We start from the raw sequence: 70,499 nt of genomic DNA, 5'->3' as shown, positions 1-70,499 counted from the left end.
AGGTACCTCTGGTTACGGTCTCCAGGCCTTCCTTCCGAGGCACTTCTGAGTTAAGCCACCAGGCTTTCCTTCCGATGTACCTCTGGGTACAATCACCAGGCGCTCCTTCTGAGTTAGCTCTGGGTACAGTCACTAGGCCTTCCTTCCGAGGTACCTCTGGGTACAGTCACCAGGCCTTCCTTCCGAGGTACCCCTGGGTACAGACACCAGGCCTTCCTTCCGAGGTACCTCTGACTACAGTCACCAGGCCTTTCTTCCGAGGTACGTCTGGGTACAGTCTCCAGGCCTTCCTTCCGAAGTACCTGTGGGTACAGTCATCAGGACTAGTTTCCGAGGTACCTCTGGGTACACTCACCAGGGCGTTCTTACGAGGTACCTCTGGTTACAGTCTCCAGTCGTTCCTTCTGAGGTACCTATGGGTACAATCACCAGGCGTTCCTTCAGGGGTACCTCTGGGTACAGTCAAAGGCCTTCCTTCTGAGGTCCCTCTGGGTACAGTCACTCTGCCTTCTTTCTCAGTTCCCTCTGGGTACAGTCAGTAGGCCTTTCTTCCGAGGTCCCTCTGGGTACAGTCAACGGCCTTCCTTCTGAGGTACCTCTGGGTACATCACCCGGGCTTATTTCTGAGGTCCCTCTGGGTACAGTCACCAGGCCTTCCTTCCGAGGTACCTCTAGGTACAATCACCAGGCCTTCCTTCTGAGGTACCTCTGGGTACAGTCACGAGGTCTTTCTTCTGAGTTAGCTCTGGGTACAGTCACCAGGCCTTTCTTCCGAGGTACTTCTGTGTACAGTCACCAGGCCTTCCTTTCGGAGGTATCTCTAGGAACAATCACCAGGCCTTTCTTCTGAGGTACCTCTGGGTACAGTCACCAGGGATTCCTCCCGAGGTACCTCTGTTTGGAGTCACCAGGCATTTCTTCCGAGTTACCTCTGGGTACAGTCACCAGGCCTTCCTTCGGAGGTAACTCTGGCTACAGTCAGCAGGCCTTCCTTCCGAGGTACCTCTGGTTACAGTCACCAGGCTTTCCTTGGGAGTTACCCTGGGTACAGTCACCACCCCTTTCTTCCGAGTTATCTCTAGGTACAGTCACCAGGCCTTCCTTCCGACGTACCTCTGGGTACAGTCACCAGGCCTTCATTCCGAGGTACCTCTGAGTACAGTCACCCGGCCTTTCTGAAGGGGTACGTCTGGGTAGAGTCATCAGGCCTTCCTTCTGAGGTACTTCTCGGAACAGTCAGCAGGCCTTTCTTCCGAGGTACCTCTGGCTGCAGTCACCTGGCTTTCCTTGGGAGATACCCTGGGTACAGTCACCACGCCTCTTTCGGAGTTACCTCTAGGTACAGTCACCAGGCCTTCGTTCCGAGGTACCCCTGGGTACAGTCACCAGGCCTTCCTTCTCAGGTACGTCTGGGTACAGTCACGAGGTATTTCTTCTGAGGCACCTCTGAGGACAGTCACCAGGCCTTCCTTTCCAGGTACCTCTGGGTACAGTCAGCAGGGCTTCCTTCCGAGGTACCTCTGGGTAGTGTCATCAGGCATTTCTTCCCAGGTATCTCTGGGTACAGTCACCAGGCCTTCCTTCCGAGGTACATCTGGGTACAGTAACCAGGCATTCCTTCTAAGGTATCCCTGGGTAAAGTCCCCAGGCCTTCCTTCCGAGTTACCTCTGAATACAGTCACCAGGCCTTCCTTCCGAGGTACCTCTGGGTACAATCACCGGGCCTTCCTTTCCAGTTACCTCTGGGTACAGTCACCTGGCCTTCCTTCCGAGGTCCCTCTGGGTAGAGTCAGCAGGCCTTCCTTCCGAGGTACCTCTGAGTACAGTCATACGGCCTTTATTAAGGGATACGTTTGGGTAGAGTCATCAGGCTTTCCTTCTGAGGAACTTCTCGTTACAGTCACCAGGCCTTCCTCCCGAGGTAACTCTGGTTACAGTCACCAGGCTTTCCGTGGGAATTACCCTGGGTACACTCACGACGCCTTTCCTACGACTTACCTCTTGGTACAGTCACCAGGCCTTGCTTCTGAGGTACCTCTGGGTACAGTCACCAGGCATTCCTTCAGAATTAGCTCTGGGTAAAGTCACCAGGCCTTCCTTACGAGGTACCTCTGGGTACAGTCACCAGGCCTTCCTTCTCAGGTACCTATGGGTACAGTCACGAGGTATTTCTGCTGAGGTACCTCTGAGTACAGTCACCAGGACTTCCTTTCCAGGTACCTCTGGGTACAGTCAGCAGGGCTTCTTTCCGAGCTACCTCTGGGTAGTGTCATCAGGCATTTCTTCCCAGGTACCTCTGGGTACAGTCACCAGGCCTTCCTTCCGAGGTACCTCTGACTACAGTCACCAGGCCTTTCTTACGAGGTACGTCTGGTTACAGTCTCCAGGCCTTCCTTCCGAAGTACCTGTTGGTACTGTCATCAGGACTAGTTTCCGAGGTACCTCTGGGTACACTCACCAGGCCGTTTTGCGAGGTACCTCTGGTTACAGTCTCCAGTCGTTCCTTCTGAGGTACCTCTGGGTACAGTCACCAGGCGTTCCTTCAGAGGTACCTCTGGGTACAGTGAAAGGCCTTCCTTCTGAGGTACCTCTGGGTACAGTCACCCTGCCTTTTTTCTCAGTTCCCTCTGGGTACAGTCAGCAGGCCTTTCTTCCGAGGTCCCTCTGGGTACAGTCAACGGCCTTCCTTCTGAGGTACCTCTGGGTACAGCACCCGGGCTTATTTCTGAGGTCCCTCTGGGTACAGTCACCAGGCTTTTCTTCCGATCTACCTCTGGGTACAGTCACCAGACCTTCCCTCTGAGGTACCTTTGGATACAGTCACCAGCCCTTGTTTCCGAGGTAAGTCTGTGTACCCTCACCAGACCTTTCTTACGACGTACCTGCGGGTACAGTCACCAGGCTTTCCTTTTGAGTACGTACGGGTAGAGTCAACAGGCCTTCCTTCAGAGGTATCTCTGGGTACAGTCACACGGCCTTCTTTCTGAGGTCCCTCTGGGAACAGTCTCTAGGCCTTTCTTCTGAGGTACCTCTGGGTACAGTCACCAGGCCTTTCTCACGAAGTAACTCTGGGTACAGTCACCAGGCATTCCTTCAGAGTTAGCTCTGGGTACAGTGACCAGGCCTTCCTTCCGAGGTACCTCTGAGTACAGTCATCATGCCTTCCTTCTGAGGTACCACTGGGTACAGTCACGAGGTTTTTCTTCTGGGGTACCTCTGAGTGCAGTCACCAGGCCTTTCTTCGGAGGTACGTCTGGGTAGTCACCAGGCCTTCCTTCCAAGGTACCTCTGGGTAGAGTCACCAGACCTTCCTTCCGAGGTACCTCTGGGTACACACACCAGGCCTTTTTTCCGCTGTACCTCTGAGTACAGTCACCAGGCATTCCTTCTGAGGTACCTCTGGGTACAGTCACCAGGTCTTGCTTCTGAGATACCTCTGGGTACAGTCACCGGGCCTTCCTTCCGAGGTAACTTTGGGTACAGTCTCTGGACCTTCCTTCCGAGGTACCTCTGGGTAAAGTCACTATGCCCTCCCTCCGAGATACCTCTGGGTACAGTCACCAGTCCTTCCTTCGGAGGTACCTCTGGGTATAGTCACCAGGCCATCCTTCCGAGGTACCTCTGGGTACACTCACCAGGCCTTTTTTCCGCGGTACCTCTGAGTACAGTCACCAGGCATTCCTTCTCAGGTACCTCTGGGTACAGTCACCAGGCTTTCCTTACGAGTTACCTCTGGGTACAGTCACCAGGCCTTCCTTCTGAGATACACCTGGGTACAGTCACCAGGCCTTCCTTCTGCGGTACCTCCGAGTACTGTCACCAGGCCTTCCTTCCCAGGTACTTCTAAGTACCGTCACCAAGCATTTCTTTCGAGGTACCTCTGGGTACGGTCACCAGGCCTTCCTTCCGAGGCACTTCTGAGTTAAGCCACCAGACTTTCCTTCCGAAGTACCTCTGGATACAATCACCAGGCGCTCCTTCTGAGTTAGCTCTGGGTACAGTCACTAGGCCTTCCTTCCGAGGTACCACTGGGTACAGTCACCAGGCCTTTCTTCCGAGGTGCTTCTGTGTACAGTCACCAGGCATTCCTTCAGAATTAGCTCTGGGTACAGTGACCAGGCCTTCCTTCTGAGGTACCTCTGGGTACAGTCACCAGACCTTCCTTCCGAGGTACCTCTGACTACAGTCACCAGGCCTTTCTTCCGAGGTACGTCTAGGTACAGTCTCCAGGCCTTCCTTCCGAAGTACCTGTGGGTACAGTCATCAGGACTAGTTTCCGAGGTACCTCTGGGTACACTCACCAGGCCGTTCTTACGAGGTACCTCTGGTTACAGTCTCCAGTCGTTCCTTCTGAGGTACCTATGGGTACAATCACCAGGCGTTCCTTCAGGGTTACCTCTGGGTACAGTCAAAGGCCTTCCTTCTGAGGTCCCTCTGGGTACAGTCACTCTGCCTTCTTTCTCAGTTCCCTCTGGGTACAGTCAGCAGGCCTTTCTTCCGAGGTCCCTCTGGGTACAGTCAACGGCCTTCCTTCTGAGGTACCTCTGGGTACAGCACCCGGGCTTATTTCTGAGGTCCCTCTGGGTACAGTCACCAGGCCTTCCTTCCGAGGTACCTCTAGGTACAATCACCAGGCCTTCCTTCTGAGGTACCTCTGGGTACAGTCACGAGGTCTTTCTTCTGAGTTAGCTCTGGGTACAGTCACCAGGCCTTTCTTCCGAGGTACTTCTGTGTACAGTCACCAGGCCTTCCTTTCGGAGGTATCTCTAGGAACAATCACCAGGCCTTCCTTCTGAGGTACCTCTGGGTACAGTCACCAGGGATTCCTCCCGAGGTACCTCTGTTTAGAGTCACCAGGCATTTCTTCCGAGTTACCTCTGGGTACAGTCACCAGGCCTTCCTTCGGAGGTAACTCTGGCTACAGTCAGCAGGCCTTCCTTCCGAGGTACCTCTGGTTACAGTCACCAGGCTTTCCTTGGGAGTTACCCTGGGTACAGTCACCACCCCTTTCTTCCGAGTTATCTCTAGGTACAGTCACCAGGCCTTCCTTCCGACGTACCTCTGGGTACAGTCACCAGGCCTTTCTTCCGAGGTACCTCTGAGTACAGTCACCCGGCCTTTCTGAAGGGGTACGTCTGGGTAGAGTCACCAGGCCTTCATTCTGAGGTACTTCTCGGAACAGTCAGCAGGCCTTTCTTCCGAGGTACCTCTGGCTGCAGTCACCTGGCTTTCCTTGGGAGATACCCTGGGTACAGTCACCACGCCTCTTTCGGAGTTACCTCTAGGTACAGTCACCAGGCCTTCGTTCCGAGGTACCCCTGGGTACAGTCACCAGGCCTTCCTTCTCAGGTACGTCTGGGTACAGTCACGAGGTATTTCTTCTGAGGTACCTCTGAGGACAGTCACCAGGCCTTCCTTTCCAGGTACCTCTGGGTACAGTCAGCAGGGCTTCCTTCCGAGGTACCTCTGGGTAGTGTCATCAGGCATTTCTTCCCAGGTATCTCTGGGTACAGTCACCAGGCCTTCCTTCCGAGGTACATCTGGGTACAGTAACCAGGCATTCCTTCTAAGGTATCCCTGGGTAAAGTCCCCAGGCCTTCCTTTCGAGGTACCTCTGAATACAGTCACCAGGACTTTCTTCCGAAGTGCGTCTGGGTACAGTCACCAGGCCTTCCTTCCGAAGTACCTGTTGGTACTGTCATCAGGACTAGTTTCCGAGGTACCTCTGGGTACAATCACCGGGCCTTCCTTTCCAGGTACCTCTGGGTACAGTCACCTGGCCTTCCTTCCGAGGTCCCTCTGGGTAGAGTCAGCAGGCCTTCCTTCCGAGGTACCTCTGAGTACAGTCATACGGCCTTTATTAAGGGGTACGTTTGGGTAGAGTCATCAGGCTTTCCTTCTGAGGAACTTCTCGTTACAGTCACCAGGCCTTCCTCCCGAGGTAACTCTGGTTACAGTCACCAGGCTTTCCGTGGGAATTACCCTGGGTACACTCACCACGCCTTTCCTACGACTTACCTCTTGGTACAGTCACCAGGCCTTGCTTCTGAGGTACCTCTGGGTACAGTCACCAGGCCTTTCTTACGAGGTACCTCTGGGTACAGTCACCAGGCATTCCTTCAGAATTAGCTCTGGGTACAGTCACCAGGCCTTCCTTCCGAGGTACCTCTGAGTACAGTCACCAGGACTTCCTTTCCAGGTACCTCTGGGTACAGTCAGCAAGGCTTCTTTCCGAGGTACCTCTGGGTAGTGTCATCAGGCATTTCTTCCCAGGTACCTCTGGGTACAATCACCAGGCCTGCCTTCCGAGGTACCTCTGACTACAGTCACCAGGCCTTTCTTCCGAGGTACGTCTGGGTACAGTCTCCAGGCCTTCCTTCCGAAGTACCTGTTGGTACTGTCATCAGGACTAGTTTCCGAGGTACCTCTGGGTACACTCACCAGGCCGTTTTGCGAGGTACCTCTGGTTACAGTCTCCAGTCGTTCCTTCTGAGGTACCTCTGGGTACAGTCACCAGGCGTTCCTTCAGAGGTACCTCTGGGTACAGTGAAAGGCCTTCCTTCTGAGGTACCTCTGGGTACAGTCACCCTGCCTTTTTTCTCAGTTCCCTCTGGGTACAGTCAGCAGGCCTTTCTTCCGAGGTCCCTCTGGGTACAGTCAACGGCCTTCCTTCTGAGGTACCTCTGGGTACAGCACCCGGGCTTATTTCTGAGGTCCCTCTGGGTACAGTCACCAGGCCTTTCTTAGGAGGTACCTCTGGGTACAGTCACCGCCCTTCCTTCTGAGGTACCTCTGGGTACAGTCACCCGGGATTATTTCTGAGGTCCCTCTAGGTACAGTCACCAGGCTTTTCTTCCGATCTACCTCTGGGTACAGTCACCAGACCTTCCCTCTGAGGTACCTTTGGATACAGTCACCAGCCCTTGTTTCCGAGGTAAGTCTGTGTACCCTCACCAGACCTTTCTTACGACGTACCTGCGGGTACAGTCACCAGGCTTTCCTTCTGAGTACGTACGGGTAGAGTCAACAGGCCTTCCTTCAGAGGTATCTCTGGGTACAGTCACACGGCCTTCTTTCTGAGGTCCCTCTGGGAACAGTCTCTACGCCTTTCTTCTGAGGTACCTCTGGGTACAGTCACCAAGCCTTTCTCACGAAGTAACTCTGGGTGCAGTCACCAGGCATTCCTTCAGAGTTAGCTCTGGGTACAGTGACCAGGCCTTCCTTCCGAGGTACCTCTGAGTACAGTCATCATGCCTTCCTTCTGAGGTACCACTGGGTACAGTCACGAGGTTTTTCTTCTGGGGTACCTCTGAGTACAGTCACCAGGCCTTTCTTCGGAGGTACGTCTGGGTAGTCACCAGGCCTTCCTTCCAAGGTACCTCTGGGTAGAGTCACCAGACCTTCCTTCCGAGGTACCTCTGGGTACACTCACCAGGCCTTTTTTCCACGGTACCTCTGAGTACAGTCACCAGGCATTCCTTCTGAGGTACTTCTGGGTACAGTCACCAGGTCTTGCTTCTGAGATACCTCTGGGTACAGTCACCAGACCTTCCCTCTGAGGTACCTTTGGATACAGTCACCAGCCCTTGTTTCCGAGGTAAGTCTGTGTACCCTCACCAGACCTTTCTTACGACGTACCTGCGGGTACAGTCACCAGGCTTTCCTTCTGAGTACGTACGGGTAGAGTCAACAGGCCTTCCTTCAGAGGTATCTCTGGGTACAGTCACACGGCCTTCTTTCTGAGGTCCCTCTGGGAACAGTCTCTACGCCTTTCTTCTGAGGTACCTCTGGGTACAGTCACCAGGCATTCCTTCAGAGTTAGCTCTGGGTACCGTGACCAGGCCTTCCTTCCGAGGTACCTCTGGGTACAGTCATCATGCCTTCCTTCTGAGGTACCACTGGGTACAGTCACGAAGTTTTTCTTCTGGGGTACCTCTGAGTACAGTCACCAGGCCTTTCTTCGGAGGTACGTCTGGGTAGTCATCAGGCCTTCCTTCCAAGGTACCTCTGGGTACACTCACCAGGCCTTTTTTCCGCGGTACCTCTGAGTACAGTCACCAGGCATTCCTTCTGAGGTACCTCTGGGTACAGTCACCAGGTCTTGCTTCTGAGATACCTCTGGGTACAGTCACCGGGCCTTCCTTCCGAGGTACCTTTGGGTACAGTCTCTGGACCTTCCTTCCGAGGTACCTCTGGGTAAAGTCACGAGGTCTTTCTTCTGAGTTAGCTCTGGGTACAGTCACCAGGCCTTTCTTCCGAGGTACTTCTGTGTACAGTCACCAGGCCTTCCTTTCGGAGGTATCTCTAGGAACAATCACCAGGCCTTCCTTCTGAGGTACCTCTGGGTACAGTCACCAGGGATTCCTCCCGAGGTACCTCTGTTTAGAGTCACCAGGCATTTCTTCCGAGTTACCTCTGGGTACAGTCACCAGGCCTTCCTTCGGAGGTAACTCTGGCTACAGTCAGCAGGCCTTCCTTCCGAGGTACCTCTGGTTACAGTCACCAGGCTTTCCTTGGGAGTTACCCTGGGTACAGTCACCACCCCTTTCTTCCGAGTTATCTCTAGGTACAGTCACCAGGCCTTCCTTCCGACGTACCTCTGGGTACAGTCACCAGGCCTTTCTTCCGAGGTACCTTTGAGTACAGTCACCCGGCCTTTCTGAAGGGGTACGTCTGGGTAGAGTCATCAGGCCTTCCTTCTGAGGTACTTCTCGGAACAGTCAGCAGGCCTTTCTTCCGAGGTACCTCTGGCTGCAGTCACCTGGCTTTCCTTGGGAGATACCCTGGGTACAGTCACCACGCCTCTTTCGGAGTTACCTCTAGGTACAGTCACCAGGCCTTCGTTCCGAGGTACCCCTGGGTACAGTCACCAGGCCTTCCTTCTCAGGTACGTCTGGGTACAGTCACGAGGTATTTCTTCTGAGGTACCTCTGAGGACAGTCACCAGGCCTTCCTTTCCGGGTAACTCTGGGTACAGTCAGCAGGGCTTCCTTCCGAGGTACCTCTGGGTAGTGTCATCAGGCATTTCTTCCCAGGTATCTCTGGGTACAGTCACCAGGCCTTCCTTCCGAGGTACATCTGGGTACAGTAACCAGGCATTCCTTCTAAGGTATCCCTGGGTAAAGTCCCCAGGCCTTCCTTTCGAGGTACCTCTGAATACAGTCACCAGGACTTTCTTCCGAAGTGCGTCTGGGTACAGTCACCAGGCCTTCCTTCCGAGGTACCTCTGGGTACAATGACCGGGCCTTCCTTTCCAGGTACCTCTGGGTACAGTCACCTGGCCTTCCTTCCGAGGTCCCTCTGGGTAGAGTCAGCAGGCCTTCCTTCCGAGGTACCTCTGAGTACAGTCATCCGGCCTTTATTAAGGGGTACGTTTGGGTAGAGTCATCAGGCTTTCCTTCTGAGGAACTTCTCGTTACAGTCACCAGGCCTTCCTCCCGAGGTAACTCTGGTTACAGTCACCAGGCTTTCCGTGGGAATTACCCTGGGTACACTCACCACGCCTTTCCTACGACTTACCTCTTGGTACAGTCACCAGGCCTTGCTTCTGAGATATCTCTGGGTACAGTCACCAGGCCTTTCTTACGAGGTACCTCTGGGTACAGTCACCAGGCATTCCTTCAGAATTAGCTCGGGGTACAGTCACCAGGCCTTCCTTCCGAGGTTCCTCTGAGTACAGTCACCAGGACTTCCTTTCCAGGTACCTCTGGGTACAGTCAGCAAGGCTTCTTTCCGAGGTACCTCTGGGTAGTGTCATCAGGCATTTCTTCCCAGGTACCTCTGGGTACAGTCACCAGGCCTTCCTTCCGAGGTACCTCTGACTACAGTCACCAGGCCTTTCTTCCGAGGTACGTCTGGGTACAGTCTCCAGGCCTTCCTTCCGAAGTACCTGTTGGTACTGTCATCAGGACTAGTTTCCGAGGTACCTCTGGGTACACTCACCAGGCCGTTTTGCGAGGTACCTCTGGTTACAGTCTCCAGTCGTTCCTTCTGAGGTACCTATGGGTACAGTCACGAGGCGTTCCTTCAGAGGTACCTCTGGGTACAGTGAAAGGCCTTCCTTCTGAGGTACCTCTGGGTACAGTCACCCTGCCTTTTTTCTCAGTTCCCTCTGGGTACAGTCAGCAGGCCTTTCTTCCGAGGTCCCTCTGGGTACAGTCAACGGCCTTCCTTCTGAGGTACCTCTGGGTACAGCACCCGGGCTTATTTCTGAGGTCCCTCTGGGTACAGTCACCAGGCCTTTCTTAGGAGGTACCTCTGGGTACAGTCACCGCCCTTCCTTCTGAGGTACCTCTGGGTACAGTCACCCGGGATTATTTCTGAGGTCCCTCTAGGTACAGTCACCAGGCTTTTCTTCCGATCTACCTCTGGGTACAGTCACCAGACCTTCCCTCTGAGGTACCTTTGGATACAGTCACCAGCCCTTGTTTCCGAGGTAAGTCTGTGTACCCTCACCAGGCCTTTCTTATGAGGTACCTGCGGGTACAGTCACCAGGCTTTCCTTCTGAGGTACCTATGGGTAGAGTCAACAGGCCTTCCTTCAGAGTTAGCTCTGGGTACAGTCACACGGCCTTCTTTCTGAGGTCCCTCTGGGAACAGTCTCTAGGCCTTTCTTCTGAGGTACCTCTGGGTACAGTCACCAGGCCTTTCTCACGAGGTACCTCTGGGTACAGTCACCAGGCATTCCTTCAGAGTTAGCTCGGGTACCGTGACCAGGCCTTCCTTCCGAGGTACCTCTGGGTACAGTCATCATGCCTTCCTTCTGAGGTACCACTGGGTACAGTCACGAGGTTTTTCTTCTGGGGTACCTCTGAGTACAGTCACCGGGCCTTTCTTCGGAGGTACGTCTGGGTAGTCACCAGGCCTTCCTTCCAAGGTACCTCTGGGTAGAGTCACCAGGCCTTCCTTCCGTGGTGCCTCTGTGTACAGTCACGGGGCCTTTCTTCCGAGGTACCTTTGGGTACAGTCTCTGGACCTTCCTTCTGAGGTACCTCTGGGTAAAGTCAATATGCCCTCCCTCCGAGATACCTCTGGGTACAGTCTCCAGTCTTTCCTTCGGAGGTACCTCTGGGTATAGTCACCAGGCCATCCTTCCGAGGTACCTCTGGGTACACTCACCAGGCCTTTTTTCCGCGGTACCTCTGCGTACAGTCACCAGGCATTCCTTCTCAGGTACCTCTGGGTACAGTCACCAGGCCTTCCTTCTGAGATACCCCTGGGTACAGTCAGCAGGACTTCCTTCTGCGGTACCTCCGAGTACTGTCACCAGGCCTTCCTTCCCAGGTACTTCTAAGTACCGTCACCAAGCGTTTCTTTCGAGGTACCTCTGGGTACGGTCACCAGGCCTTCCTTCCGAGGCACTTCTGAGTTAAGCCACTAGGCTTTCCTTCCGAAGTACCTCTGGGTACAATCACCAGGCGCTCCTTCTGAGTTAGCTCTGGGTACAGTCACTAGGCCTTCCTTCCGAGGTACCTCTGACTACAGTCACCAGGCCTTTCTTCCGAGGTACGTCTGGGTACAGTCTCCAGGCCTTCCTTCCGAAGTACCTGTGGGTACAGTCATCAGTACTAGTTTCCGAGGTACCTCTGGGTACACTCACCAGGCCGTTCTTACGAGGTACCTCTGGTTACAGTCTCCAGTCGTTCCTTCTGAGGTACCTATGGGTACAATCACCAGGCGTTCCTTCAGGGGTGCCTCTGGGTACAGTCAAAGGCCTTCCTTCTGAGGTCCCTCTGGGTACAGTCACTCTGCCTTCTTTCTCAGTTCCCTCTGGGTACAGTCACCAGGCCTTTCTTCCGAGGTCCCTCTGGGTACAGTCAACGGCCTTCCTTCTGAGGTACCTCTGGGTACAGCACCCGGGCTTATTTCTGAGGTCCCTCTGGGTACAGTCACCAGGCCTTCCTTCCGAGGTACCTCTAGGTACAATCACCAGGCCTTCCTTCTGAGGTACCTCTGGGTACAGTCACGAGGTCTTTCTTCTGAGTTAGCTCTGGGTACAGTCACCAGGCCTTTCTTCCGAGGTACTTCTGTGTACAGTCACCAGGCCTTCCTTTCGGAGGTATCTCTAGGAACAATCACCAGGCCTTCCTTCTGAGGTACCTCTGGGTACAGTCACCAGGGATTCCTCCCGAGGTACCTCTGTTTAGAGTCACCAGGCATTTCTTCCGAGTTACCTCTGGGTACAGTCACCAGGCCTTCCTTCGGAGGTAACTCTGGCTACAGTCAGCAGGCCTTCCTTCCGAGGTACCTCTGGTTACAGTCACCAGGCTTTCCTGGGAGTTACCCTGGGTACAGTCACCACTCCTTTCTTCCGAGTTATCTCTAGGTACAGTCACCAGGCCTTCCTTCCGACGTACCTCTGGGTACAGTCACCAGGCCTTCCTTCCGAGGTACCTCTGAGTACAGTCACCCGGCCTTTCTGAAGGGGTACGTCTGGGTAGAGTCATCAGGCCTTCCTTCTGAGGTACTTCTCGGAACAGTCACCAGGCCTTTCTTCCGAGGTACCTCTGGCTGCAGTCACCTGGCTTTCCTTGGGAGATACCCTGGGTACAGTCACCACGCCTCTTTCGGAGTTACCTCTAGGTACAGTCACCAGGCCTTCGTTCCGAGGTACCCCTGGGTACAGTCACCAGGCCTTCCTTCTCAGGTACGTCTGGGTACAGTCACGAGGTATTTCTTCTGAGGTACCTCTGAGGACAGTCACCAGGCCTTCCTTTCCAGGTACCTCTGGGTACAGTCAGCAGGGCTTCCTTCCGAGGTACCTCTGGGTAGTGTCATCAGGCATTTCTTCCCAGGTATCTCTGGGTGCAGTCACCAGGCCTTCCTTCCGAGGTACATCAGGGTACAGTAACCAGGCATTCCTTCTAAGGTATACCTGGGTAAAGTCCCCAGGCCTTCCTTTCGAGGTACCTCTGAATACAGTCACCAGGACTTTCTTCCGAAGTGCGTCTGGGTACAGTCACCAGGCCTTCCTTCCGAGGTACCTCTGGGTACAATGACCGGGCCTTCCTTTCCAGGTACCTCTGGGTACAGTCACCTGGCCTTCCTTCCGAGGTCCCTCTGGGTAGAGTCAGCAGGCCTTCCTTCCGAGGTACCTCTGAGTACAGTCATCCGGCCTTTATTAAGGGGTACGTTTGGGTAGAGTCATCAGGCTTTCCTTCTGAGGAACTTCTCGTTACAGTCACCAGGCCTTCCTCCCGAGGTAACTCTGGTTACAGTCACCAGGCTTTCCGTGGGAATTACCCTGGGTACACTCACCACGCCTTTCCTACGAGTTACCTCTTGGTACAGTCACCAGGCCTTGCTTCTGAGGTACCTCTGGGTACAGTCACCAGGCCTTTCTTACGAGGTACCTCTGGGTACAGTCACCAGGCATTCCTTCAGAATTAGCTCTGGGTACAGTGACCAGGCCTTCCTTCCGAGGTACCTCTGGGTACAGTCACCAGACCTTCCTTCTCAGGTACCTCTGGGTATAGTCACGAGGTATTTCTTCTGAGGTACCTCTGAGTACAGTCACCAGGACTTTCTTTCCAGGTACCTCTGGGTACAGTCAGCAGGGCTTCTTTCCGAGGTACCTCTGGGTAGTGTCATCAGGCATTTCTTCCCAGGTACCTCTGGGTACAGTCACCAGGCCTTCCTTCCGAGGTACCTCTGACTACAGTCACCAGGCCTTTCTTCCGAGGTACGTCTGGGTAGAGTCTCCAGGCCTTCCTTCCGATGTACCTGTTGGTACTGTCATCAGGACTAGTTTCCGAGGTACCTCTGGGTACACTCACCAGGCCGTTTTGCGAGGTACCTCTGGTTACAGTCTCCAGTCGTTCCTTCTGAGGTACCTCTGGGTACAGTCACCAGGCGTTCCTTCAGAGGTACCTCTGGGTACAGTGAAAGGCCTTCCTTCTGAGGTACCTCTGGGTACAGTCACCCTGCCTTTTTTCTCAGTTCCCTCTGGGTACAGTCAGCAGGCCTTTCTTCCGAGGTCCCTCTGGGTACAGTCAACGGCCTTCCTTCTGAGGTACCTCTGGGTACAGCACCCGGGCTTATTTCTGAGGTCCCTCTGGGTACAGTCACCAGGCCTTTCTTAGGAGGTACCTCTGGGTACAGTCACCGCCCTTCCTTCTGAGGTACCTCTGGGTACAGTCACCCGGGATTATTTCTGAGGTCCCTCTAGGTACAGTCACCAGGCTTTTCTTCCGATCTACCTCTGGGTACAGTCACCAGACCTTCCCTCTGAGGTACCTTTGGATACAGTCACCAGCCCTTGTTTCCGAGGTAAGTCTGTGTACCCTCACCAGACCTTTCTTACGACGTACCTGCGGGTACAGTCACCAGGCTTTCCTTCTGAGTACGTACGGGTAGAGTCAACAGGCCTTCCTTCAGAGGTATCTCTGGGTACAGTCACACGGCCTTCTTTCTGAGGTCCCTCTGGGAACAGTCTCTAGGCCTTTCTTCTGAGGTACCTCTGGGTACAGTCACCAGGCCTTTCTCACGAAGTAACTCTGGGTACAGTCACCAGGCATTCCTTCAGAGTTAGCTCTGGGTACAGTGACCAGGCCTTCCTTCCGAGGTACCTCTGAGTACAGTCATCATGCCTTCCTTCTGAGGTACCACTGGGTACAGTCACGAGGTTTTTCTTCTGGGGTACCTCTGAGTACAGTCACCAGGCCTTTCTTCGGAGGTACGTCTGGGTAGTCACCAGGCCTTCCTTCCAAGGTACCTCTGGGTAGAGTCACCAGACCTTCCTTCCGAGGTACCTCTGGGTACACTCACCAGGCCTTTTTTCCACGGTACCTCTGAGTACAGTCACCAGGCATTCCTTCTGAGGTACCTCTGGGTACAGTCACCAGGTCTTGCTTCTGAGATACCTCTGGGTACAGTCACCGGGCGTTTCTTCCGAGGTACCTTTGGGTACAGTCTCTGGACCTTCCTTCCGAGGTACCTCTGGGTAAAGTCACTATGCCCTCCCTCCGAGATACCTCTGGGTACAGTCACCAGTCCTTCCTTCGGAGGTACCTCTGGGTATAGTCACCAGGCCATCCTTCCGAGGTACCTCTGGGTACACTCACCAGGCCTTTTTTCCGCGGTACCTCTGAGTACAGTCACCAGGCATTCCTTCTCAGTTACCTCTGGGTACAGTCACCAGGCCTTCCTTACGAGTTACCTCTGGGTACAGTCACCAGGCCTTCCTTCTGAGATACCCCTGGATACAGTCACCAGGCCTTCCTTCTGCGGTACCTCCGAGTACTGTCACCAGTCCTTCCTTCCCAGGTACTTCTAAGTACCGTCACCAAGCATTTCTTTCGAGGTACCTCTGGTTACGGTCACCAGGCCTTCCTTCCGAGGCACTTCTGAGTTAAGCCACCAGGCTTTCCTTCCCAAGTACCTCTGGGTACAATCACCAGGCGCTCCTTCTGAGTTAGCTCTGGGTACAGTCACTAGGCCTTGCTTCCGAGGTACCACTGGGTACAGTCACCAGGCCTTTCTTCCGAGGTGCTTCTGTGTACAGTCGCCAGGCCTTCCTTCCCAGGTACCCCTGGGTACAGTCACCAGGCCTTCCTTCCGAGGTACCTCTGACTACAGTCACCAGGCCTTTCTTCCGAGGTACGTCTGGGTACAGTCTCCAGGCCTTCCTTCCGAAGTACCTGTGGGTACAGTCATCAGGACTAGTTTCCGAGGTACCTCTGGATACACTCACCAGGCCGTTCTTAAGAGGTACCTCTGGTTACAGTCTCCAGTCGTTCCTTCTGAGGTACCTATGGGTACAATCACCAGGCGTTCCTTCAGGGGTACCTCTGGGTACAGTCAAAGGCCTTCCTTCTGAGGTCCCTCTGGGTACAGTCACTCTGCCTTCTTTCTCAGTTCCCTCTGGGTACAGTCAGCAGGCCTTTCTTCCGAGGTCCCTCTGGGTACAGTCAACGGCCTTCCTTCTGAGGTACCTCTGGGTACAGCACCCGGGCTTATTTCTGAGGTCCCTCTGGGTACAGTCACCAGGCCTTCCTTCCGAGGTACCTCTAGGTACAATCACCAGGCCTTCCTTCTGAGGTACCTCTGGGTACAGTCACGAGGTCTTTCTTCTGAGTTAGCTCTGGGTACAGTCACCAGGCCTTTCTTCCGAGGTACTTCTGTGTACAGTCACCAGGCCTTCCTTTCGGAGGTATCTCTAGGAACAATCACCAGGCCTTCCTTCTGAGGTACCTCTGGGTACAGTCACCAGGGATTCCTCCCGAGGTACCTCTGTTTAGAGTCACCAGGCATTTCTTCCGAGTTACCTCTGGGTACAGTCACCAGGCCTTCCTTCGGAGGTAACTCTGGCTACAGTAGGCAGGCCTTCCTTCCGAGGTACCTCTGGTTACAGTCACCAGGCTTTCCTGGGAGTTACCCTGGGTACAGTCACCACTCCTTTCTTCCGAGTTATCTCTAGGTACAGTCACCAGGCCTTCCTTCCGACGTACCTCTGGGTACAGTCACCAGGCCTTCCTTCCGAGGTACCTCTGAGTACAGTCACCCGGCCTTTCTGAAGGGGTACGTCTGGGTAGAGTCATCAGGCCTTCCTTCTGAGGTACTTCTCGGAACAGTCACCAGGCCTTTCTTCCGAGGTACCTCTGGCTGCAGTCACCTGGCTTTCCTTGGGAGATACCCTGGGTACAGTCACCACGCCTCTTTCGGAGTTACCTCTAGGTACAGTCACCAGGCCTTCGTTCCGAGGTACCCCTGGGTACAGTCACCAGGCCTTCCTTCTCAGGTACGTCTGGGTACAGTCACGAGGTATTTCTTCTGAGGTACCTCTGAGGACAGTCACCAGGCCTTCCTTTCCAGGTACCTCTGGGTACAGTCAGCAGGGCTTCCTTCCGAGGTACCTCTGGGTAGTGTCATCAGGCATTTCTTCCCAGGTATCTCTGGGTGCAGTCACCAGGCCTTCCTTCCGAGGTACATCAGGGTACAGTAACCAGACATTCCTTCTAAGGTATACCTGGGTAAAGTCCCCAGGCCTTCCTTTCGAGGTACCTCTGAATACAGTCACCAGGACTTTCTTCCGAAGTGCGTCTGGGTACAGTCACCAGGCCTTCCTTCCGAGGTACCTCTGGGTACAATCACCGGGCCTTCCTTTCCAGGTACCTCTGGGTACAGTCACCTGGCCTTCCTTCCGAGGTCCCTCTGGGTAGAGTCAGCAGGCCTTCCTTCCGAGGTACCTCTGAGTACAGTCATCCGGCCTTTATTAAGGGGTACGTTTGGGTAGAGTCATCAGGCTTTCCTTCTGAGGAACTTCTCGTTACAGTCACCAGGCCTTCCTCCCGAGGTAACTCTGGTTACAGTCACCAGGCTTTCCGTGGGAATTACCCTGGGTACACTCACCACGCCTTTCCTACGAGTTACCTCTTGGTACAGTCACCAGGCCTTGCTTCTGAGGTACCTCTGGGTACAGTCACCAGGCCTTTCTTACGAGGTACCTCTGGGTACAGTCACCAGGCATTCCTTCAGAATTAGCTCTGGGTACAGTGACCAGGCCTTCCTTCCGAGGTACCTCTGGGTACAGTCACCAGACCTTCCTTCTCAGGTACCTCTGGGTATAGTCACGAGGTATTTCTTCTGAGGTACCTCTGAGTACAGTCACCAGGACTTTCTTTCCAGGTACCTCTGGGTACAGTCAGCAGGGCTTCTTTCCGAGGTACCTCTGGGTAGTGTCATCAGGCATTTCTTCCCAGGTACCTCTGGGTACAGTCACCAGGCCTTCCTTCCGAGGTACCTCTGACTACAGTCACCAGGCCTTTCTTCCGAGGTACGTCTGGGTAGAGTCTCCAGGCCTTCCTTCCGATGTACCTGTTGGTACTGTCATCAGGACTAGTTTCCGAGGTACCTCTGGGTACACTCACCAGGCCGTTTTGCGAGGTACCTCTGGTTACAGTCTCCAATCGTTCCTTCTGAGGTACCTCTGGGTACAGTCACCAGGCGTTCCTTCAGAGGTACCTCTGGGTACAGTGAAAGGCCTTCCTTCTGAGGTACCTCTGGGTACAGTCACCCTGCCTTTTTTCTCAGTTCCCTCTGGGTACAGTCAGCAGGCCTTTCTTCCGAGGTCCCTCTGGGTACAGTCAACGGCCTTCCTTCTGAGGTACCTCTGGGTACAGCACCCGGGCTTATTTCTGAGGTCCCTCTGGGTACAGTCACCAGGCCTTTCTTAGGAGGTACCTCTGGGTACAGTCACCGCCCTTCCTTCTGAGGTACCTCTGGGTACAGTCACCCGGGATTATTTCTGAGGTCCCTCTAGGTACAGTCACCAGGCTTTTCTTCCGATCTACCTCTGGGTACAGTCACCAGACCTTCCCTCTGAGGTACCTTTGGATACAGTCACCAGCCCTTGTTTCCGAGGTAAGTCTGTGTACCCTCACCAGACCTTTCTTACGACGTACCTGCGGGTACAGTCACCAGGCTTTCCTTCTGAGTACGTACGGGTAGAGTCAACAGGCCTTCCTTCAGAGGTATCTCTGGGTACAGTCACACGGCCTTCTTTCTGAGGTCCCTCTGGGAACAGTCTCTAGGCCTTTCTTCTGAGGTACCTCTGGGTACAGTCACCAGGCCTTTCTCACGAAGTAACTCTGGGTACAGTCACCAGGCATTCCTTCAGAGTTAGCTCTGGGTACAGTGACCAGGCCTTCCTTCCGAGGTACCTCTGAGTACAGTCATCATGCCTTCCTTCTGAGGTACCACTGGGTACAGTCACGAGGTTTTTCTTCTGGGGTACCTCTGAGTACAGTCACCAGGCCTTTCTTCGGAGGTACGTCTGGGTAGTCACCAGGCCTTCCTTCCAAGGTACCTCTGGGTAGAGTCACCAGACCTTCCTTCCGAGGTACCTCTGGGTACACTCACCAGGCCTTTTTTCCACGGTACCTCTGAGTACAGTCACCAGGCATTCCTTCTGAGGTACCTCTGGGTACAGTCACCAGGTCTTGCTTCTGAGATACCTCTGGGTACAGTCACCGGGCGTTTCTTCCGAGGTACCTTTGGGTACAGTCTCTGGACCTTCCTTCCGAGGTACCTCTGGGTAAAGTCACTATGCCCTCCCTCCGAGATACCTCTGGGTACAGTCACCAGTCCTTCCTTCGGAGGTACCTCTGGGTATAGTCACCAGGCCATCCTTCCGAGGTACCTCTGGGTACACTCACCAGGCCTTTTTTCCGCGGTACCTCTGAGTACAGTCACCAGGCATTCCTTCTCAGTTACCTCTGGGTACAGTCACCAGGCCTTCCTTACGAGTTACCTCTGGGTACAGTCACCAGGCCTTCCTTCTGAGATACCCCTGGATACAGTCACCAGGCCTTCCTTCTGCGGTACCTCCGAGTACTGTCACCAGTCCTTCCTTCCCAGGTACTTCTAAGTACCGTCACCAAGCATTTCTTTCGAGGTACCTCTGGTTACGGTCACCAGGCCTTCCTTCCGAGGCACTTCTGAGTTAAGCCACCAGGCTTTCCTTCCCAAGTACCTCTGGGTACAATCACCAGGCGCTCCTTCTGAGTTAGCTCTGGGTACAGTCACTAGGCCTTGCTTCCGAGGTACCACTGGGTACAGTCACCAGGCCTTTCTTCCGAGGTGCTTCTGTGTACAGTCGCCAGGCCTTCCTTCCCAGGTACCCCTGGGTACAGTCACCAGGCCTTCCTTCCGAGGTACCTCTGACTACAGTCACCAGGCCTTTCTTCCGAGGTACGTCTGGGTACAGTCTCCAGGCCTTCCTTCCGAAGTACCTGTGGGTACAGTCATCAGGACTAGTTTCCGAGGTACCTCTGGATACACTCACCAGGCCGTTCTTAAGAGGTACCTCTGGTTACAGTCTCCAGTCGTTCCTTCTGAGGTACCTATGGGTACAATCACCAGGCGTTCCTTCAGGGGTACCTCTGGGTACAGTCAAAGGCCTTCCTTCTGAGGTCCCTCTGGGTACAGTCACTCTGCCTTCTTTCTCAGTTCCCTCTGGGTACAGTCACCAGGCCTTTCTTCCGAGGTCCCTCTGGGTACAGTCAACGGCCTTCCTTCTGAGGTACCTCTGGGTACAGCACCCGGGCTTATTTCTGAGGTCCCTCTGTGTACAGTCACCAGGCCTTCCTTCCGAGGTACCTCTAGGTACAATCACCAGGCCTTCCTTCTGAGGTACCTCTGGGTACAGTCACGAGGTCTTTCTTCTGAGTTAGCTCTGGGTACAGTCACCAGGCCTTTCTTCCGAGGTACTTCTGTGTACAGTCACCAGGCCTTCCTTTCGGAGGTATCTCTAGGAACAATCACCAGGCCTTCCTTCTGAGGTACCTCTGGGTACAGTCACCAGGGATTCCTCCCGAGGTACCTCTGTTTAGAGTCACCAGGCATTTCTTCCGAGTTACCTCTGGGTACAGTCACCAGGCCTTCCTTCGGAGGTAACTCTGACTACAGTCACCAGGCCTTTCTTCCGAGGTACGTCTGGGTACAGTCTCCAGGCCTTCCTTCCGAAGTACCTGTGGGTACAGTCATCAGGACTAGTTTCCGAGGTACCTCTGGGTACACTCACCAGGCCGTTCTTACGAGGTACCTCTGGTTACAGTCTCCAGTCGTTCCTTCTGAGGTACCTATGGGTACAATCACCAGGCGTTCCTTCAGGGGTGCCTCTGGGTACAGTCAAAGGCCTTCCTTCTGAGGTACCTCTGGGTACAGTCACCCTGCCTTTTTTCTCAGTTCCCTCTGGGTACAGTCAGCCGGCCTTTCTTCCGAGGTCCCTCTGGGTACAGTCAACGGCCTTCCTTCTGAGGTACCTCTGGGTACAGCACCCGGGCTTATTTCTGAGGTCCCTCTGGGTACAGTCACCAGGCCTTTCTTAGGAGGTACCTCTGGGTACAGTCACCGCCCTTCCTTCTGAGGTACCTCTGGGTACAGTCACCCGGGATTATTTCTGAGGTCCCTCTAGGTACAGTCACCAGGCTTTTCTTCCGATCTACCTCTGGGTACAGTCACCAGACCTTCCCTCTGAGGTACCTTTGGATACAGTCACCAGCCCTTGTTTCCGAGGTAAATCTGTGTACCCTCACCAGACCTTTCTTACGACGTACCTGCGGGTACAGTCACCAGGCTTTCCTTCTGAGTACGTACGGGTAGAGTCAACAGGCCTTCCTTCAGAGGTATCTCTGGGTACAGTTACACGGCCTTCTTTCTGAGGTCCCTCTGGGAACAGTCTCTAGGCCTTTCTTCTGAGGTACCTCTGGGTACAGTCACCAGGCCTTTCTCACGAAGTAACTCTGGGTACAGTCACCAGGCATTCCTTCAGAGTTAGCTCTGGGTACAGTGACCAGGCCTTCCTTCCGAGGTACCTCTGAGTACAGTCATCATGCCTTCCTTCTAAGGTACCACTGGGTACAGTCACGAGGTTTTTCTTCTGGGGTACCTCTGAGTACAGTCACCAGGCCTTCCTTCCGAGGTACCTCTAGGTACAATCACCAGGCCTTCCTTCTGAGGTACCTCTGGGTACAGTCACGAGGTCTTTCTTCTGAGTTAGCTCTGGGTACAGTCACGAGGTCTTTCTTCTGAGTTAGCTCTGGGTACAGTCACCAGGCCTTTCTTCCGAGGTACTTCTGTGTACAGTCACCAGGCCTTCCTTTCGGAGGTATCTCTAGGAACAATCACCAGGCCTTCCTTTTGAGGTACCTCTGGGTACAGTCACCAGGGATTCCTCCCGAGGTACCTCTGTTTAGAGTCACCAGGCATTTCTTCCGAGTTACCTCTGGGTACAGTCACCAGGCCTTCCTTCGGAGGTAACTCTGGCTACAGTCAGCAGGCCTTCCTTCCGAGGTACCTCTGGTTACAGTCACCAGGCTTTCCTTGGGAGTTACCCTGGGTACAGTAACCACCCCTTTCTTCCGAGTTATCTCTAGATACAGTCACCAGGCCTTCCTTCCGAGGTACCTGTGAGTACAGTCACCCGGCCTTTCTGAAGGGGTACGTCTGGGTAGAGTCATCAGGCCTTCCTTCTGAGGTACTTCTCGGAACAGTCAGCAGGCCTTTCTTCCGAGGTACCTCTGGCTGCAGTCACCTGGCTTTCCTTGGGAGATACCCTGGGTACAGTCACCACGCCTCTTTCGGAGTTACCTCTAGGTACAGTCACCAGGCCTTCGTTCCGAGGTACCCCTGGGTACAGTCACCAGGCCTTCCTTCTCAGGTACGTCTGGGTACAGTCACGAGGTATTTCTTCTGAGGTACCTCTGAGGACAGTCACCAGGCCTTCCTTTCCGGGTAACTCTGGGTACAGTCAGCAGGGCTTCCTTCCGAGGTACCTCTGGGTAGTGTCATCAGGCATTTCTTCCCAGGTATCTCTGGGTACAGTCACCAGGCCTTCCTTCCGAGGTACATCTGGGTACAGTAACCAGGCATTCCTTCTAAGGTATCCCTGGGTAAAGTCCCCAGGCCTTCCTTTCGAGGTACCTCTGAATACAGTCACCAGGACTTTCTTCCGAAGTGCGTCTGGGTACAGTCACCAGGCCTTCCTTCCGAGGTACCTCTGGGTACAATCACCGGGCCTTCCTTTCCAGGTACCTCTGGGTACAGTCACCTGGCCTTCCTTCCGAGGTCCCTCTGGGTAGAGTCAGCAGGCCTTCCTTCCGAGGTACCTCTGAGTACAGTCATCCGGCCTTTATTAAGGGGTACGTTTGGGTAGAGTCATCAGGCTTTCCTTCTGAGGAACTTCTCGTTACAGTCACCAGGCCTTCCTCCCGAGGTAACTCTGGTTACAGTCACCAGGCTTTCCGTGGGAATTACCCTGGGTACACTCACCACGCCTTTCCTACGACTTACCTCTTGGTACAGTCACCAGGCCTTTCTTCTGAGATATCTCTGGGTACAGTCACCAGGCCTTTCTTACGAGGTACCTCTGGGTACAGTCACTAGGCATTCCTTCAGAATTAGCTCGGGGTACAGTCACCAGGCCTTCCTTCCGAGGTTCCTCTGAGTACAGTCACCAGGACTTCCTTTCCAGGTTCCTCTGGGTACAGTCAGCAAGGCTTCTTTCCGAGGTACCTCTGGGTAGTGTCATCAGGCATTTCTTCCCAGGTACCTCTGGGTACAGTCACCAGGCCTTCCTTCCGAGGTACCTCTGACTACAGTCACCAGGCCTTTCTTCCGAGGTACGTCTGGGTACAGTCTCCAGGCCTTCCTTCCGAAGTACCTGTTGGTACTGTCATCAGGACTAGTTTCCGAGGTACCTCTGGGTACACTCACCAGGCCGTTTTGCGAGGTACCTCTGGTTACAGTCTCCAGTCGTTCCTTCTGAGGTACCTATGGGTACAGTCACCAGGCGTTCCTTCAGAGGTACCTCTGGGTACAGTGAAAGGCCTTCCTTCTGAGGTACCTCTGGGTACAGTCACCCTGCCTTTTTTCTCAGTTCCCTCTGGGTACAGTCAGCAGGCCTTTCTTCCGAGGTCCCTCTGGGTACAGTCAACGGCCTTCCTTCTGAGGTACCTCTGGGTACAGCACCCGGGCTTATTTCTGAGGTCCCTCTGGGTACAGTCACCAGGCCTTTCTTAGGAGGTACCTCTGGGTACAGTCACCGCCCTTCCTTCTGAGGTACCTCTGGGTACAGTCACCCGGGATTATTTCTGAGGTCCCTCTAGGTACAGTCACCAGGCTTTTCTTCCGATCTACCTCTGGGTACAGTCACCAGACCTTCCCTCTGAGGTACCTTTGGATACAGTCACCAGCCCTTGTTTCCGAGGTAAGTCTGTGTACCCTCACCAGGCCTTTCTTATGAGGTACCTGCGGGTACAGCCACCAGGCTTTCCTTCTGAGGTACCTATGGGTAGAGTCAACAGGCCTTCCTTCAGAGTTAGCTCTGGGTACAGTCACACGGCCTTCTTTCTGAGGTCCCTCTGGGAACAGTCTCTAGGCCTTTCTTCTGAGGTACCTCTGGGTACAGTCACCAGGCCTTTCTCACGAGGTACCTCTGGGTACAGTCACCAGGCATTCCTTCAGAGTTAGCTCGGGTACCGTGACCAGGCCTTCCTTCCGAGGTACCTCTGGGTACAGTCATCATGCCTTCCTTCTGAGGTACCACTGGGTACAGTCACGAGGTTTTTCTTCTGGGGTACCTCTGAGTACAGTCACCAGGCCTTTCTTCGGAGGTACGTCTGGGTAGTCACCAGGCCTTCCTTCCAAGGTACCTCTGGGTAGAGTCACCAGGCCTTCCTTCCGTGGTGCCTCTGTGTACAGTCACGGGGCCTTTCTTCCGAGGTACCTTTGGGTACAGTCTCTGGACCTTCCTTCTGAGGTACCTCTGGGTAAAGTCAATATGCCCTCCCTCCGAGATACCTCTGGGTACAGTCTCCAGTCTTTCCTTCGGAGGTACCTCTGGGTATAGTCACCAGGCCATCCTTCCGAGGTACCTCTGGGTACACTCACCAGGCCTTTTTTCCGCGGTACCTCTGAGTACAGTCACCAGGCATTCCTTCTCAGGTACCTCTGGGTACAGTCACCAGGCCTTCCTTCTGAGATACCCCTGGGTACAGTCAGCAGGACTTCCTTCTGCGGTACCTCCGAGTACTGTCACCAGGCCTTCCTTCCCAGGTACTTCTAAGTACCGTCACCAAGCGTTTCTTTCGAGGTACCTCTGGGTACGGTCACCAGGCCTTCCTTCCGAGGCACTTCTGAGTTAAGCCACTAGGCTTTCCTTCCGAAGTACCTCTGGGTACAATCACCAGGCGCTCCTTCTGAGTTAGCTCTGGGTACAGTCACTAGGCCTTCCTTCCGAGGTACCTCTGACTACAGTCACCAGGCCTTTCTTCCGAGGTACGTCTGGGTACAGTCTCCAGGCCTTCCTTCCGAAGTACCTGTGGGTACAGTCATCAGTACTAGTTTCCGAGGTACCTCTGGGTACACTCACCAGGCCGTTCTTACGAGGTACCTCTGGTTACAGTCTCCAGTCGTTCCTTCTGAGGTACCTATGGGTACAATCACCAGGCGTTCCTTCAGGGGTGCCTCTGGGTACAGTCAAAGGCCTTCCTTCTGAGGTCCCTCTGGGTACAGTCACTCTGCCTTCTTTCTCAGTTCCCTCTGGGTACAGTCAGCAGGCCTTTCTTCCGAGGTCCCTCTGGGTACAGTCAACGGCCTTCCTTCTGAGGTACCTCTGGGTACAGCACCCGGGCTTATTTCTGAGGTCCCTCTGGGTACAGTCACCAGGCCTTCCTTCCGAGGTACCTCTAGGTACAATCACCAGGCCTTCCTTCTGAGGTACCTCTGGGTACAGTCACGAGGTCTTTCTTCTGAGTTAGCTCTGGGTACAGTCACCAGGCCTTTCTTCCGAGGTACTTCTGTGTACAGTCACCAGGCCTTCCTTTCGGAGGTATCTCTAGGAACAATCACCAGGCCTTCCTTCTGAGGTACCTCTGGGTACAGTCACCAGGGATTCCTCCCGAGGTACCTCTGTTTAGAGTCACCAGGCATTTCTTCCGAGTTACCTCTGGGTACAGTCACCAGGCCTTCCTTCGGAGGTAACTCTGGCTACAGTAGGCAGGCCTTCCTTCCGAGGTACCTCTGGTTACAGTCACCAGGCTTTCCTGGGAGTTACCCTGGGTACAGTCACCACTCCTTTCTTCCGAGTTATCTCTAGGTACAGTCACCAGGCCTTCCTTCCGACGTACCTCTGGGTACAGTCACCAGGCCTTCCTTCCGAGGTACCTCTGAGTACAGTCACCCGGCCTTTCTGAAGGGGTACGTCTGGGTAGAGTCATCAGGCCTTCCTTCTGAGGTACTTCTCGGAACAGTCACCAGGCCTTTCTTCCGAGGTACCTCTGGCTGCAGTCACCTGGCTTTCCTTGGGAGATACCCTGGGTACAGTCACCACGCCTCTTTCGGAGTTACCTCTAGGTACAGTCACCAGGCCTTCGTTCCGAGGTACCCCTGGGTACAGTCACCAGGCCTTCCTTCTCAGGTACGTCTGGGTACAGTCACGAGGTATTTCTTCTGAGGTACCTCTGAGGACAGTCACCAGGCCTTCCTTTCCAGGTACCTCTGGGTACAGTCAGCAGGGCTTCCTTCCGAGGTACCTCTGGGTAGTGTCATCAGGCATTTCTTCCCAGGTATCTCTGGGTGCAGTCACCAGGCCTTCCTTCCGAGGTACATCAGGGTACAGTAACCAGGCATTCCTTCTAAGGTATACCTGGGTAAAGTCCCCAGGCCTTCCTTTCGAGGTACCTCTGAATACAGTCACCAGGACTTTCTTCCGAAGTGCGTCTGGGTACAGTCACCAGGCCTTCCTTCCGAGGTACCTCTGGGTACAATCACCGGGCCTTCCTTTCCAGGTACCTCTGGGTACAGTCACCTGGCCTTCCTTCCGAGGTCCCTCTGGGTAGAGTCAGCAGGCCTTCCTTCCGAGGTACCTCTGAGTACAGTCATCCGGCCTTTATTAAGGGGTACGTTTGGGTAGAGTCATCAGGCTTTCCTTCTGAGGAACTTCTCGTTACAGTCACCAGGCCTTCCTCCCGAGGTAACTCTGGTTACAGTCACCAGGCTTTCCGTGGGAATTACCCTGGGTACACTCACCACGCCTTTCCTACGAGTTACCTCTTGGTACAGTCACCAGGCCTTCCTTCTGAGGTACCTCTGGGTACAGTCACCAGGCCTTTCTTACGAGGTACCTCTGGGTACAGTCACCAGGCATTCCTTCAGAATTAGCTCTGGGTACAGTGACCAGGCCTTCCTTCCGAGGTACCTCTGGGTACAGTCACCAGACCTTCCTTCTCAGGTACCTCTGGGTATAGTCACGAGGTATTTCTTCTGAGGTACCTCTGAGTACAGTCACCAGGCCTTTCTTCGGAGGTACGTCTGGGTAGTCACCAGGCCTTCCTTCCAAGGTACCTCTGGGTAGAGTCACCAGACCTTCCTTCCGAGGTACCTCTGGGTACACTCACCAGGCCTTTTTTCCACGGTACCTCTGAGTACAGTCACCAGGCATTCCTTCTGAGGTACCTCTGGGTACAGTCACCAGGTCTTGCTTCTGAGATACCTCTGGGTACAGTCACCGGGCGTTTCTTCCGAGGTACCTTTGGGTACAGTCTCTGGACCTTCCTTCCGAGGTACCTCTGGGTAAAGTCACTATGCCCTCCCTCCGAGATACCTCTGGGTACAGTCACCAGTCCTTCCTTCGGAGGTACCTCTGGGTATAGTCACCAGGCCATCCTTCCGAGGTACCTCTGGGTACACTCACCAGGCCTTTTTTCCGCGGTACCTCTGAGTACAGTCACCAGGCATTCCTTCTCAGTTACCTCTGGGTACAGTCACCAGGCCTTCCTTACGAGTTACCTCTGGGTACAGTCACCAGGCCTTCCTTCTGAGATACCCCTGGATACAGTCACCAGGCCTTCCTTCTGCGGTACCTCCGAGTACTGTCACCAGTCCTTCCTTCCCAGGTACTTCTAAGTACCGTCACCAAGCATTTCTTTCGAGGTACCTCTGGTTACGGTCACCAGGCCTTCCTTCCGAGGCACTTCTGAGTTAAGCCACCAGGCTTTCCTTCCCAAGTACCTCTGGGTACAATCACCAGGCGCTCCTTCTGAGTTAGCTCTGGGTACAGTCACTAGGCCTTGCTTCCGAGGTACCACTGGGTACAGTCACCAGGCCTTTCTTCCGAGGTGCTTCTGTGTACAGTCGCCAGGCCTTCCTTCCCAGGTACCCCTGGGTACAGTCACCAGGCCTTCCTTCCGAGGTACCTCTGACTACAGTCACCAGGCCTTTCTTCCGAGGTACGTCTGGGTACAGTCTCCAGGCCTTCCTTCCGAAGTACCTGTGGGTACAGTCATCAGGACTAGTTTCCGAGGTACCTCTGGATACACTCACCAGGCCGTTCTTAAGAGGTACCTCTGGTTACAGTCTCCAGTCGTTCCTTCTGAGGTACCTATGGGTACAATCACCAGGCGTTCCTTCAGGGGTACCTCTGGGTACAGTCAAAGGCCTTCCTTCTGAGGTCCCTCTGGGTACAGTCACTCTGCCTTCTTTCTCAGTTCCCTCTGGGTACAGTCACCAGGCCTTTCTTCCGAGGTCCCTCTGGGTACAGTCAACGGCCTTCCTTCTGAGGTACCTCTGGGTACAGCACCCGGGCTTATTTCTGAGGTCCCTCTGTGTACAGTCACCAGGCCTTCCTTCCGAGGTACCTCTAGGTACAATCACCAGGCCTTCCTTCTGAGGTACCTCTGGGTACAGTCACGAGGTCTTTCTTCTGAGTTAGCTCTGGGTACAGTCACCAGGCCTTTCTTCCGAGGTACTTCTGTGTACAGTCACCAGGCCTTCCTTTCGGAGGTATCTCTAGGAACAATCACCAGGCCTTCCTTCTGAGGTACCTCTGGGTACAGTCACCAGGGATTCCTCCCGAGGTACCTCTGTTTAGAGTCACCAGGCATTTCTTCCGAGTTACCTCTGGGTACAGTCACCAGGCCTTCCTTCGGAGGTAACTCTGACTACAGTCACCAGGCCTTTCTTCCGAGGTACGTCTGGGTACAGTCTCCAGGCCTTCCTTCCGAAGTACCTGTGGGTACAGTCATCAGGACTAGTTTCCGAGGTACCTCTGGGTACACTCACCAGGCCGTTCTTACGAGGTACCTCTGGTTACAGTCTCCAGTCGTTCCTTCTGAGGTACCTATGGGTACAATCACCAGGCGTTCCTTCAGGGGTGCCTCTGGGTACAGTCAAAGGCCTTCCTTCTGAGGTACCTCTGGGTACAGTCACCCTGCCTTTTTTCTCAGTTCCCTCTGGGTACAGTCAGCCGGCCTTTCTTCCGAGGTCCCTCTGGGTACAGTCAACGGCCTTCCTTCTGAGGTACCTCTGGGTACAGCACCCGGGCTTATTTCTGAGGTCCCTCTGGGTACAGTCACCAGGCCTTTCTTAGGAGGTACCTCTGGGTACAGTCACCGCCCTTCCTTCTGAGGTACCTCTGGGTACAGTCACCCGGGATTATTTCTGAGGTCCCTCTAGGTACAGTCACCAGGCTTTTCTTCCGATCTACCTCTGGGTACAGTCACCAGACCTTCCCTCTGAGGTACCTTTGGATACAGTCACCAGCCCTTGTTTCCGAGGTAAATCTGTGTACCCTCACCAGACCTTTCTTACGACGTACCTGCGGGTACAGTCACCAGGCTTTCCTTCTGAGTACGTACGGGTAGAGTCAACAGGCCTTCCTTCAGAGGTATCTCTGGGTACAGTTACACGGCCTTCTTTCTGAGGTCCCTCTGGGAACAGTCTCTAGGCCTTTCTTCTGAGGTACCTCTGGGTACAGTCACCAGGCCTTTCTCACGAAGTAACTCTGGGTACAGTCACCAGGCATTCCTTCAGAGTTAGCTCTGGGTACAGTGACCAGGCCTTCCTTCCGAGGTACCTCTGAGTACAGTCATCATGCCTTCCTTCTGAGGTACCACTGGGTACAGTCACGAGGTTTTTCTTCTGGGGTACCTCTGAGTACAGTCACCAGGCCTTTCTTCGGAGGTACGTCTGGGTAGTCACCAGGCCTTCCTTCCAAGGTACCTCTGGGTAGAGTCACCAGACCTTCCTTCCGAGGTACCTCTGGGTACACTCACCAGGCCTTTTTTCCACGGTACCTCTGAGTACAGTCACCAGGCATTCCTTCTGAGGTACCTCTGGGTACAGTCACCAGGTCTTGCTTCTGAGATACCTCTGGGTACAGTCACCGGGCGTTTCTTCCGAGGTACCTTTGGGTACAGTCTCTGGACCTTCCTTCCGAGGTACCTCTGGGTAAAGTCACTATGCCCTCCCTCCGAGATACCTCTGGGTACAGTCACCAGTCCTTCCTTCGGAGGTACCTCTGGGTATAGTCACCAGGCCATCCTTCCGAGGTACCTCTGGGTACACTCACCAGGCCTTTTTTCCGCGGTACCTCTGAGTACAGTCACCAGGCATTCCTTCTCAGTTACCTCTGGGTACAGTCACCAGGCCTTCCTTACGAGTTACCTCTGGGTACAGTCACCAGGCCTTCCTTCTGAGATACCCCTGGATACAGTCACCAGGCCTTCCTTCTGCGGTACCTCCGAGTACTGTCACCAGTCCTTCCTTCCCAGGTACTTCTAAGTACCGTCACCAAGCATTTCTTTCGAGGTACCTCTGGTTACGGTCACCAGGCCTTCCTTCCGAGGCACTTCTGAGTTAAGCCACCAGGCTTTCCTTCCCAAGTACCTCTGGGTACAATCACCAGGCGCTCCTTCTGAGTTAGCTCTGGGTACAGTCACTAGGCCTTGCTTCCGAGGTACCACTGGGTACAGTCACCAGGCCTTTCTTCCGAGGTGCTTCTGACTACAGTCACCAGGCCTTTCTTCCGAGGTACGTCTGGGTACAGTCTCCAGGCCTTCCTTCCGAAGTACCTGTGGGTACAGTCATCAGGACTAGTTTCCGAGGTACCTCTGGATACACTCACCAGGCCGTTCTTAAGAGGTACCTCTGGTTACAGTCTCCAGTCGTTCCTTCTGAGGTACCTATGGGTACAATCACCAGGCGTTCCTTCAGGGGTACCTCTGGGTACAGTCAAAGGCCTTCCTTCTGAGGTCCCTCTGGGTACAGTCACTCTGCCTTCTTTCTCAGTTCCCTCTGTGTACAGTCACCAGGCCTTCCTTCCGAGGTACCTCTAGGTACAATCACCAGGCCTTCCTTCTGAGGTACCTCTGGGTACAGTCACGAGGTCTTTCTTCTGAGTTAGCTCTGGGTACAGTCACCAGGCCTTTCTTCCGAGGTACTTCTGTGTACAGTCACCAGGCCTTCCTTTCGGAGGTATCTCTAGGAACAATCACCAGGCCTTCCTTCTGAGGTACCTCTGGGTACAGTCACCAGGGATTCCTCCCGAGGTACCTCTGTTTAGAGTCACCAGGCATTTCTTCCGAGTTACCTCTGGGTACAGTCACCAGGCCTTCCTTCGGAGGTAACTCTGGCTACAGTCAGCAGGCCTTCCTTCCGAGGTACCTCTGATTACAGTCACCAGGCTTTCCTTGGGAGTTACCCTGGGTACAGTCACCACCCCTTTCTTCCGAGTTATCTCTAGGTACAGTCACCAGGCCTTCCTTCTGACGTACCTCTGGGTACAGTCATCAGGCCTTCCTTCTGAGGTACTTCTCGGAACAGTCAGCAGGCCTTTCTTCCGAGGTACCTCTGGCTGCAGTCACCTGGCTTTCCTTGGGAGATACCCTGGGTACAGTCACCACGCCTCTTTCGGAGTTCCTCTAGGTACAGTCACCAGGCCTTCGTTCCGAGGTACCCCTGGGTACAGTCACCAGGCCTTCCTTCTCAGGTACGTCTGGGTACAGTCACGAGGTATTTCTTCTGAGGTACCTCTGAGGACAGTCACCAGGCCTTCCTTTCCAGGTACCTCTGGGTACAGTCAGCAGGGCTTCCTTCCGAGGTACCTCTGGGTAGTGTCATCAGGCATTTCTTCCCAGGTATCTCTGGGTACAGTCACCAGGCCTTCGTTCCGAGGTACATCTGGGTACAGTAACCAGGCATTCCTTCTAAGGTATCCCTGGGTAAAGTCCCCAGGCCTTCCTTCCGAGGTACCTCTGAATACAGTCACCAGGACTTTCTTCCGAAGTGCGTCTGGGTACAGTCACCAGGCCTTCCTTCCGAGGTACCTCTGGGTACAATCACCGGGCCTTCCTTTCCAGTACCTCTGCGTACAGTCACCCGGCCTTCTTCCGAGGTCCCTCTGGGTAGAGTCAGCAGGCCTTCCTTCCGAGGTACCTCTGAGTACAGTCATCCGGCCTTTATTAAGGGGTACGTTTGGGTAGAGTCATCAGGCTTTTCTTCTGAGGAACTTCTCGTTACAGTCACCAGGCCTTCCTCCGAGGTAACTCTGGTTACAGTCACCAGGCTTTCCGTGGGAATTACCCTGGGTACACTCACCACGCCTTTCCTACGAGTTACCTCTTGGTACAGTCACCAGGCCTTGCTTCTGAGGTACCTCTGGGGTACAGTCACCAGGCCTTTCTTACGAGGTACCTCTGGGTACAGTCACCAGGCATTCCTTCAGAATTAGCTCTGGGTACAGTCACCAGGCCTTCCTTCCGAGGTACCTCTGGGTACAGTCACCAGGCCTTCCTTCTCAGGTACCTCTGGGTACAGTCACGAGGTATTTCTTCTGAGGTACCTCTGAGTACAGTCACCAGGACTTCCTTTCCAGGTACCTCTGGGTACAGTCAGCAGGGCTTCTTTCCGAGGTACCTCTGGGTAGTGTCATCAGGCATTTCTTCCCAGGTACCTCTGGGTACAGTCACCAGGCCTTCCTTCCGAGGTACCTCTGACTACAGTCAAAAGGCCTTTCTTCCGAGGTACGTCTGGGTACAGTCTCCAGGCCTTCCTTCTCAGGTACCTCTGGGTACAGTCACGAGGTATTTCTTCTGAGGTACCTCTGAGTACAGTCACCAGGACTTCCTTTCCAGGTACCTCTGGGTACAGTCAGCAGGGCTTCTTTCCGAGGTACCTCTGGGTAGTGTCATCAGGCATTTCTTCCCAGGTACCTCTGGGTACAGTCACCAGGCCTTCCTTCCGAGGTACCTCTGACTACAGTCACCAGGCCTTTCTTCCGAGGTACGTCTGGGTACAGTCTCCGGCCTTCCTTCCGAAGTACCTGTTGGTACTGTCATCAGGACTAGTTTCCGAGGTACCTCTGGGTACACTCACCAGGCCGTTTTGCGAGGTACCTCTGGTTACAGTCTCCAGTCGTTCCTTCTGAGGTACCTCTGGGTACAGTCACCAGGCGTTCCTTCAGAGGTACCTCTGGGTACAGTGAAAGGCCTTCCTTCTGAGGTACCTCTGGGTACAGTCACCCTGCCTTTTTTCTCAGTTCCCTCTGGGTACAGTCAGCAGGCCTTTCTTCCGAGGTCCCTCTGGGTACAGTCAACGGCCTTCCTTCTGAGGTACCTCTGGGTACAGCACCCGGGCTTATTTCTGAGGTCCCTCTGGGTACAGTCACCAGGCCTTTCTTAGGAGGTACCTCTGGGTACAGTCACCGCCCTTCCTTCTGAGGTACCTCTGGGTACAGTCACCCGGGATTATTTCTGAGGTCCCTCTAGGTACAGTCACCAGGCTTTTCTTCCGATCTACCTCTGGGTACAGTCACCAGACCTTCCCTCTGAGGTACCTTTGGATACAGTCACCAGCCCTTGTTTCCGAGGTAAGTCTGTGTACCCTCACCAGACCTTTCTTACGACGTACCTGCGGGTACAGTCACCAGGCTTTCCTTCTGAGTACGTACGGGTAGAGTCAACAGGCCTTCCTTCAGAGGTATCTCTGGGTACAGTCACACGGCCTTCTTTCTGAGGTCCCTCTGGGAACAGTCTCTAGGCCTTTCTTCTGAGGTACCTCTGGGTACAGTCACCAGGCCTTTCTCACGAAGTAACTCTGGGTACAGTCACCAGGCATTCCTTCAGAGTTAGCTCTGGGTACAGTGACCAGGCCTTCCTTCCGAGGTACCTCTGAGTACAGTCATCATGCCTTCCTTCTGAGGTACCACTGGGTACAGTCACGAGGTTTTTCTTCTGGGGTACCTCTGAGTACAGTCACCAGGCCTTTCTTCGGAGGTACGTCTGGGTAGTCACCAGGCCTTCCTTCCAAGGTACCTCTGGGTAGAGTCACCAGACCTTCCTTCCGAGGTACCTCTGGGTACACTCACCAGGCCTTTTTCCACGGTACCTCTGAGTACAGTCACCAGGCATTCCTTCTGAGGTACCTCTGGGTACAGTCACCAGGTCTTGCTTCTGAGATACCTCTGGGTACAGTCACCGGGCCTTTCTTCCGAGGTACCTTTGGGTACAGTCTCTGGACCTTCCTTCCGAGGTACCTCTGGGTAAAGTCACTATGCCCTCCCTCCGAGATACCTCTGGGTACAGTCACCAGTCCTTCCTTCGGAGGTACCTCTGGGTATAGTCACCAGGCCATCCTTCCGAGGTACCTCTGGGTACACTCACCAGGCCTTTTTTCCGCGGTACCTCTGAGTACAGTCACCAGGCATTCCTTCTCAGTTACCTCTGGGTACAGTCACCAGGCCTTCCTTACGAGTTACCTCTGGGTACAGTCACCAGGCCTTCCTTCTGAGATACCCCTGGATACAGTCACCAGGCCTTCCTTCTTCGGTACCTCCGAGTACTGTCACCAGTCCTTCCTTCCCAGGTACTTCTAAGTACCGTCACCAAGCATTTCTTTCGAGGTACCTCTGGTTACGGTCACCAGGCCTTCCTTCCGAGGCACTTCTGAGTTAAGCCACCAGGCTTTCCTTCCCAAGTACCTCTGGGTACAATCACCAGGCGCTCCTTCTGAGTTAGCTCTGGGTACAGTCACTAGGCCTTGCTTCCGAGGTACCACTGGGTACAGTCACCAGGCCTTTCTTCCGAGGTGCTTCTGTGTACAGTCGCCAGGCCTTCCTTCCCAGGTACCCCTGGGTACAGTCACCAGGCCTTCCTTCCGAGGTACCTCTGACTACAGTCACCAGGCCTTTCTTCCGAGGTACGTCTGGGTACAGTCTCCAGGCCTTCCTTCCGAAGTACCTGTGGGTACAGTCATCAGGACTAGTTTCCGAGGTACCTCTGGATACACTCACCAGGCCGTTCTTAAGAGGTACCTCTGGTTACAGTCTCCAGTCGTTCCTTCTGAGGTACCTATGGGTACAATCACCAGGCGTTCCTTCAGGGGTACCTCTGGGTACAGTCAAAGGCCTTCCTTCTGAGGTCCCTCTGGGTACAGTCACTCTGCCTTCTTTCTCAGTTCCCTCTGGGTACAGTCACCAGGCCTTTCTTCCGAGGTCCCTCTGGGTACAGTCAACGGCCTTCCTTCTGAGGTACCTCTGGGTACAGCACCCGGGCTTATTTCTGAGGTCCCTCTGTGTACAGTCACCAGGCCTTCCTTCCGAGGTACCTCTAGGTACAATCACCAGGCCTTCCTTCTGAGGTACCTCTGGGTACAGTCACGAGGTCTTTCTTCTGAGTTAGCTCTGGGTACAGTCACCAGGCCTTTCTTCCGAGGTACTTCTGTGTACAGTCACCAGGCCTTCCTTTCGGAGGTATCTCTAGGAACAATCACCAGGCCTTCCTTCTGAGGTACCTCTGGGTACAGTCACCAGGGATTCCTCCCGAGGTACCTCTGTTTAGAGTCACCAGGCATTTCTTCCGAGTTACCTCTGGGTACAGTCACCAGGCCTTCCTTCGGAGGTAACTCTGACTACAGTCACCAGGCCTTTCTTCCGAGGTACGTCTGGGTACAGTCTCCAGGCCTTCCTTCCGAAGTACCTGTGGGTACAGTCATCAGGACTAGTTTCCGAGGTACCTCTGGGTACACTCACCAGGCCGTTCTTACGAGGTACCTCTGGTTACAGTCTCCAGTCGTTCCTTCTGAGGTACCTATGGGTACAATCACCAGGCGTTCCTTCAGGGGTGCCTCTGGGTACAGTCAAAGGCCTTCCTTCTGAGGTACCTCTGGGTACAGTCACCCTGCCTTTTTTCTCAGTTCCCTCTGGGTACAGTCAGCCGGCCTTTCTTCCGAGGTCCCTCTGGGTACAGTCAACGGCCTTCCTTCTGAGGTACCTCTGGGTACAGCACCCGGGCTTATTTCTGAGGTCCCTCTGGGTACAGTCACCAGGCCTTTCTTAGGAGGTACCTCTGGGTACAGTCACCGCCCTTCCTTCTGAGGTACCTCTGGGTACAGTCACCCGGGATTATTTCTGAGGTCCCTCTAGGTACAGTCACCAGGCTTTTCTTCCGATCTACTTCTGGGTACAGTCACCAGACCTTCCCTCTGAGGTACCTTTGGATACAGTCACCAGCCCTTGTTTCCGAGGTAAATCTGTGTACCCTCACCAGACCTTTCTTACGACGTACCTGCGGGTACAGTCACCAGGCTTTCCTTCTGAGTACGTACGGGTAGAGTCAACAGGCCTTCCTTCAGAGGTATCTCTGGGTACAGTTACACGGCCTTCTTTCTGAGGTCCCTCTGGGAACAGTCTCTAGGCCTTTCTTCTGAGGTACCTCTGGGTACAGTCACCAGGCCTTTCTCACGAAGTAACTCTGGGTACAGTCACCAGGCATTCCTTCAGAGTTAGCTCTGGGTACAGTGACCAGGCCTTCCTTCCGAGGTACCTCTGAGTACAGTCATCATGCCTTCCTTCTGAGGTACCACTGGGTACAGTCACGAGGTTTTTCTTCTGGGGTACCTCTGAGTACAGTCACCAGGCCTTTCTTCGGAGGTACGTCTGGGTAGTCACCAGGCCTTCCTTCCAAGGTACCTCTGGGTAGAGTCACCAGACCTTCCTTCCGAGGTACCTCTGGGTACACTCACCAGGCCTTTTTTCCACGGTACCTCTGAGTACAGTCACCAGGCATTCCTTCTGAGGTACCTCTGGGTACAGTCACCAGGTCTTGCTTCTGAGATACCTCTGGGTACAGTCACCGGGCGTTTCTTCCGAGGTACCTTTGGGTACAGTCTCTGGACCTTCCTTCCGAGGTACCTCTGGGTAAAGTCACTATGCCCTCCCTCCGAGATACCTCTGGGTACAGTCACCAGTCCTTCCTTCGGAGGTACCTCTGGGTATAGTCACCAGGCCATCCTTCCGAGGTACCTCTGGGTACACTCACCAGGCCTTTTTTCCGCGGTACCTCTGAGTACAGTCACCAGGCATTCCTTCTCAGTTACCTCTGGGTACAGTCACCAGGCCTTCCTTACGAGTTACCTCTGGGTACAGTCACCAGGCCTTCCTTCTGAGATACCCCTGGATACAGTCACCAGGCCTTCCTTCTGCGGTACCTCCGAGTACTGTCACCAGTCCTTCCTTCCCAGGTACTTCTAAGTACCGTCACCAAGCATTTCTTTCGAGGTACCTCTGGTTACGGTCACCAGGCCTTCCTTCCGAGGCACTTCTGAGTTAAGCCACCAGGCTTTCCTTCCCAAGTACCTCTGGGTACAATCACCAGGTGCTCCTTCTGAGTTAGCTCTGGGTACAGTCACTAGGCCTTGCTTCCGAGGTACCACTGGGTACAGTCACCAGGCCTTTCTTCCGAGGTGCTTCTGTGTACAGTCGCCAGGCCTTCCTTCCCAGGTACCCCTGGGTACAGTCACCAGGCCTTCCTTCCGAGGTACCTCTGACTACAGTCACCAGGCCTTTCTTCCGAGGTACGTCTGGGTACAGTCTCCAGGCCTTCCTTCCGAAGTACCTGTGGGTACAGTCATCAGGACTAGTTTCCGAGGTACCTCTGGATACACTCACCAGGCCGTTCTTAAGAGGTACCTCTGGTTACAGTCTCCAGTCGTTCCTTCTGAGGTACCTATGGGTACAATCACCAGGCGTTCCTTCAGGGGTACCTCTGGGTACAGTCAAAGGCCTTCCTTCTGAGGTCCCTCTGGGTACAGTCACTCTGCCTTCTTTCTCAGTTCCCTCTGTGTACAGTCACCAGGCCTTCCTTCCGAGGTACCTCTAGGTACAATCACCAGGCCTTCCTTCTGAGGTACCTCTGGGTACAGTCACGAGGTCTTTCTTCTGAGTTAGCTCTGGGTACAGTCACCAGGCCTTTCTTCCGAGGTACTTCTGTGTACAGTCACCAGGCCTTCCTTTCGGAGGTATCTCTAGGAACAATCACCAGGCCTTCCTTCTGAGGTACCTCTGGGTACAGTCACCAGGGATTCCTCCCGAGGTACCTCTGTTTAGAGTCACCAGGCATTTCTTCCGAGTTACCTCTGGGTACAGTCACCAGGCCTTCCTTCGGAGGTAACTCTGGCTACAGTCAGCAGGCCTTCCTTCCGAGGTACCTCTGATTACAGTCACCAGGCTTTCCTTGGGAGTTACCCTGGGTACAGTCACCACCCCTTTCTTCCGAGTTATCTCTAGGTACAGTCACCAGGCCTTCCTTCTGACGTACCTCTGGGTACAGTCATCAGGCCTTCCTTCTGAGGTACTTCTCGGAACAGTCAGCAGGCCTTTCTTCCGAGGTACCTCTGGCTGCAGTCACCTGGCTTTCCTTGGGAGATACCCTGGGTACAGTCACCACGCCTCTTTCGGAGTTACCTCTAGGTACAGTCACCAGGCCTTCGTTCCGAGGTACCCCTGGGTACAGTCACCAGGCCTTCCTTCTCAGGTACGTCTGGGTACAGTCACGAGGTATTTCTTCTGAGGTACCTCTGAGGACAGTCACCAGGCCTTCCTTTCCAGGTACCTCTGGGTACAGTCAGCAGGGCTTCCTTCCGAGGTACCTCTGGGTAGTGTCATCAGGCATTTCTTCCCAGGTATCTCTGGGTACAGTCACCAGGCCTTCGTTCCGAGGTACATCTGGGTACAGTAACCAGGCATTCCTTCTAAGGTATCCCTGGGTAAAGTCCCCAGGCCTTCCTTCCGAGGTACCTCTGAATACAGTCACCAGGACTTTCTTCCGAAGTGCGTCTGGGTACAGTCACCAGGCCTTCCTTCCGAGGTACCTCTGGGTACAATCACCGGGCCTTCCTTTCCAGGTACCTCTGCGTACAGTCACCCGGCCTTCCTTCCGAGGTCCCTCTGGGTAGAGTCAGCAGGCCTTCCTTCCGAGGTACCTCTGAGTACAGTCATCCGGCCTTTATTAAGGGGTACGTTTGGGTAGAGTCATCAGGCTTTTCTTCTGAGGAACTTCTCGTTACAGTCACCAGGCCTTCCTCCCGAGGTAACTCTGGTTACAGTCACCAGGCTTTCCGTGGGAATTACCCTGGGTACACTCACCACGCCTTTCCTACGAGTTACCTCTTGGTACAGTCACCAGGCCTTGCTTCTGAGGTACCTCTGGGTACAGTCACCAGGCCTTTCTTACGAGGTACCTCTGGGTACAGTCACCAGGCATTCCTTCAGAATTAGCTCTGGGTACAGTCACCAGGCCTTCCTTCCGAGGTACCTCTGGGTACAGTCACCAGGCCTTCCTTCTCAGGTACCTCTGGGTACAGTCACGAGGTATTTCTTCTGAGGTACCTCAGAGTACAGTCACCAGGACTTCCTTTCCAGGTACCTCTGGGTACAGTCAGCAGGGCTTCTTTCCGAGGTACCTCTGGGTAGTGTCATCAGGCATTTCTTCCCAGGTACCTCTGGGTACAGTCACCAGGCCTTCCTTCCGAGGTACCTCTGACTACAGTCACCAGGCCTTTCTTCCGAGGTACGTCTGGGTACAGTCTCCAGGCCTTCCTTCTCAGGTACCTCTGGGTACAGTCACGAGGTATTTCTTCTGAGGTACCTCTGAGTACAGTCACCAGGACTTCCTTTCCAGGTACCTCTGGGTACAGTCAGCAGGGCTTCTTTCCGAGGTACCTCTGGGTAGTGTCATCAGGCATTTCTTCCCAGGTACCTCTGGGTACAGTCACCAGGCCTTCCTTCCGAGGTACCTCTGACTACAGTCACCAGGCCTTTCTTCCGAGGTACGTCTGGGTACAGTCTCCAGGCCTTCCTTCCGAAGTACCTGTTGGTACTGTCATCAGGACTAGTTTCCGAGGTACCTCTGGGTACACTCACCAGGCCGTTTTGCGAGGTACCTCTGGTTACAGTCTCCAGTCGTTCCTTCTGAGGTACCTCTGGGTACAGTCACCAGGCGTTCCTTCAGAGGTACCTCTGGGTACAGTGAAAGGCCTTCCTTCTGAGGTACCTCTGGGTACAGTCACCCTGCCTTTTTTCTCAGTTCCCTCTGGGTACAGTCAGCAGGCCTTTCTTCCGAGGTCCCTCTGGGTACAGTCAACGGCCTTCCTTCTGAGGTACCTCTGGGTACAGCACCCGGGCTTATTTCTGAGGTCCCTCTGGGTACAGTCACCAGGCCTTTCTTAGGAGGTACCTCTGGGTACAGTCACCGCCCTTCCTTCTGAGGTACCTCTGGGTACAGTCACCCGGGATTATTTCTGAGGTCCCTCTAGGTACAGTCACCAGGCTTTTCTTCCGATCTACCTCTGGGTACAGTCACCAGACCTTCCCTCTGAGGTACCTTTGGATACAGTCACCAGCCCTTGTTTCCGAGGTAAGTCTGTGTACCCTCACCAGACCTTTCTTACGACGTACCTGCGGGTACAGTCACCAGGCTTTCCTTCTGAGTACGTACGGGTAGAGTCAACAGGCCTTCCTTCAGAGGTATCTCTGGGTACAGTCACACGGCCTTCTTTCTGAGGTCCCTCTGGGAACAGTCTCTAGGCCTTTCTTCTGAGGTACCTCTGGGTACAGTCACCAGGCCTTTCTCACGAAGTAACTCTGGGTACAGTCACCAGGCATTCCTTCAGAGTTAGCTCTGGGTACAGTGACCAGGCCTTCCTTCCGAGGTACCTCTGAGTACAGTCATCATGCCTTCCTTCTGAGGTACCACTGGGTACAGTCACGAGGTTTTTCTTCTGGGGTACCTCTGAGTACAGTCACCAGGCCTTTCTTCGGAGGTACGTCTGGGTAGTCACCAGGCCTTCCTTCCAAGGTACCTCTGGGTAGAGTCACCAGACCTTCCTTCCGAGGTACCTCTGGGTACACTCACCAGGCCTTTTTTCCACGGTACCTCTGAGTACAGTCACCAGGCATTCCTTCTGAGGTACCTCTGGGTACAGTCACCAGGTCTTGCTTCTGAGATACCTCTGGGTACAGTCACCGGGCGTTTCTTCCGAGGTACCTTTGGGTACAGTCTCTGGACCTTCCTTCCGAGGTACCTCTGGGTAAAGTCACTATGCCCTCCCTCCGAGATACCTCTGGGTACAGTCACCAGTCCTTCCTTCGGAGGTACCTCTGGGTATAGTCACCAGGCCATCCTTCCGAGGTACCTCTGGGTACACTCACCAGGCCTTTTTTCCGCGGTACCTCTGAGTACAGTCACCAGGCATTCCTTCTCAGTTACCTCTGGGTACAGTCACCAGGCCTTCCTTACGAGTTACCTCTGGGTACAGTCACCAGGCCTTCCTTCTGAGATACCCCTGGATACAGTCACCAGGCCTTCCTTCTGCGGTACCTCCGAGTACTGTCACCAGTCCTTCCTTCCCAGGTACTTCTAAGTACCGTCACCAAGCATTTCTTTCGAGGTACCTCTGGTTACGGTCACCAGGCCTTCCTTCCGAGGCACTTCTGAGTTAAGCCACCAGGCTTTCCTTCCCAAGTACCTCTGGGTACAATCACCAGGCGCTCCTTCTGAGTTAGCTCTGGGTACAGTCACTAGGCCTTGCTTCCGAGGTACCACTGGGTACAGTCACCAGGCCTTTCTTCCGAGGTGCTTCTGTGTACAGTCGCCAGGCCTTCCTTCCCAGGTACCCCTGGGTACAGTCACCAGGCCTTCCTTCCGAGGTACCTCTGACTACAGTCACCAGGCCTTTCTTCCGAGGTACGTCTGGGTACAGTCTCCAGGCCTTCCTTCCGAAGTACCTGTGGGTACAGTCATCAGGACTAGTTTCCGAGGTACCTCTGGATACACTCACCAGGCCGTTCTTAAGAGGTACCTCTGGTTACAGTCTCCAGTCGTTCCTTCTGAGGTACCTATGGGTACAATCACCAGGCGTTCCTTCAGGGGTACCTCTGGGTACAGTCAAAGGCCTTCCTTCTGAGGTCCCTCTGGGTACAGTCACTCTGCCTTCTTTCTCAGTTCCCTCTGGGTACAGTCACCAGGCCTTTCTTCCGAGGTCCCTCTGGGTACAGTCAACGGCCTTCCTTCTGAGGTACCTCTGGGTACAGCACCCGGGCTTATTTCTGAGGTCCCTCTGTGTACAGTCACCAGGCCTTCCTTCCGAGGTACCTCTAGGTACAATCACCAGGCCTTCCTTCTGAGGTACCTCTGGGTACAGTCACGAGGTCTTTCTTCTGAGTTAGCTCTGGGTACAGTCACCAGGCCTTTCTTCCGAGGTACTTCTGTGTACAGTCACCAGGCCTTCCTTTCGGAGGTATCTCTAGGAACAATCACCAGGCCTTCCTTCTGAGGTACCTCTGGGTACAGTCACCAGGGATTCCTCCCGAGGTACCTCTGTTTAGAGTCACCAGGCATTTCTTCCGAGTTACCTCTGGGTACAGTCACCAGGCCTTCCTTCGGAGGTAACTCTGACTACAGTCACCAGGCCTTTCTTCCGAGGTACGTCTGGGTACAGTCTCCAGGCCTTCCTTCCGAAGTACCTGTGGGTACAGTCATCAGGACTAGTTTCCGAGGTACCTCTGGGTACACTCACCAGGCCGTTCTTACGAGGTACCTCTGGTTACAGTCTCCAGTCGTTCCTTCTGAGGTACCTATGGGTACAATCACCAGGCGTTCCTTCAGGGGTGCCTCTGGGTACAGTCAAAGGCCTTCCTTCTGAGGTACCTCTGGGTACAGTCACCCTGCCTTTTTTCTCAGTTCCCTCTGGGTACAGTCAGCCGGCCTTTCTTCCGAGGTCCCTCTGGGTACAGTCAACGGCCTTCCTTCTGAGGTACCTCTGGGTACAGCACCCGGGCTTATTTCTGAGGTCCCTCTGGGTACAGTCACCAGGCCTTTCTTAGGAGGTACCTCTGGGTACAGTCACCGCCCTTCCTTCTGAGGTACCTCTGGGTACAGTCACCCGGGATTATTTCTGAGGTCCCTCTAGGTACAGTCACCAGGCTTTTCTTCCGATCTACCTCTGGGTACAGTCACCAGACCTTCCCTCTGAGGTACCTTTGGATACAGTCACCAGCCCTTGTTTCCGAGGTAAATCTGTGTACCCTCACCAGACCTTTCTTACGACGTACCTGCGGGTACAGTCACCAGGCTTTCCTTCTGAGTACGTACGGGTAGAGTCAACAGGCCTTCCTTCAGAGGTATCTCTGGGTACAGTTACACGGCCTTCTTTCTGAGGTCCCTCTGGGAACAGTCTCTAGGCCTTTCTTCTGAGGTACCTCTGGGTACAGTCACCAGGCCTTTCTCACGAAGTAACTCTGGGTACAGTCACCAGGCATTCCTTCAGAGTTAGCTCTGGGTACAGTGACCAGGCCTTCCTTCCGAGGTACCTCTGAGTACAGTCATCATGCCTTCCTTCTGAGGTACCACTGGGTACAGTCACGAGGTTTTTCTTCTGGGGTACCTCTGAGTACAGTCACCAGGCCTTTCTTCGGAGGTACGTCTGGGTAGTCACCAGGCCTTCCTTCCAAGGTACCTCTGGGTAGAGTCACCAGACCTTCCTTCCGAGGTACCTCTGGGTACACTCACCAGGCCTTTTTTCCACGGTACCTCTGAGTACAGTCACCAGGCATTCCTTCTGAGGTACCTCTGGGTACAGTCACCAGGTCTTGCTTCTGAGATACCTCTGGGTACAGTCACCGGGCGTTTCTTCCGAGGTACCTTTGGGTACAGTCTCTGGACCTTCCTTCCGAGGTACCTCTGGGTAAAGTCACTATGCCCTCCCTCCGAGATACCTCTGGGTACAGTCACCAGTCCTTCCTTCGGAGGTACCTCTGGGTATAGTCACCAGGCCATCCTTCCGAGGTACCTCTGGGTACACTCACCAGGCCTTTTTTCCGCGGTACCTCTGAGTACAGTCACCAGGCATTCCTTCTCAGTTACCTCTGGGTACAGTCACCAGGCCTTCCTTACGAGTTACCTCTGGGTACAGTCACCAGGCCTTCCTTCTGAGATACCCCTGGATACAGTCACCAGGCCTTCCTTCTGCGGTACCTCCGAGTACTGTCACCAGTCCTTCCTTCCCAGGTACTTCTAAGTACCGTCACCAAGCATTTCTTTCGAGGTACCTCTGGTTACGGTCACCAGGCCTTCCTTCCGAGGCACTTCTGAGTTAAGCCACCAGGCTTTCCTTCCCAAGTACCTCTGGGTACAATCACCAGGCGCTCCTTCTGAGTTAGCTCTGGGTACAGTCACTAGGCCTTGCTTCCGAGGTACCACTGGGTACAGTCGCCAGGCCTTCCTTCCCAGGTACCCCTGGGTACAGTCACCAGGCCTTCCTTCCGAGGTACCTCTGACTACAGTCACCAGGCCTTTCTTCCGAGGTACGTCTGGGTACAGTCTCCAGGCCTTCCTTCCGAAGTACCTGTGGGTACAGTCATCAGGACTAGTTTCCGAGGTACCTCTGGATACACTCACCAGGCCGTTCTTAAGAGGTACCTCTGGTTACAGTCTCCAGTCGTTCCTTCTGAGGTACCTATGGGTACAATCACCAGGCGTTCCTTCAGGGGTACCTCTGGGTACAGTCAAAGGCCTTCCTTCTGAGGTCCCTCTGGGTACAGTCACTCTGCCTTCTTTCTCAGTTCCCTCTGTGTACAGTCACCAGGCCTTCCTTCCGAGGTACCTCTAGGTACAATCACCAGGCCTTCCTTCTGAGGTACCTCTGGGTACAGTCACGAGGTCTTTCTTCTGAGTTAGCTCTGGGTACAGTCACCAGGCCTTTCTTCCGAGGTACTTCTGTGTACAGTCACCAGGCCTTCCTTTCGGAGGTATCTCTAGGAACAATCACCAGGCCTTCCTTCTGAGGTACCTCTGGGTACAGTCACCAGGGATTCCTCCCGAGGTACCTCTGTTTAGAGTCACCAGGCATTTCTTCCGAGTTACCTCTGGGTACAGTCACCAGGCCTTCCTTCGGAGGTAACTCTGGCTACAGTCAGCAGGCCTTCCTTCCGAGGTACCTCTGATTACAGTCACCAGGCTTTCCTTGGGAGTTACCCTGGGTACAGTCACCACCCCTTTCTTCCGAGTTATCTCTAGGTACAGTCACCAGGCCTTCCTTCTGACGTACCTCTGGGTACAGTCATCAGGCCTTCCTTCTGAGGTACTTCTCGGAACAGTCAGCAGGCCTTTCTTCCGAGGTACCTCTGGCTGCAGTCACCTGGCTTTCCTTGGGAGATACCCTGGGTACAGTCACCACGCCTCTTTCGGAGTTACCTCTAGGTACAGTCACCAGGCCTTCGTTCCGAGGTACCCCTGGGTACAGTCACCAGGCCTTCCTTCTCAGGTACGTCTGGGTACAGTCACGAGGTATTTCTTCTGAGGTACCTCTGAGGACAGTCACCAGGCCTTCCTTTCCAGGTACCTCTGGGTACAGTCAGCAGGGCTTCCTTCCGAGGTACCTCTGGGTAGTGTCATCAGGCATTTCTTCCCAGGTATCTCTGGGTACAGTCACCAGGCCTTCGTTCCGAGGTACATCTGGGTACAGTAACCAGGCATTCCTTCTAAGGTATCCCTGGGTAAAGTCCCCAGGCCTTCCTTCCGAGGTACCTCTGAATACAGTCACCAGGACTTTCTTCCGAAGTGCGTCTGGGTACAGTCACCAGGCCTTCCTTCCGAGGTACCTCTGGGTACAATCACCGGGCCTTCCTTTCCAGGTACCTCTGCGTACAGTCACCCGGCCTTCCTTCCGAGGTCCCTCTGGGTAGAGTCAGCAGGCCTTCCTTCCGAGGTACCTCTGAGTACAGTCATCCGGCCTTTATTAAGGGGTACGTTTGGGTAGAGTCATCAGGCTTTTCTTCTGAGGAACTTCTCGTTACAGTCACCAGGCCTTCCTCCCGAGGTAACTCTGGTTACAGTCACCAGGCTTTCCGTGGGAATTACCCTGGGTACACTCACCACGCCTTTCCTACGAGTTACCTCTTGGTACAGTCACCAGGCCTTGCTTCTGAGGTACCTCTGGGTACAGTCACCAGGCCTTTCTTACGAGGTACCTCTGGGTACAGTCACCAGGCATTCCTTCAGAATTAGCTCTGGGTACAGTCACCAGGCCTTCCTTCCGAGGTACCTCTGGGTACAGTCACCAGGCCTTCCTTCTCAGGTACCTCTGGGTACAGTCACGAGGTATTTCTTCTGAGGTACCTCTGAGTACAGTCACCAGGACTTCCTTTCCAGGTACCTCTGGGTACAGTCAGCAGGGCTTCTTTCCGAGGTACCTCTGGGTAGTGTCATCAGGCATTTCTTCCCAGGTACCTCTGGGTACAGTCACCAGGCCTTCCTTCCGAGGTACCTCTGACTACAGTCACCAGGCCTTTCTTCCGAGGTACGTCTGGGTACAGTCTCCAGGCCTTGCTTCTCAGGTACCTCTGGGTACAGTCACGAGGTATTTCTTCTGAGGTACCTCTGAGTACAGTCACCAGGACTTCCTTTCCAGGTACCTCTGGGTACAGTCAGCAGGGCTTCTTTCCGAGGTACCTCTGGGTAGTGTCATCAGGCATTTCTTCCCAGGTACCTCTGGGTACAGTCACCAGGCCTTCCTTCCGAGGTACCTCTGACTACAGTCACCAGGCCTTTCTTCCGAGGTACGTCTGGGTACAGTCTCCAGGCCTTCCTTCCGAAGTACCTGTTGGTACTGTCATCAGGACTAGTTTCCGAGGTACCTCTGGGTACACTCACCAGGCCGTTTTGCGAGGTACCTCTGGTTACAGTCTCCAGTCGTTCCTTCTGAGGTACCTATGGGTACAGTCACCAGGCGTTCCTTCAGAGGTACCTCTGGGTACAGTGAAAGGCCTTCCTTCTGAGGTACCTCTGGGTACAGTCACCCTGCCTTTTTTCTCAGTTCCTTCTGGGTACAGTCACCAGGCGTTCCTTCAGAGGTACCTCTGGGTACAGTGAAAGGCCTTTCTTCCGAGGTCCCGCTGGGTACAGTCAACGGCCTTCCTTCTGAGGTACCTCTGGGTACAGCACCCGGGCTTATTTCTGAGGTCCCTCTAGGTACAATCACCAGGCTTTTCTTCCGATCTACCTCTGGGTACAGTCACCAGACCTTCCCTCTGAGGTACCTTTGGATACAGTCACCAGCCCTTGTTTCCGAGGTAAGTCTGTGTACCCTCACCAGACCTTTCTTACGACGTACCTGCGGGTACAGTCACCAGGCTTTCCTTCTGAGTACGTACGGGTAGAGTCAACAGGCCTTCCTTCAGAGGTATCTCTGGGTACAGTCACACGGCCTTCTTTCTGAGGTCCCTCTGGGAACAGTCTCTAGGCCTTTCTTCTGAGGTACCTCTGGGTACGGTCACCAGGCCTTCATTCCGAGGCACTTCTGAGTTAAGCCACCAGGCTTTCCTTCCGAAGTACCTCTGGGTACAATCACCAGGCGATCCTTCTGAGTTAGCTCTGGGTACAGTCACCTGGCCTTCCTTCCGAGGTCCCTCTGGGTAGAGTCAGCAGGCCTTCCTTCCGAGGTACCTCTGGGTACAATCACCGGGCCTTCCTTTCCAGGTACCTCTGGGTACAGTCAGCTGGCCTTCCTTCCGAGGTACCTCTGAGTACAGTCATCCGGCCTTTATTAAGGGGTACGTTTGGGTAGAGTCATCAGGCTTTCCTTCTGAGGAACTTCTCGTTACAGTCACCAGGCCTTCCTCCCGAGGTAACTCTGGTTACAGTCACCAGGCTTTCCGTGGGAATTACCCTGGGTACACTCACCACGCCTTTCCTACGAGTTACCTCTTGGTACAGTCACCAGGCCTTGCTTCTGAGGTACCTCTGGGTACAGTCACCAGGCCTTTCTTACGAGGTACCTCTGGGTACAGTCACCAGGCATTCCTTCAGAATTAGCTCTGGGTACAGTGACCAGGCCTTCCTTCTGAGGTACCTCTGGGTACAGTCACCAGACCTTCCTTCCGAGGTACCTCTGACTACAGTCACCAGGCCTTTCTTCCGAGGTACGTCTAGGTACAGTCTCCAGGCCTTCCTTCCGAAGTACCTGTGGGTACAGTCATCAGGACTAGTTTCCGAGGTACCTCTGGGTACACTCACCAGGCCGTTCTTACGAGGTACCTCTGGTTACAGTCTCCAGTCGTTCCTTCTGAGGTACCTATGGGTACAATCACCAGGCGTTCCTTCAGGGGTACCTCTGGGTACAGTCAAAGGCCTTCCTTCTGAGGTCCCTCTGGGTACAGTCACTCTGCCTTCTTTCTCAGTTCCCTCTGGGTACAGTCAGCAGGCCTTTCTTCCGAGGTCCCTCTGGGTATAGTCAACGGCCTTCCTTCTGAGGTACCTCTGGGTACAGCACCCGGGCTTATTTCTGAGGTCCCTCTGGGTACAGTCACCAGGCCTTCCTTCCGAGGTACCTCTAGGTACAATCACCAGGCCTTCCTTCTGAGGTACCTCTGGGTACAGTCACGAGATCTTTCTTCTGAGATAGCTCTGGGTACAGTCACCAGGCCTTTCTTCCGAGGTACTTCTGTGTACAGTCACCAGGCCTTCCTTTCGGAGGTATCTCTAGGAACAATCACCAGGCCTTCCTTCTGAGGTACCTCTGGGTACACTCACCAGGGATTCCTCCCGAGGTACCTCTGTTTAGAGTCAACAGGCATTTCTTCCGAGTTACCTCTGGGTACAGTCACCAGGCCTTCATTCGGAGGTAACTCTGGCTACAGTCAGCAGGCCTTCCTTCCGAGGTACCTCTGGCTGCAGTCACCTGGCTTTCCTTGGGAGATACCCTGGGTACAGTCACCACGCCTCTTTCGGAGTTACCTCTAGGTACAGTCACCAGGCCTTCGTTCCGAGGTACCCCTGGGTACAGTCACCAGGCGTTTCTTCTCAGGTACGTCTGGGTACAGTCACGAGGTATTTCTTCTGAGGTACCTCTGAGGACAGTCACCAGGCCTTCCTTTCCAGGTACCTCTGGGTACAGTCAGCAGGGCTTCCTTCCGAGGTACCTCTGGGTAGTGTCATCAGGCATTTCTTCCCAGGTATCTCTGGGTACAGTCACCAGGCCTTCCTTCCGAGGTACATCTGGGTACAGTAACCAGGCATTCCTTCTAAGGTATCCCTGGGTAAAGTCCCCAGGCCTTCCTTCCGAGGTACCTCTGAGTACAGTCACCAGGACTTTCTTCCGAAGTGCGTCTGGGTACAGTCACCAGGCCTTCCTTCCGAGGTCCCTCTGGGTAGAGTCAGCAGGCCTTCCTTCCGAGGTACCTCTGAGTACAGTCATACGGCCTTTATTAAGGGGTACGTTGGGTAGAGTCATCAGGCTTTCCTTCTGAGGAACTTCTCGTTACAGTCACCAGTCTTTCCTTCGGGAGTACCTCTGGGTATAGTCACCAGGCCATCCTTCCGAGGTAACTCTGGGTACACTCACCAGGCCTTTTTTCCGCGGTACCTCTGAGTACAGTCACCAGGCATTCCTTCTCAGGTACCTCTGGGTACAGTCACCAGGCCTTCCTTCTCAGGTACCTCTGGGTACAGTCACCAGGCCTTCCTTCTGAGATACCCCTGGGTACAGTCACCAGGCCTTCCTTCTGCGGTACCTCCGAGTACTGTCACCAGGCCTTCCTTCCCAGGTACTTCTAAGTACCGTCACCAAGCATTTCTTTCGAGGTACCTCTGGGTACGGTCACCAGGCCTTCCTTCCGAGGCACTTCTGAGTTAAACCACCAGGCTTTCCTTCCGAAGTACCTCTGGGTACAATCACCAGGCGCTCCTTCTGAGTTAGCTCTGGGTACAGTCACTAGGCCTTCCTTCCGAGGTACCTCTGGGTACAGTCACCAGGCCTTTCTTCCGAGGTGCTTCTGTGTACAGTCGCCAGGCCTTCCTTCCGAGGTACCTCTGACTACAGTCACCAGGCCTTTCTTCCGAGGTACGTCTAGGTACAGTCTCCAGGCCTTCCTTCCGAAGTACCTGTGGGTACAGTCATCAGGACTAGTTTCCGAGGTACCTCTGGGTACACTCACCAGGCCGTTCTTACGAGGTACCTCTGGTTACAGTCTCCAGTCGTTCCTTCTGAGGTACCTATGGGTACAATCACCAGGCGTTCCTTCAGGGGTACCTCTGGGTACAGTCAAAGGCCTTCCTTCCGAGGTACATCTGGGTACAGTCACTCTGCCTTCTTTCTCAGTTCCCTCTGGGTACAGTCAGCAGGCCTTTCTTCCGAGGTCCCTCTGGGTACAGTCAACGGCCTTCCTTCTGAGGTACCTCTGGGTACAGCACCCGGGCTTATGTCTGAGGTCCCTCTGGGTACAGTCACCAGGCCTTCCTTCCGAGGTACCTCTAGGTACAATCACCAGGCCTTCCTTCTGAGGTACCTCTGGGTACAGTCACGAGGTCTTTCTTCTGAGTTAGCTCTGGGTACAGTCACCAGGCCTTTCTTCCGAGGTACTTCTGTGTACAGTCACCATTCCTTCCTTCGGAGGTAACTCTGGCTACAGTCAGCAGGCCTTCCTTCCGAGGTACCTCTGGTTACAGTCACCAGGCTTTCCTTGGGAGTTACCCTGGGTACAGTCACCACTCCTTTCTTCCGAGTTATCTCTAGGTACAGTCACCAGGCCTTCCTTCCGACGTACCTCTGGGTACAGTCACCAGGCCTTCCTTCCGAGGTACCTCTGAGTACAGTCACCCGGCCTTTCTGAAGGGGTACGTCTGGGTAGAGTCATCAGGCCTTCCTTCTGAGGTACTTCTCGGAACAGTCAGCAGGCCTTTCTTCCGAGGTACCTCTGGCTGCAGTCACCTGGCTTTCCTTGGGAGATACCCTGGGTACAGTCACCACGCCTCTTTCGGAGTTACCTCTAGGTACAGTCACCAGGCCTTCGTTCCGAGGTACCCCTGGGTACAGTCACCAGGCCTTCCTTCTCAGGTACGTCTGGGTACAGTCACGAGGTATTTCTTCTGAGGTACCTCTGAGGACAGTCACCAGGCCTTCCTTTCCAGGTACCTCTGGGTACAGTCAGCAGGGCTTCCTTCCGAGGTACCTCTGGGTAGTGTCATCAGGCATTTCTTCCCAGGTATCTCTGGGTGCAGTCACCAGGCCTTCCTTCCGAGGTACATCTGGGTACAGTAACCAGGCATTCCTTCTAAGGTATCCCTGGGTAAAGTCCCCAGGCCTTCCTTTCGAGGTACCTCTGAATACAGTCACCAGGACTTTCTTCCGAAGTGCGTCTGGGTACAGTCACCAGGCCTTCCTTCCGAGGTACCTCTGGGTACAATCACCGGGCCTTCCTTTCCAGGTACCTCTGGGTACAGTCACCTGGCCTTCCTTCCGAGGTCCCTCTGGGTAGAGTCAGCAGGCCTTCCTTCCGAGGTACCTCTGAGTACAGACATCCGGCCTTTATTAAGGGGTACGTTTGGATAGAGTCATCAGGCTTTCCTTCTGAGGAACTTCTCGTTACAGTCACCAGGCCTTCCTCCCGAGGTAACTCTGGTTACAGTCACCAGGCTTTCCGTGGGAATTACCCTGGGTACACTCACCACGCCTTTCCTACGAGTTACCTCTTGGTACAGTCACCAGGCCTTGCTTCTGAGGTACCTCTGGGTACAGTCACCAGGCCTTGCTTACGAGGTACCTCTGGGTACAGTCACCAGGCATTCCTTCAGAATTAGCTCTGGGTACAGTGACCAGGCCTTCCTTCCGAGGTACCTCTGGGTACAGTCACCAGGCCTTCCTTCTCAGGTACCTCTGGGTGCAGTCACGAGGTATTTCTTCTGAGGTACCTCTGAGTACAGTCACCAGGACTTCCTTTCCAGGTACCTCTGGGTACAGTCAGCAGGGCTTCTTTCCGAGGTACCTCTGGGTAGTGTCATCAGGCATTTCTTCCCAGGTACCTCTGGGTACAGTCACCAGGCCTTCGTTCCGAGGTACCTCTGACTACAGTCACCAGGCCTTTCTTCCGAGGTACGTCTGGGTACAGTCTCCAGGCCTTCCTTCCGAAGTACCTGTTGGTACTGTCATCAGGACTAGTTTCCGAGGTACCTCTGGGTACACTCACCAGGCCGTTTTGCGAGGTACCTCTGGTTACAGTCTCCAGTCGTTCCTTCTGAGGTACCTATGGGTACAGTCACCAGGCGTTCCTTCAGAGGTACCTCTGGGTACAGTGAAAGGCCTTCCTTCTGAGGTACCTCTGGGTACAGTCACCCTGCCTTTTTTCTCAGTTCCCTCTGGGTACAGTCACCAGGCGTTCCCTCAGAGGTACCTCTGGGTACAGTGAAAGGCCTTTCTTCCGAGGTCCCTCTGGGTACAGTCAACGGCCTTCCTTCTGAGGTACCTCTGGGTACAGCACCCGGGCTTATTTCTGAGGTCCCTCTAGGTACAATCACCAGGCTTTTCTTCCGATCTACCTCTGGGTACAGTCACCAGACCTTCCCTCTGAGGTACCTTTGGATACAGTCACCAGCCCTTGTTTCCGAGGTAAGTCTGTGTACCCTCACCAGACCTTTCTTACGACGTACCTGCGGGTACAGTCACCAGGCTTTCCTTCTGAGTACGTACGGGTAGAGTCAACAGGCCTTCCTTCAGAGGTATCTCTGGGTACAGTCACACGGCCTTCTTTCTGAGGTCCCTCTGGGAACAGTCTCTAGGCCTTTCTTCTGAGGTACCTCTCGGTACAGTCACCAGGCCTTTCTCACGAAGTAACTCTGGGTACAGTGACCAGGCCTTCCTTCCGAGGTACCTCTGACTACAGTCACCAGGCCTTTCTTCCGAGGTACGTCTGGGTAGAGTCTCCAGGCCTTCCTTCCGAAGTACCTGTTGGTACTGTCATCAGGACTAGTTTCCGAGGTACCTCTGGGTACACTCACCAGGCCGTTTTGCGAGGTACCTCTGGTTACAGTCTCCAGTCGTTCCTTCTGAGGTACCTCTGGGTACAGTCACCAGGCGTTCCTTCAGAGGTACCTCTGGGTACAGTGAAAGGCCTTCCTTCTGAGGTACCTCTGGGTACAGTCACCCTGCCTTTTTTCTCAGTTCCCTCTGGGTACAGTCAGCAGGCCTTTCTTCCGAGGTCCCTCTGGGTACAGTCAACGGCCTTCCTTCTGAGGTACCTCTGGGTACAGCACCCGGGCTTATTTCTGAGGTCCCTCTGGGTACAGTCACCAGGCCTTTCTTAGGAGGTACCTCTGGGTACAGTCACCCGGGATTATTTCTGAGGTCCCTCTAGGTACAGTCACCAGGCTTTTCTTCCGATCTACCTCTGGGTACAGTCACCAGACCTTCCCTGTGAGGTACCTTTGGATACAGTCACCAGCCCTTGTTTCCGAGGTAAGTCTGTGTACCCTCACCAGACCTTTCTTACGACGTACCTGCGGGTACAGTCACCAGGCTTTCCTTCTGACTACGTACGGGTAGAGTCAACAGGCCTTCCTTCAGAGGTATCTCTGGGTACAGTCACACGGCCTTCTTTCTGAGGTCCCTCTGGGAACAGTCTCTAGGCCTTTCTTCTGAGGTACCTCTGGGTACAGTCACCAGGCCTTTCTCACGAGGTACCTCTGGGTACAGTCACCAGGCATTCCTTCAGAGTTAGCTCTGGGTACAGTGACCAGGCCTTCCTTCCGAGGTACCTCTGGGTACAGTCATCATGCCTTCCTTCTGAGGTACCACTGGGTACAGTCACGAGGTTTTTCTTCTGGGGTACCTCTGAGTACAGTCACCAGGCCTTTCTTCGGAGGTACGTCTGGGTAGTCACCAGGCCTTCCTTCCAAGGTACCTCTGGGTACAGTCACCAGGCCTTCCTTCCGTGGTGTCTCTGTGTACAGTCACGGGGCCTTTCTTCCGAGGTACCTTTGGGTACAGTCTCTGGACCTTCCTTCCGAGGTACCTCTGGGTAAAGTCACTATGCCCTCCCTCCGAGATACCTCTGGGTACAGTCACCAGTCTTTCCTTCGGAGGTACCTCTGGGTATAGTCACCAGGCCATCCTTCCGAGGTAACTCTGGGTACACTCACCAGGCCTTTTTTCCGCGGTACCTCTGAGTACAGTCACCAGGCATTCCTTCTCAGGTACCTCTGGGTACAGTCACCAGGCCTTCCTTACGAGTTACCTCTGGGTACAGTCACCAGGCCTTCCTTCTGAGATACCCCTGGGTACAGTCACCAGGCCTTCCTTCTGCGGTACCTCCGAGTACTGTCACCAGGCCTTCCTTCCCAGGTACTTCTAAGTACCGTCACCAAGCATTTCTTTCGAGGTACCTCTGGGTACGGTCACCAGGCCTTCCTTCCGAGGCACTTCTGAGTTAAGCCACCAGGCTTTCCTTCCGAAGTACCTCTGGGTACAATCACCAGGCGCTCCTTCTGAGTTAGCTCTGGGTACAGTCGCCAGGCCTTCCTTCCGAGGTACCTCTGACTACAGTCACCAGGCCTTTCTTCCGAGGTACGTCTAGGTACAGTCTCCAGGCCTTCCTTCCGAAGTACCTGTGGGTACAGTCATCAGGACTAGTTTCCGAGGTACCTCTGGGTACACTCACCAGGCCGTTCTTACGAGGTACCTCTGGTTACAGTCTCCAGTCGTTCCTTCTGAGGTACCTATGGGTACAATCACCAGGCGTTCCTTCAGGGGTACCTCTGGGTACAGTCAAAGGCCTTCCTTCTGAGGTCCCTCTGGGTACAGTCACTCTGCCTTCTTTCTCAGTTCCCTCTGGGTACAGTCAGCAGGCCTTTCTTCCGAGGTCCCTCTGGGTACAGTCAACGGCCTTCCTTCTGAGGTACCTCTGGGTACAGCACCCGGGCTTATTTCTGAGGTCCCTCTGGGTACAGTCACCAGGCCTTCCTTCCGAGGTACCTCTAGGTACAATCACCAGGCCTTCCTTCTGAGGTACCTCTGGGTACAGTCACGAGGTCTTTCTTCTGAGTTAGCTCTGGGTACAGTCACCAGGCCTTTCTTCCGAGGTACTTCTGTGTACAGTCACCAGGCCTTCCTTTCGGAGGTATCTCTAGGAACAATCACCAGGCCTTCCTTCTGAGGGACCTCTGGGTACAGTCACCAGGGATTCCTCCCGAGGTACCTCTGTTTAGAGTCACCAGGCATTTCTTCCGAGTTACCTCTGGGTACAGTCACCAGGCCTTCCTTCGGAGGTAACTCTGGCTACAGTAGGCAGGCCTTCCTTCCGAGGTACCTCTGGTTACAGTCACCAGGCTTTCCTTGGGAGTTACCCTGGGTACAGTCACCACTCCTTTCTTCCGAGTTATCTCTAGGTACAGTCACCAGGCCTTCCTTCCGAGGTACCTCTGAGTACAGTCACCCGGCCTTTCTGAAGGGGTACGTCTGGGTAGAGTCATCAGGCCTTCCTTCTGAGGTACTTCTCGGAACAGTCAGCAGGCCTTTCTTCCGAGGTACCTCTGGCTGCAGTCACCTGGCTTTCCTTGGGAGATACCCTGGGTACAGTCACCACGCCTCTTTCGGAGTTACCTCTAGGTACAGTCACCAGGCCTTCCTTCCGAGGTACCCCTGGGTACAGTCACCAGGCCTTCCTTCTCAGGTACGTCTGGGTACAGTCACGAGGTATTTCTTCTGAGGTACCTCTGAGGACAGTCACCAGGCCTTCCTTTCCAGGTACCTCTGGGTACATCAGCAGGGCTTCCTTCCGAGGTACCTCTGGGTAGTGTCATCAGGCATTTCTTCCCAGGTATCTCTGGGTACAGTCACCAGGCCTTCCTTCCGAGGTACATCTGGGTACAGTAACCAGGCATTCCTTCTAAGGTATCCCTGGGTAAAGTCCCCAGGCCTTCCTTTCGAGGTACCTCTGAATACAGTCACCAGGACTTTCTTCCGAAGTGCGTCTGGGTACAGTCACCAGGCCTTCCTTCCGAGGTACCTCTGGGTACAATCACCGGGCCTTCCTTTCCAGGTACCTCTGGGTACAGTCACCTGGCCTTCCTTCCGAGGTCCCTCTGGGTAGAGTCAGCAGGCCTTCCTTCCGAGGTACCTCTGGGTACAATCACCGGGCCTTCCTTTCCAGGTACCTCTGGGTACAGTCACCTGGCCTTCCTTCCGAGGTCCCTCTGGGTAGAGTCAGCAGGCCTTCCTTCCGAGGTACCTCTGAGTACAGTCATCCGGCCTTTATTAAGGGGTACGTTTGGGTAGAGTCATCAGGCTTTCCTTCTGAGGAACTTCTCGTTACAGTCACCAGGCCTTCCTCCCGAGGTAACTCTGGTTACAGTCACCAGGCTTTCCGTGGGAATTACCCTGGGTACACTCACCACGCCTTTCCTACGAGTTACCTCTTGGTACAGTCACCAGGCCTTGCTTCTGAGGTACCTCTGGGTACAGTCACCAGGCCTTTCTTACGAGGTACCTCTGGGTACAGTCACCAGGCATTCCTTCAGAATTAGCTCTGGGTACAGTGACCAGGCCTTCCTTCTGAGGTACCTCTGGGTACAGTCACCAGACCTTCCTTCCGAGGTACCTCTGACTACAGTCACCAGGCCTTTCTTCCGAGGTACGTCTAGGTACAGTCTCCAGGCCTTCCTTCCGAAGTACCTGTGGGTACAGTCATCAGGACTAGTTTCCGAGGTACCTCTGGGTACACTCACCAGGCCGTTCTTACGAGGTACCTCTGGTTACAGTCTCCAGTCGTTCCTTCTGAGGTACCTATGGGTACAATCACCAGGCGTTCCTTCAGGGTTACCTCTGGGTACAGTCAAAGGCCTTCCTTCTGAGGTCCCTCTGGGTACAGTCACTCTGCCTTCTTTCTCAGTTCCCTCTGGGTACAGTCAACGGCCTTCCTTCTGAGGTACCTCTGGGTACAGCACCCGGGCTTATTTCTGAGGTCCCTCTGGGTACAGTCACCAGGCCTTCCTTCCGAGGTACCTCTAGGTACAATCACCAGGCCTTCCTTCTGAGGTACCTCTGGGTACAGTCACGAGGTCTTTCTTCTGAGTTAGCTCTGGGTACAGTCACGAGGTCTTTCTTCTGAGTTAGCTCTGGGTACAGTCACCAGGCCTTTCTTCCGAGGTACTTCTGTGTACAGTCACCAGGCCTTCCTTTCGGAGGTATCTCTAGGAACAATCACCAGGCCTTCCTTTTGAGGTACCTCTGGGTACAGTCACCAGGGATTCCTCCCGAGGTACCTCTGTTTAGAGTCACCAGGCATTTCTTCCGAGTTACCTCTGGGTACAGTCACCAGGCCTTCCTTCGGAGGTAACTCTGGCTACAGTCAGCAGGCCTTCCTTCCGAGGTACCTCTGGTTACAGTCACCAGGCTTTCCTTGGGAGTTACCCTGGGTACAGTAACCACCCCTTTCTTCCGAGTTATCTCTAGATACAGTCACCAGGCCTTCCTTCCGAGGTACCTGTGAGTACAGTCACCCGGCCTTTCTGAAGGGGTACGTCTGGGTAGAGTCATCAGGCCTTCCTTCTGAGGTACTTCTCGGAACAGTCAGCAGGCCTTTCTTCCGAGGTACCTCTGGCTGCAGTCACCTGGCTTTCCTTGGGAGATACCCTGGGTACAGTCACCACGCCTCTTTCGGAGTTACCTCTAGGTACAGTCACCAGGCCTTCGTTCCGAGGTACCCCTGGGTACAGTCACCAGGCCTTCCTTCTCAGGTACGTCTGGGTACAGTCACGAGGTATTTCTTCTGAGGTACCTCTGAGGACAGTCACCAGGCCTTCCTTTCCAGGTACCTCTGGGTACAGTCAGCAGGGCTTCCTTCCGAGGTACCTCTGGGTAGTGTCATCAGGCATTTCTTCCCAGGTATCTCTGGGTACAGTCACCAGGCCTTCCTTCCGAGGTACATCTGGGTACAGTAACCAGGCATTCCTTCTAAGGTATCCCTGGGTAAAGTCCCCAGGCCTTCCTTTCGAGGTACCTCTGAATACAGTCACCAGGACTTTCTTCCGAAGTGCGTCTGGGTACAGTCACCAGGCCTTCCTTCCGAGGTACCTCTGGGTACAATCACCGGGCCTTCCTTTCCAGGTACCTCTGGGTACAGTCACCTGGCCTTCCTTCCGAGGTCCCTCTGGGTAGAGTCAGCAGGCCTTCCTTCCGAGGTACCTCTGGGTACAATCACCGGGCCTTCCTTTCCAGGTACCTCTGGGTACAGTCACCTGGCCTTCCTTCCGAGGTCCCTCTGGGTAGAGTCAGCAGGCCTTCCTTCCGAGGTACCTCTGAGTACAGTCATCCGGCCTTTATTAAGGGGTACGTTTGGGTAGAGTCATCAGGCTTTCCTTCTGAGGAACTTCTCGTTACAGTCACCAGGCCTTCCTCCCGAGGTAACTCTGGTTACAGTCACCAGGCTTTCCGTGGGAATTACCCTGGGTACACTCACCACGCCTTTCCTACGAGTTACCTCTTGGTACAGTCACCAGGCCTTGCTTCTGAGGTACCTCTGGGTACAGTCACCAGGCCTTTCTTACGAGGTACCTCTGGGTACAGTCACCAGGCATTCCTTCAGAATTAGCTCTGGGTACAGTGACCAGGCCTTCCTTCTGAGGTACCTCTGGGTACAGTCACCAGACCTTCCTTCCGAGGTACCTCTGACTACAGTCACCAGGCCTTTCTTCCGAGGTACGTCTAGGTACAGTCTCCAGGCCTTCCTTCCGAAGTACCTGTGGGTACAGTCATCAGGACTAGTTTCCGAGGTACCTCTGGGTACACTCACCAGGCCGTTCTTACGAGGTACCTCTGGTTACAGTCTCCAGTCGTTCCTTCTGAGGTACCTATGGGTACAATCACCAGGCGTTCCTTCAGGGTTACCTCTGGGTACAGTCAAAGGCCTTCCTTCTGAGGTCCCTCTGGGTACAGTCACTCTGCCTTCTTTCTCAGTTCCCTCTGGGTACAGTCAACGGCCTTCCTTCTGAGGTACCTCTGGGTACAGCACCCGGGCTTATTTCTGAGGTCCCTCTGGGTACAGTCACCAGGCCTTCCTTCCGAGGTACCTCTAGGTACAATCACCAGGCCTTCCTTCTGAGGTACCTCTGGGTACAGTCACGAGGTCTTTCTTCTGAGTTAGCTCTGGGTACAGTCACGAGGTCTTTCTTCTGAGTTAGCTCTGGGTACAGTCACCAGGTCTTTCTTCCGAGGTACTTCTGTGTACAGTCACCAGGCCTTCCTTTCGGAGGTATCTCTAGGAACAATCACCAGGCCTTCCTTTTGAGGTACCTCTGGGTACAGTCACCAGGGATTCCTCCCGAGGTACCTCTGTTTAGAGTCACCAGGCATTTCTTCCGAGTTACCTCTGGGTACAGTCACCAGGCCTTCCTTCGGAGGTAACTCTGGCTACAGTCAGCAGGCCTTCCTTCCGAGGTACCTCTGGTTACAGTCACCAGGCTTTCCTTGGGAGTTACCCTGGGTACAGTAACCACCCCTTTCTTCCGAGTTATCTCTAGATACAGTCACCAGGCCTTCCTTCCGAGGTACCTGTGAGTACAGTCACCCGGCCTTTCTGAAGGGGTACGTCTGGGTAGAGTCATCAGGCCTTCCTTCTGAGGTACTTCTCGGAACAGTCAGCAGGCCTTTCTTCCGAGGTACCTCTGGCTGCAGTCACCTGGCTTTCCTTGGGAGATACCCTGGGTACAGTCACCACGCCTCTTTCGGAGTTACCTCTAGGTACAGTCACCAGGCCTTCGTTCCGAGGTACCCCTGGGTACAGTCACCAGGCCTTCCTTCTCAGGTACGTCTGGGTACAGTCACGAGGTATTTCTTCTGAGGTACCTCTGAGGACAGTCACCAGGCCTTCCTTTCCAGGTACCTCTGGGTACAGTCAGCAGGGCTTCCTTCCGAGGTACCTCTGGGTAGTGTCATCAGGCATTTCTTCCCAGGTATCTCTGGGTACAGTCACCAGGCCTTCCTTCCGAGGTACATCTGGGTACAGTAACCAGGCATTCCTTCTAAGGTATCCCTGGGTAAAGTCCCCAGGCCTTCCTTTCGAGGTACCTCTGAATACAGTCACCAGGACTTTCTTCCGAAGTGCGTCTGGGTACAGTCACCAGGCCTTCCTTCCGAGGTACCTCTAGGTACAATCACCAGGCCTTCCTTCTGAGGTACCTCTGGGTACAGTCACGAGGTCTTTCTTCTGAGTTAGCTCTGGGTACAGTCACCAGACCTTTCTTCCGAGGTACTTCTGTGTACAGTCACCAGGCCTTCCTCTCGGAGGTATCTCTAGGAACAATCACCAGGCCTTCCTTCTGAGGTACCTCTGGGTACAGTCACCAGGGATTCCTCCCGAGGTACCTCTGTTTAGAGTCACCAGGCATTTCTTCCGAGTTACCTCTGGGTACAGTCACCAGGCCTTCCTTCGGAGGTAACTCTGGCTACAGTCAGCAGGCCTTCCTTCCGAGGTACCTCTGGTTACAGTCACCAGGCTTTCCTTGGGAGTTACCCTGGGTACAGTCACCACCCCTTTCTTCCGAGTTATCTCTAGGTACAGTCACCAGGCCTTCCTTCCGACGTACCTCTGGGTACAGTCACCAGGCCTTCCTTCCGAGGTACCTCTGAGTACAGTCACCCGGCCTTTCTGAAGGGGTACGTCTGGGTAGAGTCATCAGGCCTTCCTTCTGAGGTACTTCTCGGAACAGTCACCAGGCCTTTCTTCCGAGGTACCTCTGGCTGCAGTCACCTGGCTTTCCTTGGGAGATACCCTGGGTACAGTCACCACGCCTCTTTCGGAGTTACCTCTAGGTACAGTCACCAGGCCTTCGTTCCGAGGTACCCCTGGGTACAGTCACCAGGCCTTCCTTCTCAGGTACGTCTGGGTACAGTCACGAGGTATTTCTTCTGAGGTACCTCTGAGGACAGTCACCAGGCCTTCCTTTCCAGGTACCTCTGGGTACAGTCAGCAGGGCTTCCTTCCGAGGTACCTCTGGGTAGTGTCATCAGGCATTTCTTCCCAGGTATCTCTGGGTACAGTCACCAGGCCTTCCTTCCGAGGTACATCTGGGTACAGTAACCAGGCATTCCTTCTAAGGTATCCCTGGGTAAAGTCCCCAGGCCTTCCTTTCGAGGTACCTCTGAATACAGTCACCAGGACTTTCTTCCGAAGTGCGTCTGGGTACAGTCACCAGGCCTTCCTTCCGAGGTACCTCTGGGTACAATCACCGGGCCTTCCTTTCCAGGTACCTCTGGGTACAGTCACCTGGCCTTCCTTCCGAGGTCCCTCTGGGTAGAGTCAGCAGGCCTTCCTTCCGAGGTACCTCTGGGTACAATCACCGGGCCTTCCTTTCCAGGTACCTCTGGGTACAGTCAGCTGGCCTTCCTTCCGAGGTACCTCTGAGTACAGTCATCCGGCCTTTATTAAGGGGTACGTTTGGGTAGAGTCATCAGGCTTTCCTTCTGAGGAACTTCTCGTTACAGTCACCAGGCCTTCCTCCCGAGGTAACTCTGGTTACAGTCACCAGGCTTTCCGTGGGAATTACCCTGGGTACACTCACCACGCCTTTCCTACGAGTTACCTCTTGGTACAGTCACCAGGCCTTGCTTCTGAGGTACCTCTGGGTACAGTCACCAGGCCTTTCTTACGAGGTACCTCTGGGTACAGTCACCAGGCATTCCTTCAGAATTAGCTCTGGGTACAGTGACCAGGCCTTCCTTCTGAGGTACCTCTGGGTACAGTCACCAGACCTTCCTTCCGAGGTACCTCTGACTACAGTCACCAGGCCTTTCTTCCGAGGTACGTCTAGGTACAGTCTCCAGGCCTTCCTTCCGAAGTACCTGTGGGTACAGTCATCAGGACTAGTTTCCGAGGTACCTCTGGGTACACTCACCAGGCCGTTCTTACGAGGTACCTCTGGTTACAGTCTCCAGTCGTTCCTTCTGAGGTACCTATGGGTACAATCACCAGGCGTTCCTTCAGGGGTACCTCTGGGTACAGTCAAAGGCCTTCCTTCTGAGGTCCCTCTGGGTACAGTCACTCTGCCTTCTTTCTCAGTTCCCTCTGGGTACAGTCAGCAGGCCTTTCTTCCGAGGTCCCTCTGGGTACAGTCAACGGCCTTCCTTCTGAGGTACCTCTGGGTACAGCACCCGGGCTTATTTCTGAGGTCCCTCTGGGTACAGTCACCAGGCCTTCCTTCCGAGGTACCTCTAGGTACAATCACCAGGCCTTCCTTCTGAGGTACCTCTGGGTACAGTCACGAGGTCTTTCTTCTGAGTTAGCTCTGGGTACAGTCACCAGGCCTTTCTTCCGAGGTACTTCTGTGTACAGTCACCAGGCCTTCCTTTCGGAGGTATCTCTAGGAACAATCACCAGGCCTTCCTTCTGAGGTACCTCTGGGTACAGTCACCAGGGATTCCTCCCGAGGTACCTCTGTTTAGAGTCACCAGGCATTTCTTCCGAGTTACCTCTGGGTACAGTCACCAGGCCTTCCTTCGGAGGTAACTCTGGCTACAGTCAGCAGGCCTTCCTTCCGAGGTACCTCTGGTTACAGTCACCAGGCTTTCCTTGGGAGTTACCCTGGGTACAGTCACCACCCCTTTCTTCCGAGTTATCTCTAGGTACAGTCACCAGGCCTTCCTTCCGAGGTACCTCTGAGTACAGTCACCCGGCCTTTCTGAAGGGGTACGTCTGGGTAGAGTCATCAGGCCTTCCTTCTGAGGTACTTCTCGGAACAGTCAGCAGGCCTTTCTTCCGAGGTACCTCTGGCTGCAGTCACCTGGCTTTCCTTGGGAGATACCCTGGGTACAGTCACCACGCCTCTTTCGGAGTTACCTCTAGGTACAGTCACCAGGCCTTCGTTCCGAGGTACCCCTGGGTACAGTCACCAGGCCTTCCTTCTCAGGTACGTCTGGGTACAGTCACGAGGTATTTATTCTGAGGTACCTCTGAGGACAGTCACCAGGCCTTCCTTTCCAGGTACCTCTGGGTACAGTCAGCAGGGCTTCCTTCCGAGGTACCTCTGGGTAGTGTCATCAGGCATTTCTTCCCAGGTATCTCTGGGTACAGTCACCAGGCCTTCCTTCCGAGGTACATCTGGGTACAGTAACCAGGCATTCCTTCTAAGGTATCCCTGGGTAAAGTCCCCAGGCCTTCCTTTCGAGGTACCTCTGAATACAGTCACCAGGACTTTCTTCCGAAGTGCGTCTGGGTACAGTCACCAGGCCTTCCTTCCGAGGTACCTCTAGGTACAATCACCAGGCCTTCCTTCTGAGGTACCTCTGGGTACAGTCACGAGGTCTTTCTTCTGAGTTAGCTCTGGGTACAGTCACCAGGCCTTTCTTCCGAGGTACTTCTGTGTACAGTCACCAGGCCTTCCTTTCGGAGGTATCTCTAGGAACAATCACCAGGCCTTCCTTCTGAGGGACCTCTGGGTACAGTCACCAGGGATTCCTCCCGAGGTACCTCTGTTTAGAGTCACCAGGCATTTCTTCCGAGTTACCTCTGGGTACAGTCACCAGGCCTTCCTTCGGAGGTAACTCTGGCTACAGTCAGCAGGCCTTCCTTCCGGGGTACCTCTGGTTACAGTCACCAGGCTTTCCTTGGGAGTTACCCTGGGTACAGTCACCACCCCTTTCTTTCGAGTTATCTCTAGGTACAGTCACCAGGCCTTCCTTCCGACGTACCTCTGGGTACAGTCACCAGGCCTTCCTTCCGAGGTACCTCTGAGTACAGTCACCCGGCCTTTCTGAAGGAGTACGTCTGGGTAGAGTCATCAGGCCTTCCTTCTGAGGTACTTCTCGGAACAGTCAGCAGGCCTTTCTTCCGAGGTACCTCTGGCTGCAGTCACCTGGCTTTCCTTGGGAGATACCCTGGGTACAGTCACCACGCCTCTTTCGGAGTTACCTCTAGGTACAGTCACCAGGCCTTCGTTCCGAGGTACCCCTGGGTACAGTCACCAGGCCTTCCTTCTCAGGTACGTCTGGGTACAGTCACGAGGTATTTCTTCTGAGGTACCTCTGAGGACAGTCACCAGGCCTTCCTTTCCAGGTACCTCTGGGTACAGTCAGCAGGGCTTCCTTCCGAGGTACCTCTGGGTAGTGTCATCAGGCATTTCTTCCCAGGTATCTCTGGGTACAGTCACCAGGCCTTCCTTCCGAGGTACATCTGGGTACAGTAACCAGGCATTCCTTCTAAGGTATCCCTGGGTAAAGTCCCCAGGCCTTCCTTTCGAGGTACCTCTGAATACAGTCACCAGGACTTTCTTCCGAAGTGCGTCTGGGTACAGTCACCAGGCCTTCCTTCCGAGGTACCTCTGGGTACAATCACCGGGCCTTCCTTTCCAGGTACCTCTGGGTACAGTCACCTGGCCTTCCTTCCGAGGTCCCTCTGGGTAGAGTCAGCAGGCCTTCCTTCCGAGGTACCTCTGGGTACAATCACCGGGCCTTCCTTTCCAGGTACCTCTGGGTACAGTCAGCTGGCCTTTATTAAGGGGTACGTTTGGGTAGAGTCATCAGGCTTTCCTTCTGAGGAACTTCTCGTTACAGTCAACAGGCCTTCCTCCCGAGGTAACTCTGGTTACAGTCACCAGGCTTTCGGTGGGAATTACCCTGGGTACACTCACCACGCCTTTCCTACGACTTACCTCTTGGTACAGTCACCAGGCCTTGCTTCTGAGGTACCTCTGGGTACAGTCACCCTGCCTTTTTTCTCAGTTCCCTCTGGGTACAGTCAGCAGGCCTTTCTTCCGAGGTCCCTCTGGGTACAGTCAACGGCCTTCCTTCTGAGGTACCTCTGGGTACAGCACCCGGGCTTATTTCTGAGGTCCCTCTGGGTACAGTCACCAGGCCTTTCTTAGGAGGTACCTCTGGGTACAGTCACCGCCCTTCCTTCTGAGGTACCTCTGGGTACAGTCACCCGGGATTATTTCTGAGGTCCCTCTAGGTACAGTCACCAGGCTTTTCTTCCGATCTACCTCTGGGTACAGTCACCAGACCTTCCCTCTGAGGTACCTTTGGATACAGTCACCAGCCCTTGTTTCCGAGGTAAGTCTGTGTACCCTCACCAGACCTTTCTTACGACGTACCTGCGGGTACAGTCACCAGGCTTTCCTTCTGAGTACGTACGGGTAGAGTCAACAGGCCTTCCTTCAGAGGTATCTCTGGGTACAGTCACACGGCCTTCTTTCTGAGGTCCCTCTGGGAACAGTCTCTAGGCCTTTCTTCTGAGGTACCTCTGGGTACAGTCACCAGGCCTTTCTCACGAGGTACCTCTGGGTACAGTCACCAGGCATTCCTTCAGAGTTAGCTCTGGGTACAGTGACCAGGCCTTTCTTCCGAGGTACCTCTGGGTACAGTCATCATGCCTTCCTTCTGAGGTACCACTGGGTACAGTCACGAGGTTTTTCTTCTGGGGTACCTCTGAGTACAGTCACCAGGCCTTTCTTCGGAGGTACGTCTGGGTAGTCACCAGGCCTTCCTTCCAAGGTACCTCTGGGTACAGTCACCAGGCCTTCCTTCCGTGGTGTCTCTGTGTACAGTCACGGGGCCTTTCTTCCGAGGTACCTTTGGGTACAGTCTCTGGATCTTCCTTCCGAGGTACCTCTGGGTAAAGTCACTATGCCCTCCCTCCGAGATACCTCTGGGTACAGTCACCAGTCTTTCCTTCGGAGGTACCTCTGGGTATAGTCACCAGGCCATCCTTCAGAGGTACCTCTGGGTACACTCACCAGGCCTTTTTTCCGCGGTACCTCTGAGTACAGTTACCAGGCATTCCTTCTCAGGTACCTCTGGGTACAGTCACCAGGCCTTCCTTACGAGTTAACTCTGGGTACAGTCACCAGGCCTTCCTTCTGAGATACCCCTGGGTACAGTCACCAGGCCTTCCTTCTGCGGTACCTCCGAGTACTGTCACCAGGCCTTCCTTCCCAGGTACTTCTAAGTACCGTCACCAAGCATTTCTTTCGAGGTACCTCTGGGTACGGTCACCAGGCCTTCCTTCCGAGGCACTTCTGAGTTAAGCCACCAGGCTTTCCTTCCGAAGTACCTCTGGGTACAATCACCAGGCGCTCCTTCTGAGTTAGCTCTGGGTACAGTCACTAGGCCTTCCTTCCGAGGTACCTCTGGGTACAGTCACCAGGCCTTTCTTCCGAGGTGCTTCTGTGTACAGTCGCCAGGCCTTCCTTCCGAGGTACCTCTGACTACAGTCACCAGGCCTTTCTTCCGAGGTACGTCTAGGTACAGTCTCCAGGCCTTCCTTCGGAGGTAACTCTGGCTACAGTAGGCAGGCCTTCCTTCCGAGGTACCTCTGGTTACAGTCACCAGGCTTTCCTTGGGAGTTACCCTGGGTACAGTCACCACTCCTTTCTTCCGAGTTATCTCTAGGTACAGTCACCAGGCCTTCCTTCCGACGTACCTCTGGGTACAGTCACCAGGCCTTCCTTCCGAGGTACCTCTGAGTACAGTCACCCGGCCTTTCTGAAGGGGTACGTCTGGGTAGAGTCATCAGGCCTTCCTTCTGAGGTACTTCTCGGAACAGTCAGCAGGCCTTTCTTCCGAGGTACCTCTGGCTGCAGTCACCTGGCTTTCCTTGGGAGATACCCTGGGTACAGTCACCACGCCTCTTTCGGAGTTACCTCTAGGTACAGTCACCAGGCCTTCGTTCCGAGGTACCCCTGGGTACAGTCACCAGGCCTTCCTTCTCAGGTACGTCTGGGTACAGTCACGAGGTATTTCTTCTGAGGTACCTCTGAGGACAGTCACCAGGCCTTCCTTTCCAGGTACCTCTGGGTACATCAGCAGGGCTTCCTTCCGAGGTACCTCTGGGTAGTGTCATCAGGCATTTCTTCCCAGGTATCTCTGGGTACAGTCACCAGGCCTTCCTTCCGAGGTACATCTGGGTACAGTAACCAGGCATTCCTTCTAAGGTATCCCTGGGTAAAGTCCCCAGGCCTTCCTTTCGAGGTACCTCTGAATACAGTCACCAGGACTTTCTTCCGAAGTGCGTCTGGGTACAGTCACCAGGCCTTCCTTCCGAGGTACCTCTGGGTACAATCACCGGGCCTTCCTTTCCAGGTACCTCTGGGTACAGTCACCTGGCCTTCCTTCCGAGGTCCCTCTGGGTAGAGTCAGCAGGCCTTCCTTCCGAGGTACCTCTGGGTACAATCACCGGGCCTTCCTTTCCAGGTACCTCTGGGTACAGTCACCTGGCCTTCCTTCCGAGGTCCCTCTGGGTAGAGTCAGCAGGCCTTCCTTCCGAGGTACCTCTGAGTACAGTCATCCGGCCTTTATTAAGGGGTACGTTTGGATAGAGTCATCAGGCTTTCCTTCTGAGGAACTTCTCGTTACAGTCACCAGGCCTTCCTCCCGAGGTAACTCTGGTTACAGTCACCAGGCTTTCGGTGGGAATTACCCTGGGTACACTCACCACGCCTTTCCTACGAGTTACCTCTTGGTACAGTCACCAGGCCTTGCTTCTGAGGTACCTCTGGGTACAGTCACCAGGCCTTTCTTACGAGGTACCTCTGGGTACAGTCACCAGGCATTCCTTCAGAATTAGCTCTGGGTACAGTGACCAGGCCTTCCTTCCGAGGTACCTCTGGGTACAGTCACCAGAGCTTCCTTCCGAGGAACCTCTGACTACAGTCACCAGGCCTTTCTTCCGAGGTACGTCTAGGTACAGTCTCCAGGCCTTCCTTCCGAAGTACCTGTGGGTACAGTCATCAGGACTAGTTTCCGAGGTACCTCTGGGTACACTCACCAGGCCGTTCTTACGAGGTACCTCTGGTTACAGTCTCCAGTCGTTCCTTCTGAGGTACCTATGGGTACAGTCACCAGGCGTTCCTTCAGGGGTACCTCTGGGTACAGTCAAAGGCCTTCCTTCTGAGGTCCCTCTGGGTACAGTCACTCTGCCTTCTTTCTCAGTTCCCTCTGGGTACAGTCAGCAGGCCTTTCTTCCGAGGTCCCTCTGGGTACAGTCAACGGCCTTCCTTCTGAGGTACCTCTGGGTACAGCACCCGGGCTTATTTCTGAGGTCCCTCTGAGTACAGTCACCAGGCCTTCCTTCCGAGGTACCTCTAGGTACAATCACCAGGCCTTCCTTCTGAGGTACCTCTGGGTACAGTCACGAGGTCTTTCTTCCGAGTTATCTCTAGGTACAGTCACCAGGCCTTCCTTCCGAGGTACCTCTGAGTACAGTCACCCGGCCTTTCTGAAGGGGTACGTCTGGGTAGAGTCATCAGGCCTTCCTTCTGAGGTACTTCTCGGAACAGTCAGCAGGCCTTTCTTCCGAGGTACCTCTGGCTGCAGTCACCTGGCTTTCCTTGGGAGATACCCTGGGTACAGTCACCACGCCTCTTTCGGAGTTACCTCTAGGTACAGTCACCAGGCCTTCGTTCCGAGGTACCCCTGGGTACAGTCACCAGGCCTTCCTTCTCAGGTACGTCTGGGTACAGTCACGAGGTATTTCTTCTGAGGTACCTCTGAGGACAGTCACCAGGCCTTCCTTTCCAGGTACCTCTGGGTACAGTCAGCAGGGCTTCCTTCCGAGGTACCTCTGGGTAGTGTCATCAGGCATTTCTTCCCAGGTATTTCTGGGTACAGTCACCAGGCCTTCCTTCCGAGGTACATCTGGGTACAGTAACCAGGCATTCCTTCTAAGGTATCCCTGGGTAAAGTCCCCAGGCCTTCCTTTCGAGGTACCTCTGAATACAGTCACCAGGACTTTCTTCCGAAGTGCGTCTGGGTACAGTCACCAGGCCTTCCTTCCGAGGTACCTCTAGGTACAATCACCAGGCCTTCCTTCTGAGGTACCTCTGGGTACAGTCACGAGGTCTTTCTTCTGAGTTAGCTCTGGGTACAGTCACCAGGCCTTTCTTCCGAGGTACTTCTGTGTACAGTCACCAGGCCTTCCTTTCGGAGGTATCTCTAGGAACAATCACCAGGCCTTCCTTCTGAGGTACCTCTGGGTACAGTCACCAGGGTTTCCTCCCGAGGTACCTCTGTTTAGAGTCACCAGGCATTTCTTCTGAGGTACCTCTGGGTACAGTCACCAGGCCTTCCTTCCGAGGTACCTCTGACTACAGTCACCAGGCCTTTCTTCCGAGGTACGTCTAGGTACAGTCTCCAGGCCTTCCTTCCGAAGTACCTGTGGGTACAGTCATCAGGACTAGTTTCCGAGGTACCTCTGGGTACACTCACCAGGCCGTTCTTACGAGGTACCTCTGGTTACAGTCTCCAGTTGTTCCTTCTGAGGTATCTATGGGTACAATCACCAGGCGTTCCTTCAGGGTTACCTCTGGGTACAGTCAAAGGCCTTCCTTTTGAGGTCCCTCTGGGTACAGTCACTCTGCCTTCTTTCTCAGTTCCCTCTGGGTACAGTCAGCAGGCCTTTCTTCCGAGGTCCCTCTGGGTACAGTCAACGGCCTTCCTTCTGAGGTACCTCTGGGTACAGCACCCGGGCTTATTTCTGAGGTCCCTCTGGGTACAGTCACCAGGCCTTCCTTCCGAGGTACATCTAGGTACAATCACCAGGCCTTCCTTCTGAGGTACCTCTGGGTACAGTCACGAGGTCTTTCTTCTGAGTTAGCTCTGGGTACAGTCACCAGGCCTTTCTTCCGAGGTACTTCTGTGTACAGTCACCAGGCCTTCCTTTCGGAGGTATCTCTAGGAACAATCACCAGGCCTTCCTTCTGAGGGACCTCTGGGTACAGTCACCAGGGATTCCTCCCGAGGTACCTCTGTTTAGAGTCACCAGGCATTTCTTCCGAGTTACCTCTGGGTACAGTCACCAGGCCTTCCTTCGGAGGTAACTCTGGCTACAGTCAGCAGGCCTTCCTTCCGAGGTACCTCTGGTTACAGTCACCAGGCTTTCCTTGGGAGTTACCCTGGGTACAGTCACCACCCCTTTCTTCCGAGTTATCTCTAGGTACAGTCACCAGGCCTTCCTTCCGACGTACCTCTGGGTACAGTCACCCGGCCTTTCTGAAGGGGTACGTCTGGGTAGAGTCATCAGGCCTTCCTTCTGAGGTACTTCTCGGAACAGTCAGCAGGCCTTTCTTCCGAGGTACCTCTGGCTGCAGTCACCTGGCTTTCCTTGGGAGATACCCTGGGTACAGTCACCACGCCTCTTTCGGAGTTACCTCTAGGTACAGTCACCAGGCCTTCGTTCCGAGGTACCCCTGGGTACAGTCACCAGGCCTTCCTTCTCAGGTACGTCTGGGTACAGTCACGAGGTATTTCTTCTGAGGTACCTCTGAGGACAGTCACCAGGCCTTCCTTTCCAGGTACCTCTGGGTACAGTCAGCAGGGCTTCCTTCCGAGGTACCTCTGGGTAGTGTCATCAGGCATTTCTTCCCAGGTATCTCTGGGTACAGTCACCAGGCCTTCCTTCCGAGGTACATCTGGGTACAGTAACCAGGCATTCCTTCTAAGGTATCCCTGGGTAAAGTCCCCAGGCCTTCCTTTCGAGGTACCTCTGAATACAGTCACCAGGACTTTCTTCCGAAGTGCGTCTGGGTACAGTCACCAGGCCTTCCTTCCGAGGTACCTCTGGGTACAATCACCGGGCCTTCCTTTCCAGGTACCTCTGGGTACAGTCACCTGGCCTTCCTTCCGAGGTCCCTCTGGGTAGAGTCAGCAGGCCTTCCTTCCGAGGTACCTCTGAGTACAGTCATCCGGCCTTTATTAAGGGGTACGTTTGGATAGAGTCATCAGGCTTTCCTTCTGAGGAACTTCTCGTTACAGTCACCAGGCCTTCCTCCCGAGGTAACTCTGGTTACAGTCACCAGGCTTTCGGTGGGAATTACCCTGGGTACACTCACCACGCCTTTCCTACGAGTTACCTCTTGGTACAGTCACCAGGCCTTGCTTCTGAGGTACCTCTGGGTACAGTCACCAGGCCTTGCTTACGAGGTACCTCTGGGTACAGTCACCAGGCATTCCTTCAGAATTAGCTCTGGGTACAGTGACCAGGCCTTCCTTCCGAGGTACCTCTGGGTACAGTCACCAGGCCTTCCTTCTCAGGTACCTCTGGGTACAGTCACGAGGTATTTCTTCTGAGGTACCTCTGAGTACAGTCACCAGGACTTCCTTTCCAGGTACCTCTGGGTACAGTCAGCAGGGCTTCT

This window comes from Loxodonta africana, unplaced genomic scaffold, assembly GCF_030014295.1.
Source record: "Loxodonta africana isolate mLoxAfr1 unplaced genomic scaffold, mLoxAfr1.hap2 scaffold_152, whole genome shotgun sequence".
In the NCBI taxonomy this organism is placed as follows: domain Eukaryota; kingdom Metazoa; phylum Chordata; class Mammalia; order Proboscidea; family Elephantidae; genus Loxodonta; species Loxodonta africana.
Note: the sequence above shows the minus strand (reverse complement) of the source record.